Source organism: Neomonachus schauinslandi, chromosome 3, assembly GCF_002201575.2.
Source record: "Neomonachus schauinslandi chromosome 3, ASM220157v2, whole genome shotgun sequence".
Classification (NCBI taxonomy): Eukaryota; Metazoa; Chordata; class Mammalia; order Carnivora; family Phocidae; genus Neomonachus; species Neomonachus schauinslandi.
Window position 1 is genome coordinate 2,399,507 of NC_058405.1, and position 70,877 is coordinate 2,470,383.

Here is a 70,877-nt window from a genome sequence, read left to right on the forward strand (position 1 = left end):
AGCAAGGAGCCCAATGTGGGGCTCAATCCCAGGACCCTGAGATCATGACCTGAGCTGAAGGCAGACGCTTCACTGACTGCATCACCCAGGAGCCCCTTGGCAACAGTAGTTTTAATTTGACAACTTATTCCTGTTACCTCATCAGATGGTTAGGATTATGTTACTCTGTCAGAATTTCAGATCAGACAGAGGCCACCTCTGAAGGCAAAGGTCCTTTAATAAACTGGGAAGTGTTCCCTTGAGTTCTGTGAGCTGCTCTAGCAAATTAACCCAAGGAGGGGCTCGTGGGAGCCTCCAGTCTAGCGGGTCAGTCAGAAGCACAGGAGACAACAGGGCTGGTGCCTGGTGTCTGAAGGGGCCGTGGGGGCAGGCTTGTGGGACTGAGCCCCTAACCTGTGGGGTCTGGTCCCATCTGTGGGTAGACGGTTATCAGACTTGGGTTGATTTCTAGGACCCCAGCTGGTGTCGCAGAGAATTGCAGGGGAAACACCTCCACACATCTGGTGACCAAAAGTGTCAGAAGTAAAGTGTTCTCTGGACGCAAAGGAGATATACAGGGAAGAAACACAGTGGGGAAGAACTGGGGTTTTTTCTATGAAAAATCTGAGTTTTTCACTTTTTTCACAAGACACAAGTAAGATACAGGGCAACCGGTAAGATTCCAGAATCTTGATGCTCTTTATTTTTTTAAAGATTTTATTTATTTATTTGAGAGAGAGAATGAGCTAGAGAGAGAGCACGAGCAGGGGGAAGGGCAGAGGGAGAAGCAGACTCCCCGCTGAGAAGGGAGCCCCACACGGGGCTCGGTCCCAGGACCCCAAGATCATGATCTGAGCCAAAGGCAGACAGTTAACTGACTGAGCCACCCAGGCGCCCCTTAATGCTCTTTATAACTGAGATCCTTGGTCCATAGCAGGTCTCCTCTTTCTGAAGAGGGGCTACCAACTGATCTGTTTCAGCCTCCAGTCTGGTGTGGCTCAACAAATTTGTATCATAGGCTCAGTATGGGTGGGGCTCTGTCCTCCTGCGAGAGATACGGTGACAATGGAGAGTGAGAGACAAGGACAGAGATGGAGATATGGAGAGACAGACAGACAGAGAGAGACAGAGACAGAAGTAGAGGGAGGGAGAGAGAAAGGCACCGTCTAGTGCTTTATTCAAGAGAGCACCTGTTTGCAGAGCAAGCTCTCGGCCCTGCCTGGGGGCTCCCTTTCAGATCAGAGAGAGGCCACCTCTGAAGACAAAGGCCCACCTCCCCACCCGGAGCCACCAGAAGCATGTTTGGGGCACGTTTCTACTTGTCAAGAGGCCACATCAAGAGGATGTGAAGAGGCCACCTCAGGGCACACCTCTTCACAATCAAGGTTTTATGATTAAAAATGAGCAACATTTACTTGCCCGGCTTTTTGTTTCATTTAAGGGTGAGAGGAAACGAAAATGCTAGAAACCTGGGAACTCCTGGAGTAGACGGGAAGCTTTGGCTGTCATCGGGCGGAGGCTTTGGGAAGGAGAAGCATGTGGAGTAGAGCACATTCCTGGCAGTGCGGGCTGGGGGCCATGGGGGAGCCTCCACAGCCCAGCCGGGCCAGTGTCCTGGGGATGCCATAACCAAGCCCAGCAATTTCTGGGGAGCAATTTCCAAGGCACAGTGCAGCACCACCAACCATCCCAAGCGATTTGGGAAGCACATGAACACATGCTATTTTGTTGTGGATTTGTTTCAATGAGTAGTGGGAAAATGTAACTGGTACCATACACTCATTGATGTTTTCTTCATCAAGAGAACATGAATAAAGTTGGTAATTTTAAAAAGTAAACTTGGGTGCCTGGGTGGCTCAGATGGTTGGGTGTCTGCCTTCGGCTCAGGTCATGATCCCAGGGTCCTGGGATCGAGTCCCACATCGGGCTCCCTGCTCCTTGGGAGCCTGCTTCTCCCTCTGCCTCTCTCTCTCTCTCTCTCTCTCTCTCTCTGTCTGTCTCTCATGAATAAATAAATAAAATCTTTAAAAATAAAAAATAAAAAAAATAAAAAGTGAACTTATTTTAAGAAAACTGTTAATAGCACAGATCCTACGTGGATACAAAAATCCACATAGATGTGGTGAAAATCCACGTGGGGGTGGTATCTGAATGCCGTTAGTCTGGGAAGTTGTTTGGTATGGACTGAATGTCTGGGTCTCCCCAGAATTCATACCGATGTGATGCTCTCTGGAGGTGAGGCCTTTGGGAGGTGATCAGGGTTGGATGAGGTCATGGGGGTGGAGCCCCCATGATGTGATTAGTGACCCCAGGAGAAGAAACACCAGAGACGTGGCTCCCTCCGCACCAAGTGAGGACGTAGCAAGAAGATGCCACCTGTGAGCCAGGAACAGCCCCCCCCCCCACACACTCACACCCTGGAACCAACCTTGCTGGCTCCCTTATCTCAGACTTCCAGTCTCCAGAACTGCAAAAAATTCATTTTTGTTGTTTAAAGCCGCCAGTCTGTGGCACTGCGTTTCGGAGGCCGGGACAGACCAAGACACTGCTCTCGTGTCCAATTTTAAGTTGATTTGCCTTCTTAAAAGGTGGATCTGGCCACGTGGAGGAAGGGGGATGGTGGGGGGGGGCACAGGTGAGAGAACAGTCAGGCTACTGTCCTGCGTGTCGTCCAGGCTACGGGCCCCGTCGGAGTGGGCTGCCCACGCAGAGCCAGCTGCACGTGGGACGTGGCCTTCCTCAGAGCCCTCACCCCTCAGCTGGCACCACAGCAAAGCCCCTCACCAGTCCCACGCGGTTCCTCAGCAAGGCGCATAGCCCGGGTCCTACCTTCTCCACAACGCAGAGGACTAACCACTACGATCACGGCCAAGGGTCCTACCTTCTCCAATCTCATCTCCCGTGGCACAGCCTTGACGTGTCCTGTTCCAAGTGTGAAAACAGCCCTACTGATGTCTACGCAACGTGTGGGCACCTCTGTGCGTCTCTGACTGGGACATGCCTGCACCTGAGCCCTGCCCCATTTGAGCAATTCCTCGCACAATGCAATCCTCAACGCAGAGGGGTTTTGTTGTATTTAGTTTTGCTACATTGAGTTTTGAGTCTTCCTGCGTCCATGTATCTGAATCATATCTTCAAATACCAAAGTTTGCTTATGTTAAAGAAAAAGATTATTATTCAAAAACATTGTTCAGGGATGCCTGGGTGGCTCAGTAGGTTAAGTGTCTGCCTTTGGCTCAGGTCATGATCCCAGGGTTCTGGGATTGAGTCCCGGTATCAGGCTCCCTGCTCAGCGGGGAGCCTGCCTCTCCTTCTGCCTGCCACTCCCCCTGCTTGTGCACTCTCTCTCTCTCCCTCTCTCTCTGTCAAATAAATAAAATCTTTTTTTTTTAAGATTTTATTTATTTGAGAGAGAGAGAGAATGAGAGACAGAGAGCATGAGAGGGAGGAGGGTCAGAGGGAGAAGCAGACTCCCTGCCGAGCAGGGAGCCCGATGCGGGACTCGATCCCAGGACTCCAGGATCATGACCTGAGCCGAAGGCAGTCGCTTAACCAACTGAGCCACCCAGGCGCCCAAATAAATAAAATCTTTAAAAACAAGCAAACTGTTCAGTGAGACTTGTTAAAGCATAGTAAAGTGGACTATACTCAGGGACTGTGGCAGTGGGAGCAGGAACCCCAATTTTCCTTGTAGTAGGGAGAAAGATCGGACTCAGCTCTGAGTACGGCAGGGGCAACTTCTTTACCCTGGGTGGGCGACCAAGGGTGAAATGCTACCAGGACAAAACACCAGGGCCAGCGAACCAGCTAGTTCTGGCTAAACTGACCCAGCAGGATTCTTGCTGAAGGCAGGCAGGGGTGAGCTGACATCACCCGGGGAGCCTGGGGGGTGAGGAACTTGATCAGATATCAAAGATGATCAGGTATGGGGGATGGGAATTGTAGCTAAACCGAGTTAGCAGGAGTCTTGCTAAAATTGGACAATGCAGAGACAAACACCCAAGTCCAAAAGTCTAAGACTGGCTGAAATTCGGAGGAGCCTGAGTAGAGTTCAGTCAAGGAGAGAATGTTTTGTCACATATTTATGGTTGTTTTGTCAAATAAATTGAAGCACTTGAGTGATGAATCTAGTCCCCCCCGCCTTTTCCCCCAGAGCTTTTTAGAAACAAGAATCCCGAAGAAAATATATAACTGGTAATAATAATGAGTTGGGCAGAACTTGGGGCCAACCAACTAGAACACTGGCATTTGGAAGCCCTTATAATTCTCATATCCACAATTATCATGCAGGGACCCATCATCATATCTGTGTTGATCTATTTCAGCTCCTTAAATATATACACGGTCCCAGTAACTCTGAAAACCAGGAAGTCTATGGCATCTATGTATGGTGCCACTCTAACCTACTTTATTTTCCTAGGCCTTAAGGCTCTTAACGCAAAATAAATTCCAAGGGTAAAAAAATCTAACTGGTTTGGAAACTAGGTCTGGCTATTATTCTCAGCTCTGCCCCAGGCACCCGGTTTGTCCTTGTGCAAGTGCTCAGCTTCTCTGTGTCTCAGTTTTGTCAACCGCAGCGGGCACAGTGGAGTAGTCCCTCCCCCTCGATATTACAGATGACAAGGCATGTTCACGTCCTTTGCAAAATGGAAAAGGGTATTCCTCTTTCCTCTTCCTCTTTCCTAGAAAGGATGGAAGTCATTACCAGGGTATACACCTTACAGAGATAATTAGATTAAAATCAGCATGGTCTATGCAAAGAAAAATGGTTGACTTCTGGAGTGGACCAAGCTTGCCATGAGTTGACAGCATAGTTCCACCTTTCTGGTCCAAACAAAAAAGGTATTGCTTCAACTATTGAAATAGTCTTTCTTGCCTCATCTAATAGACTAGAAACCCCTTGAGAGAAGACTGAGTCTGTCTCGTTCACATTTCCCATGCATTAGTAATTGCTCCCTGAACCGAACTTGCTGCTTTTCCTCACTTCCTGTATCTGGAGCACCTCCCCAAGTGCAGCATTCACATGTCATCAACACGCTTGCTGTATGAATAGAGGACTGTGTTGTACATTTACACCATAAATTAATTTCCCTTCGTTAGGCATTAGGGGCTCAACTTCTTGTTTTATTAGCTAATGCTGCCAGCTGATATCTAATGCACCATTATTTTCCCAAACATCCGGTTCCCTACTTAAAGTTGAATTACTGGGATTCCGAATTCTGTGAAAGAAACAAGGAAAGCAATATATATATGGAAGAAGAATATATACAAATGAAACTATATGGTAAGAAAAGTACTGTAAGGAAATAACCCATAAACGTTGATAGTGGTTATTCCTCGATAGTAAATTATTGATTTTCACGTATTAGTCTTATCATTAGAAAATCTGTTAAGAAAACTATGATTCTCGGTCACTGACCGAGGATTTTCCAGTGTTTTGCTGGCTGCTCCTGCAGCTTGCCCGACAGGCGGGCGCCTCGTGAGGACGGAGCCCGGCGGGGACTCGGGCCTCGCCGGCAGTGTCCCCGCGGGCCGGTCGGGACACTGCGCGGCAGCGGTCCGGACGGGGCACGCGGCCGAGAGCCGGCCCGGGGCCCGCCTCTGCCGCTCCCGGCTCCCGGAATTCCCCGGGCTCCGGCCCGCCTCCTGCCCCGGGCCCCGCCTCCTGCTCCAAGCGTTCGTCGCATCCCCGCCCCGCAAGGCCCGGTCCCTGGCCCAGGCGCCGCCTCCCGCTCCAGGCGCCGGCCCCCAAGCCCCACCCAGCTAGGCCCCGCCTCTGGCACAAGCCCCGCCCCCTGCTCCCCGCCTCAGCGCCGGCTCCCCCCGGCCCAGACCCCGCCCCCCGCTCCCTGCCGGCCTCCTGCTCCAAGCGCCGGCCCCAACCAAGGCCCCGCCAGGCCCCGCCCCTCGGCGCCCCAGGCCCCGCCTCCAGCCCCCGGCGTCCGCGGGCGCCGGCCTCAGACCGGCCCGCGGCAGGCCCCGCCCCCGCCCCGCCCCCTGTGCGCGCTCTGCTCCGCTCCGCTCCGCAGCCGGCGGGACGAGGCGGCCACAGTCGCGCTCCTTTGTGCTCCGGCGGCGGCCTCTCGGGTCCTCACCGCGCGTCCTTTCGGTCGGCTAGCCCGAGCTCTCCGGTGACGGACCATGTCGACGGCAGGAGCGGGCGCAGGCGTGGAGGCGGGCTTCTCCAGCGAGGAGCTGCTGTCGCTCCGCTTCCCGCTGCACCGCGCCTGCCGCGACGGGGACCTGGCCGCGCTCTGCTCGCTGTTGCAGCAGACGCCGCGCGCCCACCTGGCCGCCGAGGACTCCTTCTACGGCTGGACGCCCGTGCACTGGGCCGCGCACTTCGGCAAGGTGGGCGCGGGCGCTTTAAGGCGCCATTTTCCGCGGCTCTCCCGTGGTGGCCCGGGGAGGGTGGGGGCTGAGGCGCGGGGGGCGCGGGGAGTGCCGGGAGCGCGGGGCGGAAGCGGGGTCGACGGCTCTGGCGCCCCGAGCGAGGGGTCCGGGGCGCATGTGCGGCGGTGCGGGCGGCCCGGGGCCCCGCGGCGGGCGCGGGGTGTGCCGGGAGCGCGGGGCGGAAGCGGGCCCCGCGGCGACGGCGCCGCGAGGGGCCGCGGGGCGCATGTGCGGCGGCGCAAGTTTCAAACGGCGGCGGCTTCGCGGGCGCGCCGCCCCTAGCGGAGGCAGTTGGCGCCTGCGGCGGGCTGGGCTCGCGGGGCGCAGGCGCTGCTGCTTGGGCGGCCGCGGGCCTGCGAGGCCGGGCGCTGAGGGCGGGGGAGCTGCGGGCGGGAGAGTGGCCTGGGCTCGCGGCCGCGGCGCGGTGACTTGCCCGCGGCCGGAGTCGGGGTCGCCCTCCTGTGCAGGCCGCGTCCCTTGTCCACCGCGTCTTAGGAGCACTGGACATCCGGGAAGGACAGGACGCCGCCGTCCATTTCCCAGGGATTCGGGAACGCGCTCCTCGTCTGTCTTAGAACGAGGTCCCCGCCGCGTTCCACAGCTGACACGGTGGCTCCTATTTGTGGACATTGAACAGTGCTCTCCCTGGGAGACCGTACGGCCGCGGCTGAGGAAAGAAGGGGTCTCGCAGAGCCGGGTGCCGTGTCTTTCCAGGCACAGGTTGCTCTCCTGCTGCCGCTGCGTTCAGCAGTCGGTGCTCTTGTGTGTCTCGGGAAGCGTGCACGCTCCAAACAGCCGGAGAGCCCCGTTCGTGCGGGTGGAGGCCGTGGCAGGGCGGTGGGACCGCGGGGCGGGGCTTAGAGACCCCAGCCACTGGAACGCGCTCTCCCGCCTCCGCTGGACCTCGCCCGAGGCGGTCGTGCCCTGAAGCTCTGCGTCCCTGTCCAGTGCGCCTGGCTCCGGGGTTTTTGTCCCTTAAATCGTGGGTAACTGAGAGCGCGGGTCCTCAGCATCTTCGGACCCCACGTGCTTTGGGGACAGACAGCCTCCTGCCAGGCAAGGACAGCTGTTTTTGAAAAGGCTTCCCTGTTGATCGATCCTCCGGTTGAGCATGACACAGTATTGTAGGACAGCCTGGTACATTCTGTCCGGCGCTTAGAACCTCGTTACAGTGTTCATTCAGGGTATTTACCAACCCAGGGGTGCCTCCAGCTCCCTCTCGGGATTAGAAGGAGCTGGGACAGGCTTTAACACGCTTACCACGGTACCTCTCAGGTTATGTATGTTTCACAAACAGTAAGAAGCAAAACCCCCCTGAATTCACTTTTTGGAAGTCTCTCCTGTGGAACATAAGTAGTAGGTCAACCTTGCGCACCAGATGTAACCAGAGGCTGTTCGTTCCTTCAGTGTTGGGGCGGAAATTAGGCCAGGAGTGGGGCTCCAAGATCTCCGTTCAACACCCCCCCCACCCCCCACCCCCACCCCCCTGGCCAGCAGCTCCCCTGTTTTTATCTGCATCTGAGCCTGCCCTGTGCTGGGGCCTGGGCAAGAGCCAAGTTGGCATTTAACACATAATGAACTATTCCCATCTTTCAGGCTGGTGTTCCGAGAAATGTGCCAACTCTGCACGTTACCTGACCTTTCATGAGGCTTATTTTTCCTTGAGAACTAAACATTATTTAAAATCTCTAGTTACACTTGGCTTTTACAAGCTGTCGTATGGAACCGTATCTCTCCCAGTTTCCTAAAGCAAACCCACAGGTAACAGATTTAAGTCCAGGGAGCTCTTGCTTGATCTTAGTAAGTAACAGCTTATGGCATACCCGCTGATTTTGATCCTTGTTTCTTTTTTTTTTTTTTTTTTGGACTTGAAACCTGTTGGCCTTATATCACTACCATTGGCACTTTCATTTTCTCCTAGTACGTTAATAACGGCGTTATGCAAAATTGCACCAAAGGTGTGTCTCTTTATCAGCTGTCACTCCCAGATTCTAGTTCCTGGAAGCCCGAGATCATGTTAAATCTGTGTGCTCCCAGCGTGAGAGTCCATCTCCCACAAATGTGGATCACAGTGACCTGTCCTTAGCAAGGAAAGGCTTAAATTGCTGACAGAGAGTAAGAGATGCGGGGTCACATCGGGGTGTGGCCGCCTGTTCTTCCTCTGAGCTCTGTCCTGTGGAAGAGGATCATTGGCACTTGGAGCTTCTCCACTAACTCTGCCCTGTGCCTCGATAGGGGAAATGGGCCGAGCAGGATCTGAGGACATGTGGGTGGAACAGTGTAAGTCGGCGGACAGCAGGCCTTGCGGGACAGCGCCTGGCTCGCGGTGGGCACATGTGGGGTATGTTGGAATGTGACGAGCCTCCTGCAGCCACAGGCTGGGATGATAATTGGTGCCCGGCTGTAAAGTGTGGTCTTGCCACATGCGTGGTCCTCTTTCAGCCCCCTGGGAGGCCAGAGCTTGGGTGTGCCCTAGGCCTTTTCCCCCCCGGGGGGGGGGGGGTTGGAGGGGCGTGCACAGTGTGAACACTCACTGCACATCGGGACTGGAGGCAGGCCTTGGCTGAGCTTTCCTCGAATGCGGCCTGTGTGAGGGTGCGCAGGGTGCCCTCGTGCAGAGCAGAAAACGCTCTATGAAGCGTTCACTGTGGCTGCACCTCCTTTCAACAACCAGTCACTGGCTTTGTTCTGTAGCATGGCGTGTGAAAGTGGCAAGACCCAGCTGCGATAGAAGTCTTTGAATATCGCAGTCTTTACTGATTTTGGCTTTTTCAGTTGTAGGAAAAACAGAATGTTTAAATTTGTGTGCCGTCGGTGTTTTTGACTTTCTACTCCTGTGTAACAGATTTTTTTTTAAAACCAGGATAAGGAAAAATACTCTCTTTAAGGGTTTTTTTTTTTTAAGATTTTATTTATTTATTTGACAGAGAGAGACAGCGAGAGAGGGAACACAAGCAGGGGGAGTGGGAGAGGGAGAAGCAGGCTTCCCGCGGAGCAGGGTGCCCGATGCGGGGCTGGATCCCAGGACCCTGGGATCATGACCTGAGCCGAAGGCAGACGCTTAACGACTGAGCCACCCAGGGCCCCTCTTTTTAAGCTTTTTTAAAATTTGTGTTGCGAAGGAATGACTTCTGTTGTTCCCTTAAACAGAAAAAAAGCTGGGCAACAAAAAATGCCACTTATCTACATCACAGAATTGAAATTGTTTGTGTAACATGTAAAAACATACGACACACATGTGTCATCCCCCTTCTGCTGTTTTCAAAGTTGGAGTGCCTCATCCAGTTGGTGAGAGCTGGAGCCACGCTGGACGTCTCCACTACGCGCTACGCACAGACCCCAGCCCACATCGCTGCTTTCGGGGGCCACCCCCAGTGCCTCATCTGGTTGATTCAAGCAGGAGCCAGCATTAACAAACCGGTAAGGGAGTGCCGATGATTAACTTGGTTTTTATTTTCTTTTTCCAGTTATAATTACATGGTGTTGAATTTTAAATGGGGGCCTTAATTAGAGTTTGATAGGTTAACCTCGGGGCTAATGGGGATTTACGTGTATGGAGTTATTTGTGGATAATAGGCCCTTCACGGAGCGGTGCGTTCTGTTTAGAGAGTGCTTTCACCTGTTACCTGACTTACCGGGATCCACGGCGATCCGAGGTGGCTTGCCCACGTCACAGCTGGTAACTGAAGGAGTCCGGCCTGGAGCCCAGGTTTCCCGGCTCCCCTGCCCACAGTGGCCTCGGCTTCCTTGCCGCACGAAGCGCTGAGACACACCCAAGCTAGCAGAAGGATGGCTGTGGCCTCGTCGGGGCCGTTGGGGCAGCTCTCCAGCACTAGCAGGCGGACCAGCGTGAGTTCGCGCCCTCTGACCGATCGCGGCTGAGGAGCCGGGGGTGGGGGGGGTGTGCAAGCGCGGGCAGTCGCGCCAGCTTCTGGGGTGTTTTCACGATTCCTTTCACTTCCTCGAAGAAAACCTCAGGGAGAGAGTTTCGCTTCCTGGGGACTCTTGTGTGGACACGTGTGTGGGTGTAGAGGACTCGGGATAGTCTGGCCAGAGGGGTCCCGGGGCGGAGACCCTGCCCTGAGGGTGGATTCGTCTAGGGGCTTGTGCCTGGGGCTCTGTAGGGATGCCTTTATGCCTTCTTTCCTCTTTTCCCTTTCTCCTGTTTTTATTTGCTTTTTCTGTTAAGAATCCTCAAGGGCGGGCGCCTGGGTGGCTCAGTTGGTTAAGCGACTGCCTTCGGCTCAGGTCATGATCCCGGAGTCCCGGGATCGAGTCCCACATCGGGCTCCCTGCTCAGCGGGGAGTCTGCTTCTCCCTCTAACCCTACCCCCTCTTGCGCTCTCTCTCTCACTCTCTCTCTCTCTCAAATAAATAAATAAAATCTTTAAAAAAAAAAAAAAAGAATCCTCAAGGGCCTACTATGTGCAAAACAGTTTTTATTTCCTCTCTGCTTTGCTGTCTTTCCCAAGATTCATCCCTTGCTGATAACCAGGCCCCTCCCTCACAGGTCACTCAGCTGGCCACCTACAAGGCAGGAAGCGAGGACAGGTGTTTGTGGCAGTGGTTTAGAACAGGGGTCAGGGGAGTGGCGGTGCGTGTCGCTTTGATCCGTGTGTTCAGGGGCCACGCAGCCCCCGCCATTACTGCACCAGGCCTGCCTGTCCCCACCTGCCCGTTCCTGGTGCTGCCTTCTCTCTGCCCCGTTGTCCTGGCAGAACACCCGGGACCCGGGGGTGCCACGCTCCACCTCCCCTGTGCCGCTCCCTGGCCTGGGGCAAGTCCTTGTGCTCAATGCCCTTGTTAATGAGATACGGATAATCCACGAATGGGAGTGATTAAGGACTAATATGGAACTTCGGTATAGATATTTTGTTCGTTTTCTTTTTTTTTTTTTTTTAAGATTTTATTTATTTATTTATTTGAGAGAGCGTACGAGCGGGGGTGGGGGGGAGCAGAGGGAGAAGCAGATTCCTCCCTGAGCCCCCCAGGTGCCCTTCTGGTGGTTTTCATTCAGTTCTCACGTAGCATCTGATTTACAGAGGTCGAAAGAGGTGGTCCCCCGCTGCCTTTCAGACCGTTTTAAGTCTAGAAGCTCTTTTCCACATACCGTTGGACAACAGCCCAGCCTCTGCCCTGGACCCGGGGCTGCTGGGCCCCCCTCGCAGTCCCCCAAGCCCTCTCGTGTCCGAGGCTGTCACCCGGCATCCCTGGGTCTCCTGGCATGGTTGCTGACAGGGTCTCGGCTGCCCCCTTGTGTGGGGAGTGGCGGCCGGCCTGCCGGGACAGGCACCCCCTGACCTCGGAGGGCACGGCAGCCCTTGTGTTAGTTCCCTGCCAGTGGACAGTTTCTCGTCCCCCACGTAAACTGTTAGAGAACCAGATCCAGGATTTCCGAAGCCCGTCTGTGTGCCTGCCGTTTTTCTGGACCTGCCGCGGCCTTCCTGCTCCTGCTCCAGTTTCCACCCACCTTCTAGTCTCGATTTTTTGGCATATTAATTCCTGTCATCAGTTCATTGTCCTCAAGTCTAACAGAGACTGTGTTTGCGGTCTACAGACCTGGCGTGAGGGGCCGTCTGGAGCTTGTTTACCCACAAGTCCGTCTCCAGGTGATTTATTCTCAGCCAGTCTGCGGCCACGACCCACGGGTGTCACGTTCTGCCTGGATTTACAAGTCATCTCTTTACTACCGGTCTAGAATTCTAGAATTTTGGTGACATTTGGTACCACCTCTAGTTTCTTGTAGCCAGATTAGAACTAGACTTTTCTGCATTTGCCATTCGTGGTGACTTGTCCATCTTCAGACTTGTGGCGCTGCTCCCACTTTCCCTTATTACTCAGTTTGCCCACAATAGTTCTGGAATCATACTACAAAATAGTTGATATTTTTGGAATGTGACTTGTCTGAGCTTGAGACGTGAGTAATTGAAACGGCTCCTCATCTTACATCTGGGCTGCGTGTTCTTCAGTGTTGGTTCTCCCCTCCGGCCCGAAGCTGTTCTCCTTGGAGGACGCACATAGGAGCTGGTTTTGCTTCCTCCTCTGTCCTCTGTTACTGTCCCATCATCTTCTTGAAGTGATAGAGCAGACTTTGACTATTTCTCCTTGTTCCAAAGATAGCTTTAGAAACCTTTGTTTTCTTGTGGGGGGGGGTGGTTGGGGGCGGCACCACCTCCCCTAAATCTCCACGCTATGCAAGTGTTACTCGTCCTGATTACATTCCTCCTGTCTCCCCCCTTCCCCCCCCCTTTTTTGGGAGGATGGGGGTAGGTTTTTGCTTTGTTAAGAATCTGAGGAGCGCATGGGTGGCTCAGTTGTTAGGCGTCTGCCTTCGGCTCAGGTCATGATCCTGGGGTCCTGGGATCGAGCCCCACGTGGGGCTCCCTGCTCAGCGGGGAGTCTGCTTCTCCGTCTGCTGCTCCCCGCTGCTCATGCTCTCTCTTTCACCCTCTCTCTAATAGATAAATAATCATTAAAAAATAAAAGAATCTGGGGCGCCTGGGTGGCTCAGTTGGTTAAGCGACTGCCTTCATCTCAGGTCATGATCCTGGAGTCCCGGGATCGGGTTCCACGTCGGGCTCCCAGCTCAGCAGGGAGTCTGCTTCTCCCTCTGACCCTCCCCCCTCTCATGTGCTCTCTCTCTCATTCTCTGTCTCTCTCAGATAGATAAATAAAATCTTAAAAAAAAACAGAATCTGAGTTCACTGGATGGCTCCCTGGGTGGCCACATGGAATTCTGTGTTGCTTTCTTCAGAAATGGGCTTATTCTGTGTAGAACTTTACATCACCTCTGAGCTCACTTTCAGTCAGTGGTCACACTTTTCTCTGCGCTCCACGCTGGAGTCTTTGAGGTTACGTGTTGCTGTAGAAGTAGCGAGCACTCTTCACTTGGGCCTACGCCCTGGGATCTGTCTGTGAGCTCAGGTGCGCGGGGGCAGGAGCTCGGCTGTGTCCCGGTTTATGAATGAACCGTCCTCGGGGTGCCGCGCACAGTGCGCTGCCACCCCTCCCTTTGTTACGGGGAGTGCTCTGCTGCCAGGCTCAGCTTTCAGGGACGGGGAGGCGCGATGACTCCGAACGGTGCTGCTGGGCCAGGCGGGAGGTCCTGCCTCGGGGTTTCAAACAGAAACGGCTTGCTCCTCTCGATTGCTGCATCTTTCTTTCCCTCTTATGAACCAGAGAGCCCGTGAATGGAAGCGTATTTCAGATTTTGTCCCATTCATAGTCTGCAAACTAATTCATCTTCTTCACTGTCCTTTCCCGCGTCGGCTCGCTTTCTCTGCCTTTTCCAGCATTATTCTGAAGTGTGAATCCCGCTCTGATGCAGCCTTTTCTCAGGGTCTGTGGGTGAAGCTGGCTGTGTGTGGCCCCGGGTCCTCTTCCTCATCATTCCTGGCCCTTTAACCTCTACCCTCCTTGTCTAAAGCGCACTCATAATTGAGATTCGAGGTGCAGGGGGGCACGGGTGATGTCTCAGCTCAGGCCCGCCCTGTGGCGGATGTGGGCACTCTTGGGTAGACCAGACGCTGGATGGTGTGTGCTGTACCTTGGCCTTGGTTCCTTTTTTCTTTTTAACCTGTTACAGGGTAATTGTTCTGGGTTTTATCTACAACGCATTTGTGCTGAGATCCAGCATAAAATGATTTCCCGACGTCCATGTGAAGTGTGTGTGCTGTCCCTGCTGGAGAGGCCCCACGACTCTTTGCTCTCGACCCAGGAATTCAGGAGAACATGCCCGTTCCATGGCCGACTTCTCTTTTCCCTCCCGCGTCTCTGGCCACAGTTGTGTGTGTTCTACATCAGCTCTGACTCGCTGTGTTGTTTGGTCTCCAGGACGAACGAGGTGCACGGTCTGTGTCCATTATGTTGCTTGGAAATGTGCGAGTCCTGTTGGATCTGATATGTCGTGTGCGCCTTCTGTTGTTTCAGGACTGTGAGGGCGAGACCCCCATTCACAAGGCGGCTCGCTCTGGGAGCCTGGACTGCGTCAGTGCCCTGGTGGCCAACGGGGCCCACATCGAGTAAGTGCCTTCGCTTATCCGTCCTGCCGACATGCAGTCAGGGCACCGTGCTGACAGGCAGCGTGTACTGAGAGCAAGCAGCAGTCCTCAGGTGGTGTCTCCGTGAGCGTAGCTCTGCTCGGTAGATCAGGTGGCGTTAGTGGGCAGGGCTCCGGTGGGGGTTGACGGCTAGCGGAGGGAGCCGCTGCAGGCTGTTGCCATGACGGCATGTGAGGGTGGACAGAGCCATGAGCTTGTTCCATTCGGAACCTGGCATTGTTGACTTGGCCACTAACTGGTTGTGTCACCGCGGGCAAGTCGTCATACTTACTTTGCCAGTGTTCATTTTGAAATGAGGCCTTGGATTGGATTAGAACATCTTTTCAGGCCTCCCTGGCCCCCAGATCCTGACAGACAGCTAGCTTTTCTAAGTGGTGATTTTCTCATCTTTTAGCAGATGCGAGAACATTATGTTTTAAAGCACATTCTGACTTTTAATGATTTATAATTTGTAAAATGGAACCATATACATTAAAGATTTAGACTCCCTCTGAGCTCTTGATATCGGTGACATTATTGTAATCTTGTTTTAGTCCAGTTTACATGAGCTAGTTTATTCGTGGTTTGATAGAACAGTATTAATATTTAAGTGTATTAATTTAAAGATGTGGTCTTATATGCAAAAGTCATTAGCTAGCCATGGCATTAAACATTTATTTTAGGTATTAAATTCATTTGTATTAACTTTCTCTGAAAGATTTATATTGTAAAAATTTTTCTCCTGCAGTTCACAGCATTAACAAAATGGATGCGGTTTTCACCCCTAAATGTTGAGTGTAAGCTATAGAGCTGTAATAACCAAAATAACTATAATGTTAGCTTTTTTGTTTTGAGTGTCTTGAATATTTCATAAAAATTAATTACAAACCACTTTGTTCTAATTGGAAATGTGAAAATCTAGACTTTGGGAGAAATAAACCCACAAAACTAACCTAGTTTAACCCTTTGGTTTCCACTTCATTGTTTTGACTCTGTGTTATAATAAATTTATTGAAAATAGATCCTGGATAGCAAAACCATATAGATTAATTACTGCAAGGCCTAATACCAGGGGCTGTCATTTGGCTCCTAGGATCTTAGCTTCTGTTTCATTTAAGTATTACGTCATTAAGATAAGTCATTAGTTTGGGCTTGGATCTTTTTCATAGAAATTTAGTACTGTAAATATGCCCTGTATTAACTATTACATTGCAGGGTACCTTGTGACTTCATATAGTTATCACTTCAGGTAATGTAAAAACAATGGATAATACGAATATATATTACATAATTTGAGATGATTCTCAATGGCTTGCTTCAAAGTGAAGTTATATGTGCATTTTTTTAGCTGTGTTTAGATTAAAAACTCAAATCTTTATTTTAATAACAGAAGCTTTGATTATGAAATACAGAGTCATATAAAATCAATGATTACATTGCTTGTCATTTATTGAAATAATAATTAGAAGTTGACCTTTTTAATGCCTTATTTTTCTAAACAATAGTCTAATTGACCCTGAACGTTTTATTACTAAGATGTTAGTTCTCTTCGTTTCAATGAATAGCTTAATCCTTTGAGCCAATAAATATTTATCTCTATATCCTTTTTTTAATAGGTGTCTTTCTAAAATGAGAATCTTTTGTTTACAATTCTGTCCTTGGTTACAGGACCCTCGAGTGTCTCTTTCCCACCAAGTGTGACTGAGCCTGGCCTCGAGTGCCAGTCTGTTTTTCCTTCTCAGTATAAGAGCCACTCCCTCGAGACCCTGCATTATGGTGATTTCCCTTGCCTGAACCTTGAGATGTTTTTTAGAAGAAGTATTTAGCCTGAGCCGACTAGCCTAAAGCGAGTCTTAAAATTCTAAGTCTTTGGCCTGGAGACGGAGCACAAAGAATCAATTGTATATGTGGTTATTTAGTTTTAACATCTGGAGAAATTGCCAGTTTTTCTGGGAAGCTGATTTGTAAATTGCTTTTTGATGTCTGTTCTGCACATTTTTATAGTTTAACACTTTTAGCCTACCAACAGATGATAGTTTGAGTCCCCCAAATTATGGTACTTAGATCTGTTTTACTTGTACTGCTCACATGGTAAAGAGTAGTCCTAGCAAATAAAATGCTTTTTTGTTCTGTTTTGTTTTTTTAAGAGGATCGAGGGGCACAGTATTAATTTACTTACCTAAAGTGATTTGTGTTTTTTCTAGTTCACAATGGGCCAGATTATTAATTCTTCATATTACATGCTATAATATGAACCTTTCCTTTTCCTGTGAAGAGATTGAAAGCTGTCTCGTATCAGTATTTTGTCACACTTGGTGGTGATTATTAATTTTGTTATTAATTCCTACTTTTTTTTTTTTTTTTATGTATCAGCTGCATAAAGTGGCCAAAATCTTAAGTTGCTGCTTTTTTGGTCACTGGGTAGATAATGATGAGGGCAAGCATACCCCGCGTCTGTGGCTAGAGTGGTTTGTTGTGTAACTCACTTGCCAATATAGGCCGCGTCTATACGATAACGCATGTCAGCCGCTGGGCACCGTGTGTAACATTTTCTAGCACCACACGTGAGTATGTTGATGGAGTTTTTTTTTTCCTTCTCTTATTTTACATCTTGAGTTTTGGTGCCAAGTTTTCTTTTTCTCGTGAGGTTTTGTTTCTGGCTTATATGATGGTCATTATCATTTGCCATTGTTTACATCCAAGAGTAAAAATACGTAGGATTAAGTGGTAATTCTGTGACCAGGTTCAATGTTTGCATACTTTAAATTTCCTGAACCTCTGCAGACTCTTCTCGTTCCCATTTTTCTCCAGCGCATCAGGTACGGACTTCTCAAAAGTGAGGTTGTCCCCGTCCTTCGTTTGCTTGTGGGACGGTTCCGTCTGTCATGCGGCCAGTACCGATTGCTGCCTGCTCTGAGGGGTTTGCATCGGAGGAGGGGCACAGACGAGCCTGCAAACTGCCGTTGCCTCTTTTTTCTTTTTGATGATCAAATAAGTAGCAATGTAAGCTGAAGTCTTCTGTGATTTTCGAGAAAGCAAGAAAACTTGCTGACTATCTACTGATAGTTAAGACCTTTTAACTACTGACACTGTAAACTGCAGATTTCAAGCCTTGGATTATCTTTACTTCCACTATTTGGGCACCAATTAATTTGGGTTACTTTGTTTTCTTGAGAGGTAAAGTGAACGTTTCCGTATCAACCAGATATTGAAATAGTCTTTTTTATGCCTCTGAGTAGAAATACAGGGACTCAGTGGGATTTAGAGCGAAACTACAGTTGCTGGGACTTCAGGCAGATTTGCTGGCCCATTTTGTGCCCTGCCACACGGGTGTTAGTGTTTAATGAGGTCGTGGCAGAGTCTCGTAGCTTCCAATAGGAGAGCATTTCTGTGGAAGCCACTGATTCCGTGGCACCCAGATCTTCAAATGGGCTGTGTATATTCCCACTGACCTATGCTGATCCCGGGAAGGACTTAACTGCAGTCATCAGATAACTGGAGAAGCATCAATAAGCCTTATGTAAGCAAGTTCAGTGACTCACTCTAAAAAAATCCTTATGCCTAATTTAGAAAACAGGCACAGTTGGCTATAGTCACAAAAGTCTAAAATGTGGTCTTAATAGACTTTGTTTTAATTTTGCAAAAGCATCCACACTACTGAACTTTGAGACATTCTTAATTGAAATTGAGTTGGTTTAGGTTGGTTCCTCATTGGTGGTTACATTTATGACCCAGCCTTGTGCGCTTACCCAGAGAGCCCTCTCTGGAAGCAGAATTCCCTTTAGGGCACCTACGTGCCACGAGGATATGTCATATTGCTGTTGGGAGTTTGTTCGCAGCTCCTGCCCGAGGCAAAATCTAGCCCACACTTACTCTGGTAACCATTCATTCATTCATGTTTGAAATTTCTGGTTTCTTTTCATTGTTTCACGTATTTGCCCCTAAGAATAAAAGTCTGTGAAATTTGTTAGAATTGTAACTCTGAATTAGTTTCTGATTTTGGACCCTCTGCGTTCCCACCTAGTTTCGCTGCCCGTACGTACCTCAGTGTCACTCCGGCACGCTTGTCCGATCTTGCTGGTGGCTGGCTCTTTTCCCGTTGTATGGGAGAGCTGCTGGCCTGGTGGACGAGATACTTCCCGACGTAGCACTGAAGCTCTTTCTGCCTGCCGACAGGAGCAGAGGTGGACAGCCAGCCCCCTAAAGCTGTGGACACACTTAGTTTAGAATTTTGATTAGTTTCATAACACCTTGAATAGCATAGACTTGGATAATTGTTTAATCACCGCTTTTCTAAATAGTACTTTCAAATAGCCAATGATTTCCAAATCCAAATATCTTTTTCCTCTGCTAAATTATATTGGGAGCACATGAAGCCTTTTATCAGCCTCTGAATGACACTCTTCTGTTTAACGTATGCAAACATGGTTGGGGTTCGGTTGCAATGTAAAACTACCCTCAGTGATGTTGACCTTGAAATGAAAACTTGGCACCAAATTTATTCAGGTAAATACTTGAAAAAATAGTTTCTTCCTCTTGTTATCTGAAGACTGTATTTAAGAAAGTCTTCATAATTTAAGAGTTTGGATACCAAAGGGTTAAAAATACACGTGTTTTTCTTTTACTGAAGAAATCTTAGATGTTTGCTAATGTTGTCTGTACAAATGGACATTTAGTGATGTTTTTTTTTAATCTTTTTTTTTTTTTAACGATTCCATGTATTTGCTTATTTCCATCTAGGAATAGTTACTAATGTATTTGAGATACAGCATACCAAATTTTAAAGTAACCAGAATCGTGAGTGAATGGTTTTTAGTCCATACTGTTAAACTTTTGTTGAAGTATTGACATATTTAAATTGGCTTCATGCTGAAAGTGGCTGCAGGAGGTTGGAAGGCAGCGTTGTGGAGCCGGCCCCCGGTCCAGGCGGTCACGTGACGGTGGCTCGCGCTCACTAACCGTGCCTCTGCGCCCATGTGTGTCTGTGTATTTTTAATGCAGATGTTGCCTGCGAATATGTGATCCCTTATTATTTCAGTGTCCTGTGTCATGAACCATTGCCCGTTTTAAATCACAGAGAAGATTCTGAATCTGTAAAACCTACACGTGTCAATGTCTTACAGCTACGTAATTCGAATTGACTTGATTTTTTCAAGTAATCCTAGAAAGGGGGAGCATTCCATATAGAAACCGCTGAGAACTGCCACAGGTGCCTCTCCGAACCTTACGGTTGTGGCATTGAATGCTCAGTATGGCTTCCTTTCTCCACACGAGGCATACTGTTGAGGTATTTGTTGCGGTGATTGGTTTTAATGCTAATCTAGGAATTCAGATATAGATTCTTTAGATTTGCATGCTTTGCTTACCCTAATTTATGATATCTACTTTTTATTTGTAACTAACAATAGTTAAGTTGAGATCAGAATTTTAACAGAAATATTATTTATATAAAAATTGTGGTTATCTTTTTATTGTCACATGGCATTAACAAAAAGAGAGCATCCTGAAGGAGATGTGACAACTCAGATGCTAAACATTATATTTCAGTGATTTCCTGATCCGTGGTTTTTCAAATTAAAGAAAAAACTGTTCCTACTAGAACGGCTTCTCGTCTATTCCAGGGGCGTGACACTGTAAGTGGAAATAGAGAACTAGCTGGCCACACAAGTGCTTTGGGGAGGGGTCCCTTGGTACAAGACACTTTAATATTCTGTCCGGAACTTCACTGCAGAAAACACAGTATCCCAGTGTTCACACATTAGCTTCAGTAAAGCTTAAAAAAATAACAGTTTCTTTGCTAGTCATTCAGCAGGAGAAATAATCCTGTGACGGTTAATCGCGATCTTCCGTTTTTCCATATTGCACTTTGGACAGCATCCTAGGCCCCCGAGACGACATGGGCGGCCTGCTCCGAGGTCCCTCTCACAGTCTCGGGGTCCCAGGCGCTAGAACCCGCAGGTGCCTCTGCTGGCGGCAGAGTAACCCCCCCCCCCCCAAACCTGTCCGGGCCGCTCTTTTTTTTTTTTTTAAGACAGTTGACTTTGAAAGTTCAACAAACGAGACCCAGTTTGAACACCAAGTTGATGGTTGTCTAATTTTTAAAATCTCTGCCCAGTTTCAAAGATTTTTCAGCTGGATATCAGAGCGGGTGAATGGAGAGCTTTTAGAAACGACCTCACAGCGCATCCACGAGGTTCTCGTCTTCCGAAATGGACAGAGGTGAATTTCACACATAGTCTGCGTTCACCCAGGTGCATCCCACTGAAGATGCTAAATTCAAGAGTATACATTTTTTTAAAAGATTTGGCTAAAAATAATGTGTATGCTGCCATTACTACCCCAGTTTTCGTGTAAAATACAGGTTTTGAGAGTATTTTTGAATAATTTCTTCTAGATGCTTTAGAACTTTCCCTTTGGACTAGTGTGTGTAGACTGCAGTTGAGACTGACATTTGTCCTAGCCCCGTACCTGAGCTCAGCGATGAGTGTGGTGCCACCACGCCCCGCACGCCCTAAGCGAGTGTCTGCGGACTGAAGGGTGAAGGCTCGGCTCTTTAAAAAGTACTGTGGCTCAGGCCATGAGATCGAGCTCCGAGCCCCACAAGGGCTCCACACTCGGCGGGGGCGGGGGGCGCACGTCTGCTTGGGATTCTGTCTCTCCTGCCCCTCCCCCTGCTCACACACACTCTCTGTCTTCCTCTCTCTAAAATAAATAAAGTAAAAAGTACTGTTCCAGACCCAGTGCGGCACAGGGATGGGGAGCCGTCCTGCCCCCTTCCAGTTCACAGTCACAGCACCTGACTGTCAGGAAGCTAAGGGAGGGGGAAAAAAAAAGCTAAGGGAGGGAGCTTAGCTTTAGTTTCTATTTCAACTTGGAACACAAAAGTTTAAAGATTTAATAAACTGATGGTGCATTTTCACCAGGATCACTGTTTCAGCTCTTACGACATCAAAATTGAAACATGCTCGAATGAGTCAGAAAAAGGATTGATTGAAAGACCTGAGCCTCTTTTGCTAAAGGTTCAGGTTTCAAGAACAATTCCATTTAATGACCCTTTATTCTAGTCCTTGACGTGGAAACCCAGGTGATTTTCAGCCTCTGTAGCACGTATGAAAGTCCCCTCTGCTTATTGACAGAGGGGACTCTGTGAAAGTGAAAAAGTGGTTTGAGGGATTTAGACTTGTAAAGGCCATTTTCACCTCCCTCGTTGTAAGCACATTGCCTGATTGTAGGACACCAGAACTTTTAACAGAAAACACCCAAGTGGAATAGGGATGACCATCTTGTTTCTTTCCACGTGCTCTTGGGGCTTGTAGTTTCCCCCTAGATATTTTTCTTGGTACTTAACATTCTGCAATTTAACCGACTTGGCAACTTTTTAAAAGTCATTTGTTTGAATTGAGTAGTACATAAAATTTCTGGAAAGACAGCTTTGAGGAACCCATGGACAGATAGTTTTACAAAACTAGAGGACTAGTTAGCAGTATCATCTGCTGGTTACATGTGACTCCGCAGATCTAGTCTGCTGCTGGTTTTTGTACGGCCCATAACCTAAGAATGATTTGTACGCTTTTAAATGGTTGAACAAAAATCAAAAGAAGAATGATTATTTTATGACAAGTTAAAATTACATGAAATTCTCATTTTAATGTCCATGAGTGAAATTTCACTAGAAGCTCACCATGCTGTATGGTTTACGTGTCGTCTGCGGCCGCTTTCAGGCCGAGAGGACGGACCTGAGTCGTGAGCGGGAGTGTGGCCTGGAGAGCCTGCAGTCCATAGCATCTAGGCCTCTGTAGAGAGAGCGCTGGCGCTGGGGTCAGTGCTCCCCAGCTGCCCTGTCCGTGCGCTCTGCAGCGGGGCAGCCAGCCACTTGGCCGTGTTTCGGTGTAAGCAGAGCAGAGTTAGGGAGTCGGATGTTTGTCAGGGTAGACGATGGAGGGGTGAAGGTACGTGAGTGGGGTTCCTGTTGGTGTGTGAGTGAATCAGGTATTCAGAGATCCTTTGGCTCGAGAGGAGTACAAACTGTATGTTGTGTACATTCAGTGCTTAGTGACAAGAGAAGGAATATACAGTTGACCCTTGAACAATGGGGGCCTGAACTGTGCATGTCCATTCATACGTGGGTTTTTGTTTTTTTTTTTATAAATACGTACATACTGTAAATGTATTTTCCTTATGATTTCCTTAATAACACTTTTTCCTTTGGCTTACTTTATGGTAAGAATACAGTATATAATACATATAACGTACAAAATACATGTTAATCAACTCTGTTATCGGTAAAGCTTCTTCAGGACAACAGTAGGCTCTCAGTGGTAAAGTTTTGGGGAGTCAGAAGTTACATGTGGGCTTACGACTGCACAAGGGTTGGTATCCCCAGCCCCTCCTTGTTCAAGGGTCTGCTCACGTTGAAATCTGTAGCTTACTGGGAGCAGAGAGAAGATAGCATGTGTCCCCATTTCTGATAATCCTGTAGGGACAGTGCCAAAATTATTAGCTCCCAATTAATTCTTCCACAGTCATCTTATGTCCCAGATTTTGCCCCGACATCTTCTAGAATGTTTTGATCTCCCTTTTGGATCCCTCTGACTTCTCGTCTTGCAAAGGTATGTGTGGAACCAGCATCCGTTCAGTCTGAGCTGTGACTGATCCTTCTTCCCTGTTTGGTCCACACGTGGGGAGCATGAGTTGGCCACAGTCCTTCTGTTTAGTTTTGAAGATAATACCTCATGAGGTGCGAGTGTTCGACTGCGTTGTTGTGGGGAGACCTTGCCTTCTGGTCTCAGGTCTCAGCACACACCCCCACTCAAGCGCTGGCCGTCTCCAGAATCTCCAGATGTCGGCCCCAGTTTGTTGCTTATTTTTCTCTAATGCTGTATTTCCTTGGGAAAACAGTAAACTTGCTATTCTACCCTAAGTCTAGTCTGATGTTCTGTTTCTGAATGGAAAGTGAAGGCACTGAGTATATTTCGGAAATTCTTCTCTTTCATGACTTGAGAATGTTGGCTGCTCCCTAAGCTTCTCTGTTCTCCTCAGTGAAGTTTATGATGGTGAATGCCATCTAAAAATGCGTGTGCTGTTCTTCATCATTCTCTGATCTAAAGAGTCCTCTTTACCGTCAGCTTAGTTCTGTGTTCTCTGATTTTGGAGAGCAGCTCCGTATTTCTGTATAGAAGTGATAATTTTATAAACTTTGCATATGCTAGGTCTTCATTTTTCCAAATTTTGAAGAATTAGATGTGTTTTTTTTTCATGTGGCTACCTATGACTCTGTTCACATTTTTTTTTAAGTTTTTTTTTAATTTATTTGACAGAGAGAGACATAGCAAGAGAGGGAACACAAGCAGGGAGAGTGGGAGAGGGAGAAGCAGGCTCCTGGCTGAGCAGGGAGCCCGACGCGGGGCTCGATCCCAGGACCCTGGGATCATGACCTGAGCTGAAGGCAGACGCCCAACGACTGAGCCACCCAGGCACCCCCTCTGTTCACATTCTTGATAGAGTAGACCTTTCTGGATGACGGCACTTGGGGCAGTCCCTGAAAATTAAAAAACCCACCCAGCTAAACACTTAGTTTACTGTTGTCGTATCAGTAGTAGATTTCAGAAACTAAGTATATGATCATTTTATGTACATGTAATTAAGGTAGTTCACGCTGCCCAAACGTTGGCGTTTCCTTTCCATTTAATTCATACCCAACTGTAGAAGAACACTCATCAGAATTCATAGCCATGAAATCGAAATGGCAGATTGAGTCCCCATTAGTTCTGCACACAACTGCCTTACATTCTTAAGAAACTTGTTGGTTTCTGGGATTCTCAAGTTTTGTCTGTTTTGTATCTGACCAAACTGAGTGTGGGCTTTCACCTTTCTTTGAAACATAGGATGCATTTCTTTATCTTAGGCTTTAAAGAGTGGAGACATGTTTAGCGATTGTCTAGAAATATACAGGTTTTTCATTTCTGAGGTTGGAGCTTTAGGAGTATGAGGGCTGGAAAGGCTTACTGTTCTCTTTACAGAGGAACCCCCGTCTGTCCCTGATGTTTCGTTGTTACTCTGAAGTGGATTTTTGCGTTAACATTAGCCCTGGAAGCAAGCATCACGCGTTCTGCGTTGGTTATTATTTGGTGGCGCTGCATGGCCAGTGGTCTCGCTCGGCAGAGCAGGCACGAGAGCCGGTCCCCGTCTGGTGCTCACGTTCTCAGTCATCAGCCTGTCTGTTTCACTGGTTTGCAGCTTGACTTCACGGGGCAGGATATTTTTCTTGTCTTTCAGGGGAACTTCAGGGAGTTGCTTTTGTTCCTTGAGTATTTATTATTTCCTAGTGGAGGTTTACAGGTGGTTCTTTCGTATCCGTGTGATTGAGATGGTTCACGTCACATTCTGCCGGTACCTCCTACTTAGTCTGTGTCTTGGCTGCTGTAGGCGACCCTGACCTTCATCTGTTGGCGTGGCCGGCCACGCGAGCTGCTGTGGTGTGGACTCTTAGGGTGATAGAACTCCCCCCGCCCCGGGGATGGGCTCCCAGGAAACCCCCATGCAGGTGCTCTCGAATGCAGTGTCCTACACTGCAGGCTTTCCTAAGCAGGCCAGAAAGCCCCGTCAAACACACACACAAACTTGGCTTCTCAGATCTCCCCCGACTGTAAGTTCCTCTGATGTCAGGACATCCTTCTAGACCTCCACTTACAGTGTCACGTGCTAGCATCAAATCTGGCTTGTCGGGGCGCTCTTTTGAGGAAGCCGATCGTTACAAATGCCATGGACAATTTCAGTACATGTTTGTTTGTTATGATTTTACTCAAGCTAAAGGAATGGATTATTACAATTATGCAGATAATATAGAATTCAGTTTCAGGTTAAGTCTGAAGTTAGCATAAATTTAGGTTCTTCAGACTGACGTAAAAAATGACTTTGAGAAGTTCAATAGGAAGATGCCTTTTTTAAATTTTAGTGTGTTGATTTTTAAATGCCTATCTCCCGAATCTTGCTTAGTAATCAGATGTGCGCAAGAACGAAGTTAGTTACGCAGCAGGACGAGAGCTCCCCCGTAAGGGAGACTCGCCGTACATCTGTATTCTCTTGCCGCCCCCTTGAGATAGTCAGTCAGGTCAGCAGGAGCAGAGAGCAGGTGAGCGCGCGGCGGGGTGTAATTCAGTGTTTTTGTGTCACACAGCCTGAGAAATGCCAGTGGCCTGACAGCAGCAGACATTGCTCAAACCCAGGGTTTCCAAGAGTGCACCCAGTTTCTCTTGAACCTGCAGAATTGTCACCTGAGCCGTTTCTATGATAACGGCCCAGTAAATGGGGGCCATCAGAGCCGATTCCTTAATCATACTAGCGCGGGAACCAGTCGCAAGAGATGCTTGGAAGATCCGGAGCCCTTTGGAGTAAAGAAGGCTAGAATCGAAGGTGAGACCCCTTGGTGGACGGGAGGGGGCAGACTCTCCTCTTTTCTGTAACGTGTGCTCTTTCTTATGGCTGGAAGCACCTTCGAGATGAGACCTTCGCTTGAGGGTCCTGTGCCCGGAGGAGCCTGGTGCGGTGGTGGTGGTGCTTTCCCCGTGTGGCCCCTTGGAAGATTGGCCCTTTAACAAAAGGGGAGCAGATAAGAGGGCGGTGTTGACAGCTCAGATGGAAACGTGTATATAACTTTCTGCACACCCAGGGTTTTCTGCCACGAATTAGAAAGATTTTTCTCGTTCCCTGTACCTGTTTGAAATATAACTATTAAAAAAACTCTGCCACCGTGCCTGATTTTTTTGTTTGTTTCCTGTGAATGTTCCTGAGCTTATGAATGACATTGCTGGTCTGGTAGCCAAACACAGTTTCCCATCTGGGCAGGGAAAGGTTTGCCTCGGCTGGTCTCCGCACCGGCAGTGTGGTGCTGTGTCACAGCGAGACCTGGGGTGTCAGGGCGACGTGAGGCTACGTCTGAAAGGTAAGTTAGTTATAAGTATTCTCCCACCGCTCTATCTTCAGACAACTTCGGAGTTCGCAAAGAAGCGGAGTCACCTAGTCACTGTCAGATGAAAACACCTCCCCTTCATCTAGGAAAAAAAACTATATGTATATTCTTGTCTATAAGATATCTTAAAGACAGATTGATAGCTGGGCAAGAGTATTTAACGAACTTAAACGGAGAGGGACACTTAGAGATGGCGGTGAAGAGTAATCACGTTGAAATTACGAACTCAGATGAGATAGCTGAGCATAAATACAAAGTTGTGCCCTTCGATTAAAAAAAAAAAGGCTATACAAGTAAAGTATGAGAAAAACCTGAGTGGCTGGAGGTTTTAGCTAACTACACTTCATGTGGGTCAACATTATCCTCTCTCCAATGCTGCACCTTTTCAGTTTAACTGGATGGCATCCAGATGAAAATGGGCTCTTTTTTTCACTAGGAAGTTGATAAAATTGTATTACCTACTTTTAAATACTTAGTGACTATAAAAACTTGTGACTTTTTGGGGGGAAATGAATGTACGAACTTAATGTAATGGTTTGCCAAACTCGTAACTTTTATAAATTACCTAATTCTCTGAAGGTGCTCTGAATGATCATAAGCACAAACAACATGAAGTTGTGTCTAAACCTCACAAGTGGTGTTTTTAATGGTGACGTATTGTTCAGTGTTGTCATTTATTTGTACCATGTTCCAGTATATTTTTTCTATTTTAAAAGCCCTTTAAGAGCATCCACTTTTTAAAAATAGTCTTTTTTGTCCGCTTAATGCCTGGTTTAGTATTTTGGAATGATGTGAGGTGTTAGCTTCATTATGCCCTCAGGCAAGAGTCCTGTATGTGTCCATGTCCGCGTGTATTGGTTTATAGCATAAATCTTAAATTCTATCTAGTAGGGTAAGAAGGATGTCACTGAACATTCTAACAAGACTCAGACATTTACCAAAGAGGTTTTCAAACCAGTCTCCTAAGGTGTTCAGGCCTGTTGGATCGGCCAGTATCTCATTGTTGAAGCATCCTGAAAAGACTTCCCGAGGATTCCTCAGACTTGAATTTAAGTTTCCTAAACCTTGTTACTACACAGACTGGGTTTGAAGAATCTTGCGGGTGGATAGATGTTGAGGGGATTTTATTTGCCTCCTCCAGACAAGGATTCACTTGGGTTGACCAGGGTGAGAGATGCACGTTTTGCCCACGAAACTCCCCAAGCAGCTTTCCCGAACTGCCCGTTCCCGCTGCTTAACCCCAGGCACCAGGTCAGAAGAAGATGCAGCTGGAGCCTGGTGTTTGAGTCGTGCAGCCCCAAGCCTGGGCTCTGCTCCACACACCTGCCCTGGTCCTGTTCTGTCACCACCAGGGGAGAAATCTGGCCTCGACACCGGATGCGCTGAGCCAGACCGTCCTCACTCCCATCCCCCAGGCAGTGCTGGTCCCGCATGTCACTGAGCGCGTGTGTGTGTCCGTGTGTGTCCGTGCGTGTCTGTGAGCACGGACAAGTGCCGTCATCCGTGCCGCTCTTCTCGGGGGGAAAGCAGAGGTGATCGCTTTCATTTTATCGTTACATGCTCGCTGTGAGTGGGGCTTGGGGCCTAAGTCTAATGATTTTTCCCCAGTTACCTGGGTTTTCTGAAGGAAGTTGTGTTTGCACAGTTACTGCCCCTCTAGGATGGGGTTCTAGTGTGCAATTCAGGATAGGTTGCTGTAGTTCGTTTTCACTTAATCTCTGGCATTTCGTTTTGATTTGCTATTTAAATGTGGGATCTTAAAGTTTTGCTCGTTCTGAATTATTCATTTTGTGGATAAGTTTTTGGTTCTCACACTAGAGTAAAAATAAGTATTTTTTTCCTTATGTAATATATGCATATAAAGTACTTTTGAATAACTTCACATGTAAACGTATTTAAAAGAGTTTAAAATTGTCTCCCTTCTTTCTTCCCCCAGTACAAGTTAGGCCTTTTTTTTTTTTAGGCGCCAGGAATGCTACCCGGGCTGATGAGTGCGTAGCATGGACCTTATTAACGAAACTCTGTCCAGTCTTTCTACAACTTAAGAATCACACACACTCGTATTTTTAGTGTGGAATTTATGTTCATAAAAGCAGTTATTTCAAAAAGTTTTCCTGGCTAAGCCAACTTTTTTAAAGTGTGCCTTGTGAAATTTTTTAACTTTTTTCCTTTTTTTTTTACTTTGGAATCCTGAGGCTGAAAATTCCCTACTCTTCTCCACAGAAAGTCGCCTCTGTCTCCACTCTCAATAAACTATTTTCAGGTATTTTAACTGGCGTGATTTTCCCTTGGAAACTCGGATGGAAAAGAACTTGAAGGATTAATAACACCTCATCCTTTCCCTACTGCTTGACCGTACGCTGTGCTTTGGATGTAGTCCTTCTCAAAACACCCTCGCCCCACCATTCACACCAGGATCCCATCTGCTCTGGTCAGAGCGCAGACATAGTCCATGGGGCCGTGAACTAGAGTGTTAAGTCCAAAGTCACTTCAGTGGTTGATTTTGATTAAAAGTATTTTGGCATAAAACAGGGTTTTTTCATTTGGGGTAGCACAAGGAAGCACCAGTATATAAGTGGGTTTTGAGGTGTTTTCCCCCAGTTTTTATCAACCATTGGCTCAAGGTGGATGACAGATGTCTTTCAGTAACAGCTGCTCTGTAACGGTTCTGTTCGTGTTCTGTTAACCCTCAGGAATAACAGTAGTTACCCGTGTGTGTGTGTGTGTGTGTGTGTGTGTGTTCCTTGGAAACCTGTCCAGGTTACCAGGGAGACTGGTTAGGAAAGAATGCCCGTCCCATCCGTGAGAGAGACTTTGCTCTTGTTTTAATCAATAATTGGGGTGCAGATCCCGAGTCTAGAGTGGGGAGAAGCAGTGTGAGTTACAGACTCAGCCAGTAGCCTAGGGTTTGGTAATTGCAAACAGTTGCCAAAGGAAGGAGGCTGTTGATACCAGATCTCTTGTTAAATCGACTTCGCGGTTTTGTTTTTAATTCAAATGGGTATATTATTGATCTGAGAATTTCATACATAACGTATAGGTATTTAATTCATAAAAACACCTTTTAGGAAAACTACGGCATTATGACTCCTTTTAAAATTAGCAGTGAGAAGTTTCTCAGCACGCTTTTCCCCTGGATGAACTTCACATTAAAGAATCTCCACTTTCTGGTCTTCCTTATTCGTCTTGACCACATGTGAAGACTGGGGGGAAGGGAGAGTGGATGTGATTTCCGTGAAGTGATACATCTGAGTAATTAGAGCCTGAGACTCAGGAAATCCCTTGCCTCCCCAGTTAAAATTGTAGTTCCTTTTAGTTTGATCCCATACGTTAGAGATGCAGTCAGTGATGGCTTGTTTTTAAATATTTGGCCAGAGCAAGAGAACACTGCGTTGGAGTAACAAATGATCATTTTGTCTTAATCCCTGAAGACTTGGCATCATGTAACCGTGATCTGAGTGAGTGACACTTGAGAGCCAAGCGCTCTCTGTGATTCGCACTGTTGCCTCGAGCCTCGTCTCCTCAGCCATCTAGTGGCTGTGGTGGGAGTCAGCCGTCCCGGGCACCTTCCCTTCCGCGTCCTTTTCACAAGGCCCAGGCCCTCCGTAGAGTTTCCAGAACTTGGTGCTGCCCTTGGGGCCGTGGCAGGAGCTAGAGTCTGAAAGGTCCCCTGTAAGTAGAACCGCCTTCATTCTGGCCCAGGTCCTTTGGCCGGTGGGGGGGGGGGGGGGGGGGGGGGGGGGGGGGCCTGGCTGGCTCAGTTGGAGCCTCTGACTCTTGATCTCAGGGTCATGAGTTCAAGCCCCACGTTGGGCAATAGAGTTCACTTTAAAAAAGTAAAAAATAACTTGTTTTTGTTCTGCTTGTGCACCTTCCCGGCCGTACCGAGCCAGCACAGAAATAAGCTTCCTGATAGCGCCCTCCTGTGATGTGTCAGATGCTCCCTGGCTTCCAAGAGCTGAGTAATGCCCTCCCCAGGTTTTCAAACTGCTTGGTCATAAAATAAATATGTAGCTTTAGAATCTTGCTAAGAACTGGTTTTAGGGATCTCCAGTGGAAGTACAAATGCAGATTTCTGTGTTTGGGTGGTGGTCAGTCACACTTGGTTGCAAAGTTGCCTCTGCAGGAAGGAAGCTGGGAGGGTTTATTTTGAGCCAGTCCTAGGCAGTTTTCTATCATAAATATTCAGCCTCTAACAAGTGCTAGAATCTTGTCTCCTCAACAAATGCCTACTTTGGCCAAGTAAAAGGTAAGGACATTTTTTTACAAAATGTTTAGTGATTGTTCCTTTTAACTATGGAAGTCATCAGGAAGATGGGAAAGGAAGGTCCTTCTCCAAAGTGTAAAATGAATCAGAATCGATAACTTGGAAAGAAGACCTTTCGTTTTCTGTCTATAAGACTGCCTTTCTCCAACGCAATGTGGAGTATTTCCAGTGCTTCCTTTGGCAAAGACGGATGGGTATGTGGGAGAAAGGAGTCAACTTGGATCCAATGTTCTTACAATTCTGAAAGGCCAATGTTAATCTCATGGTTCATAAAATACAGTTTTAAAAAGTAAATTGCACTTTTAATACCTCCATCTGGGTAATTAAGTGCTTCCTGTTTACAGGTGCTAGAATTACCCAAGGTTCTGGGACAGCTGGGTTATCGGCCGATGAGTTAAAGGTCCTTGCAGATATTTTATGGCAACAGTGCATTACAAAGACTGCCTATCTGTAGAGAAAGAAAATTCTGGGCTGACAGCTTTAGCTTATGCTCCCCACATTAAAGAGTTTCTTGACAACTAAAATAAGAGAGCCTTTGGTCTGTTTAATTTTCATCCTGTTCTGTAAATGAGGAACCGTCAGCATTAACAGTGCACCTGCGACTTGGAAAGGTTTCAGACTCAGTAGCCTCCTAGTGCGCTGCGTGGGTCTCGTTAAGGGAGACATTGATGCGGTGAAGTGGCCTTGTGCCCCGGCTCCTCCTCTTAGTGTGACCTGGGATGTCCCCAGACTCCTCTGCCTCCTGGTGGCAGGTCTGCCCGGTCCCACGGCACTTCGTAGCCAGCCTTCTCTGGAGGCCATGATCCCGATTTTACTACTGGTCGTTCCAGTTACTAATCGTCCCTGTTTGCTTTCTGTGTTTGTGCCTTTTCAGACTGGAGAGTGGGCTTCATTCACGGATACGGCCACTCTTCTGGGCCCTGGGCTTAGGGGATGAGAAGACACGTAGCTGTGCTCTCAGGAAGCACTTTTTGATCTGTCCTCTGTCAGGTTTTTTTTTATAACCTTTGCTTTTCAGAGATGTGAAATTGCACATTTAGCCTAGTTGTCACCTTCCCGAGGAACACTGGCCCCTGAATCCCGGAAAGCAGATCTTAGGAGTACAGACACCGAAAGTCGTGTCGTATCCCAGCGGAGTCCCCCTGTTCGCAGAGGCGTCTTGGCTTTGCCATGCTAGCGGGCGCCCGTCCCTGCCAACCACCTGATTCCCCGCCTGGCTTGCCGGGCACGGGAAGGAGCAGAACCTGACCCCACGCCGACTGCAGGCTCCTCATCTCCGAAATGACTGGCTGAGGTCTCCCCGAAGGTCCTGAGCACTTGCTCAGCGGGCACCTGGGTGCCCCACCCCCCACCCCCCCATTACGGCAGCCTGTTTGCCATGGACTTGCTGAAAGTACCTATTTCACGGGGAAGGTCGCACCTTGCCTGTCGCTGATGTGGGGCCTGTGGAGGAATAAGAAGAACCTCGAGTGGGAGAGACGGAAATCCATGGCTTAGTGCCTCTGTCTTGTTGAGTGCTTTTGGCCTCACAGCTGTGCAGACCAGCTACACAAATCACTGTTCTGTTTCTGTCTCTCCCACGTACTAGTCATTCAGAACTTTTGCCTCTCTGTCATGAAGACCATACATGATTATCTTTGGTCTCAACAGTGTGGGTTAGGCTTAGTGATGGTCTGGAACGGGTACGCTCGTTCCTTTTACACGTATCAAAAGTGATTCGTGCCTCCAAAATTAGAAGTAATTAAAGCTGCAGGGTTCACGTCTTTTTAAATGTTTATTGGAAAGATTTAGCACCGAAAGTTGTTGTTCATTGTATATATCCTTCGACCCAGAATTAATTCTCAGTGTTTATCTGAGTAAAGAACCAGAAATACAAAGGTGCGTTGATAAGGATGTTGATTGTGGTATTCGTGATAGGAAAGCCAGCCAGCCAGCCAACGGCGGGGAGTTGGGGCAGGGGGTGAGTTATAATGCAGCCCTGCAGCGGAGTATTATTTGACTTTAAAAAGGTTCTTTTGAACTTCGCTGATGAGCTGCATTCATGCCATGGTAAATGAAGAAAAGCAAGGCATAAAAGTGATTTGGGGGTCCGTTTCTGTAATAGCACATGCTTGCTGAGACTAGAAAGCCATGTGTTGAGTGAGTGGCTGCTGGGAGAAGGGGGGGTTCCCAGGGAAGGTGCACCGGAGGAGTGTTTCCATACGGTGAGCGTGATTCTTGCAGGAAACGTGATTAAATGTGCATGTTTGTTTTTCTCCAAGATCCAGAGAATGATCCTTTTTTGATATATAACTTCAGCTCCAGAGATCTTGGAACTAAGACTTTAATGTTTGTTTACAGTGTTATCATATCTTGGTGCACGGGCCTGTGCCCCCAGGACAGTATTGAATCTTGGCTTTTACCTTATTTTCTGCTTCTGAAATTAGTGATTTTTTTTTAAATTTGAGGATAGTTTTAATGATTTTTATGTTGCTCAAAAATTGTCTTCGTATTTCTTTATCAAAAACAACTGAAGGAACATTTGAGGGCATAATACAGAGTACACTGAACTTAACGTATTTAAAAACATCTCTGGGTTGTATAACTGCTTTATTTTGTCCACGTAACAGCCATAAAGGAGAATTTGTGCCATCGGGTACATATAGAGTAAGTGTCCGAAATCCTGTGACTTTTCATTGAAATGGCACACATCGGGAAGTATTTTTATACTGTGGAAAAGTAAGTTTCCCAGTAGTGTACTAGGCTCCTTGGTAATCTGTAGATCATTAAGTTGTTTTGACAGTTTTGGAGCCCTCAGTACTCTTGAGGAAAAAGGAGTGAGAGGTAGTTGTCTTAAAAGCTTGTGGATGCAGGGATCTGAAATTGCCTTTGTGTTCTGTGCAGCCCGGAGCTCGGGTCCCTGCAGGCCGCTGGGGAACGGCGACGCGGATGACGAAGCTGACACGATGCTGGTCGATAGAGAGCTTGCTGCTGTAACAGGTGGGAGTGGACAGTTCCCTGTTAGCTGCAGCGGCCCCCTGGTCGAAGACATCAAACAGCAGGAGGGTGGTTCTGTCGGACCAAAAGAAATAGAAATATACACTGTTTCAGCAATGCAGACCCCTTGTCGTTGCAAGAACCAGTATGCATATTATTTCTAACCTGAGTTTCTCTCCCGATGTTTGCACTTTGTTGTCCGGCGTTTTAAAGAATGTTACACTAGAGTTTGCGTATCTTGGGCAAGTTTGTAGATACAAGGATAAGTGTTTTGGGGGCATTCTATAGATACGAAAAGTTTAAGTGCAATCTTCTATTTTGGTTTCAAGCTTCCGCTTAACGTGCCTTGTTTAATTTCAACGAGGTTTCGCATGCTTGCTTTTCTGACATGTGACCTTTGGGTAACTACACCAAGCAAACATCTGTTGCTAGTAGTTTCGGCCTGGGGCACAGCGAGAAGGATGACTTGCTGTGGACACGGAGGACAGGTGGATGCCGTGCTTTTGACTTGTGACCGGTCTCACCAGCATGGAGCCCCCCGCTCGCCACTGCTGGTCGCTGTGGTTTCTGGGACATGGACTCCAAGTCTAGCCAAACCCTGAGCACCACGTCTTACATGTTAAAAGTGTTAATATCTTCAAACAGTTGATAGTCATTTTCAGTTTTTAAAAGTCAAAGTTTGTTCTTTCAGTGTTTAGAATCTCTGAAGACTTTTCCTTTGAGTTAACACTTTTTTCTGCCATTCTTTTCTTCAGGTGACCGTGAAAACATCTTAGCCATTTTCTTACTGTGTTAATATATGTAGGAAGAGATACTGGTTTTTTTAAGGTTTTATTATGTCTCTATGCTAAATTCTTCACTGGGGTAAGAGATTATGCGATATGCTTCCCAGACATACGTGAGAAAATCATTTCTATTTACTAAAGTGAAAGGCAAATGTGTACATCTTTCTAGAAGCTACAGGGTTGTTACAGGTGGAGTCGCCTTCTTGCCAAATAATTAAATGGGTTGATTTTCAAAGGAAAATTCTGATTGGATAATATACTTAAGGACCTTGGCTAAAGACAAATAACAAAACTCAAAGCTTTTCAAAACAAACGACATTGCTCCCTACTTTTAAAAAGGCAGAAGGAATCACTCTTTAATCTTCGAGCATTAATTCCCTGCATTCTCAGGCCAAATTTAATAGCGAGCTGGGGCGTTGCTTAATTTCGAGCTCAGCTCATCCTGTGTAACAGGTGCCATGCTTCCCGTCACTTCACGTACAACATACGTCCTCCCGCGTGCACAAAATGTGCTAAACTCCTGGGGTCCGTGCAGCAGGTGGGCAGGTGGTGGGTGGGAACGCGGGCCCTGAAGGGTGTGGGAGCAAGGAGTGAGGACAGTGTTGGAGGCGGCCAGGTAGGGTCACGAATTAGCCAGTCTCTAGGATACCTGCCGTTCTCATGCTCAGTTTTATTAGATTTTCCATAACGACATGAGGTTATCAACTAGCCTTGACTTTGAGATTGCATAACGGCACTCGTTGACACCCCCGGGCACTAAACCACGCACACAGGCGCGTGCACACAGAAAACGCGAAATGAAAACAGTGAGTCTAGGCAACGCTGGTTTCTGAGGTGGTGCTCCCAGACCTTTTCAGGTCCAGGCCTCTGGGAATGTCGTTTCCGTATCTGTTACTAGTACACAGTTATTCATCTTAATAACTGTCAAGGTCGCCATCATAGTCATGAATTTTACCACCCAGGAAACACTGTGTATACTTTACTTTTTTAAAAAATTGATAAGAGTGTTTCTCTGGGAATAGCTTATTTTATTTCTATTCTACTTCATGTTCAGTTCTTGAAATACTTGTTCTCTAGCCTTGAGTTTTAACTAAATAGAAGAGCTGTCCTTTAATTTGAAAAAAAATAATCCCTTATCCTCTGAAGAATTTATAGTAGTTATTAAACTATGATTATCACTTACATTGCCAGAAAAATGGATGATTAATGGCATGTGTAGAAGATGTTTTTGTTCATTGAACAAGCCGTGATTTTTTGTTGGCAGGAAGATTTGCGGGACACACAGAAACCTATGTCCAAGTGCAAATCAGAGGCACATAGATGGTGACGCGGAAAGTAAGCCCTTCCGGGGGAGGGCCACACTGTGTCAGGGTGACTGGGGGTCCGGAAACGTGTCCTCGTTCCAACGGTCGTGGGACTGCACCCTTGTGTATTTAATATCATACCTTGCTTTAACAGCGCAGAACATTGAGATAAAATTTCACATTACCAAGCAAGACATGATTTGCGATCATCCTTTGTACTGTTCTGTGAATTCCTGTGAACGTGAATGTTGAATCCCGAGTTTCCCCGTGGGCCCAAGCGTGTTGTGATTGACTCTTTCCCCCCCATAAGACATCCTCCTCTTGATGGATGTCTACATATGCAGATTAAGCAAGCAACATTTTTCCAACCTAAGTGATTTTTTAAAGTAGCCTAATTAGGTGAAGCCTCGGACATCGTAGTCACTTTACTGGTGAACTCGGAAGACCCTCCCAGAGCTCATGCTGTTGCGCTTAGTGCCCATTCTCCCGCCGGCCACTGCCGCAGGCCGAGTCGCGGAAGTGCCACGTGGATGCGAGTGTCGCTAAGGTTTGAACTCCTGTGTCCCTACGCCTGGCCCGAGGGCAGGCCGCCGCCCCCCCCCCCCCCCCCCCGGAGCTCTCCTGGGGCTGTCTCGCCTGGTCCCAGGAGTCTCCCCAGGCCCCTGCTTCGGCGGCCACCTTTCTTTCTCCCTTTTCTTAAGAGCTGGAGAGGTGTGGGGTTTTACTTTAACTCTGTGGAAAACCTCACGCTTTGTTCTGCTGGACTTTTTCATGGGTGATTTTTGAAACTTCTTCCTGAAAGTAGTCTTAAAAGGAGAGCAGTTTTTTGATTTTGGGGTTTTTTTGACAGCTTTTCGGGACTGTTGGTATTTTTCATGCCGCGTGTTTGTGAGCTTAGGTGTTTACGCTCAGCCACTCGGTGCTGCTGAAAGTCATAGATGTTTCCTGTCTTACCAGGCAAATGCTGCTGTGGGTTCTATTTTTAAATCTGCCTATGCACAGTTTTTTACTTCCAGAAAAGGAACTGGTTTGTTTAAAAGGAAAAAAAAAAAAGCAGCTAAATAAATCCTTTAAAATTGTAGCAGCAATGAAACATTTTTAGTTTCTCCTCCCCCTGTGGTTCTGAATTTTGGTGACAGGTGTATTTCTTAATGCAGATATGAAAAACAGTAGCCCCGTGTTGGATACACTGACAAATGGATGTGTCATCAATGGACATTTGGACTTCCCCTCCACGACACAGCTCAATGGGATGGAGAGCAGGAATGACCAGTGCTTATCAGGATCTAATGGAATTAGCAATGGATTAGTTCGAGGACGGCCTTTTCCAAGTAGCCAGGGCTCTGTTTGTGTTAATGGGACTGAGGACCCAGAAAAGACGATGAGCGTTAATGCGGAGATGTGCGGCTCTCTGCACCTGAATGGGAGTCCGAGTAGCTGCGTAGCTAATAGACCTTCCTGGGTGGAGGACATTGAGGAGAATCTGCACTATGGGCATTACCATGGGTTTGGGGACACCGCTGAAAGCATCCCTGAGCTTAATAGCACGGCGGAGCACCCCAACTCCGCGAAGGGGGGAGAGAGACACGGTGGGGCTGCCCTGGGGGCCATGCACCTCTACCATGGCTCGTAGAGACCAGCGGCCTGACGGTATCTGGATACACCCATCCCTCCTGGTAGCCAGCTCACAATACTCACGTAGCAGCCATTGGAGGGAGTGCCACGGCTTGTGCTATTTTTTTATACTTCAGCTTTCTGAAAAAGTAAGCTTTTATTTGAAAAGTTCCTCGTGAGTCCTACTGTATGCACGAGTAGGACTGATTGAGCGCCCAGGTGTTTCTTCTGTGGGGTGGCAAGCCTCTTTCAGAATTTAATTTTTCTGCTGCCAGCCTCGATGTTTTCCTTTAAACACCGTCACCACAAAATGCCATCTTTCCTCTTGTCAAGTGAAATTACATCAGATCAGGATAAATGAGAGGCAGTAGATGAGGTGCCTGGTGACTCAACTCCTTGCACATAGTCATTTTGAAAAGCTTGCTTTTCCTCTTTCCTTTAGAATTTATGACCGAAGACCGCTCTTTCCCTATGCAAAGTACAGCCTTACAAAGATTTCTTGAAGAAAAGAACATTTGTCTTTTTCAAAGTCTTTTCATTGAAACTTTGCAACTTGCCATGTGGTGGGTCTCGCTTACAGGCACACATGGTGATTTGGGGATGGAAGTGGCCCCTTCAACGATGTAGCTCCCTGCCCCGGGTTTCACTGAAAACACCTGCAGCCTGGGACTGACTTCTGACCCATTGTGATTTTATTCCACATTTCTTGCTTTGTCTCTACAGTTTTTACCACAGATAACGGTTTCCTTTATATGTAGTGGAAATTACTATTTGTAGGAACTGTCAGGTCAGAATATTTAACTGACTATTTTGACTTATATTTTCTTTTTTCCTTGTTTTCGTTTTTGGGGGTTTTCTGCTTTAAAATATATACCACTATGTATATCCAGTCCACTGAGAGAATTTTGGATCTCTCTTAATAAAACTGCACTAAGTTTATGGTTTTATAGAAATTAGCTTTTGTTTAAGCAGCTAGTGGTCACACTGTGCAAATATTATAATGAATTTTTACTTTTCTGATTTTTGTAATAAAAATTGGTGAAGACAGAGAAAATGTCAAATGAACAAGCCAATGTTCTAAGAGTGTTACTAACATCTTGTTTTTAAACTGTACTTTACAAATTGAATAAAAAACTCTCACACTCGATCCGTGCCTGGGGTGTGCTTTCTTTCCAGGGTGTGAGGAGTGGGGGATGTCCACACAGGGGACAAGAAGGGAGGGACAAGTGGAGTATTGCCTTTTATTTTGCTTGTAAGATTTTTCTTTGCTCCTCTGATCCTGCCCATGTAATTTCTGGCCACTTTTGTTAGTATATATACTCTAGTCTTATGGATGCTTCGTCTCCCTGGAGCTCTCTTGGGGGTTATCAGTTGCTCTCAGCTGATAGTATTGTCCCTGCATGCTTATTTTCATAAAAGACAATGACCATAATTTACTAAACGTTGGGCCAGCAGACATTTATGAATGTAAGCCTTTTAAAACTATAAATTATTGTTAGTAAATGCCAACAAAATAATCTTTCTGGCATGCCTATATATGTTATTTAAAACACTGGTTTCTTTACACACAATATTGTAAAACTTAGCAGACCAAAGTGAAGGGGCGTTAGGCTTTGGAAGTGTCACAGAAATTACTGGAGGCTGAGAGCAGAAGCACTGCTACCTAATCCCATGCCCACAACAGGCATCAGTAATCGGGCTCTGAGCCCAGATGGCCCCGGCCACCCTTTTGAACAGCTGCTCTGAGAAGCCGCCCAAGTTGCTCTGAGTCTGCGGGAGAGGTGAAACCATGCCATCCCCTGCTTGGACTAGCATTTCAGAGACTGCATAGTGAGTTAATATTTGCTGGAAAACATTAAGTGAATCTCTTAAGATGAACTAAGGATCGACCATTCGTTTAGTCTTGGGAATTGTTGGACAGACTATGACTGCTTCTCAGGGTAAACCTACCATATAGAATCTAGAGGAGGGCAACAGTCCCACACTATGGTGATGGATGCGGTTTGCTTGTCTTGTTCAAAGGCATTGACGTGAGCACATGAAGTTCCCGTTTGGAGATTGTAAGGAAATTGTTACAGAGTTCTATCATGCCTGGAATTTGCTTCAAAATGACACAGGAGTGGTAGAGTGGACAGAACAAAGCTCACACAAGATTGAGTGTGAGTTGATGTTGACACTGGGTACGTGAAGGTTCATTGTTCTACTTTGTATATATTTGGGGAAGTTTTTTGTACTTAGGGCTTGAAAAAGAAAAAGTTCTAGTACTTTAAAAACATGTGGACATCATTTTAACACTGACCCAAGAATAAGCTGAAATTTTGCTCTGCGTATCTCACCAAAATTACGTGCATCCTAAACTATTATAATAGTTCACTGGTTCTTAACTTTTTTGGCCTGAAGACCCTTTTAGGTGCTTGTATACTTAAATAGTAATGGCAAACAATTGGAAAATTAAACTTTAAAAAGTCTATTGACAGTAACACCAAAACCATAAAATACCTAGGAGTATACCTTTTTTTTTTTTTTTAGGATTTTATTTATTTATTTATTTGACAGAGACACAGCGAGAGCAGGAACACAAGTAGGGGGAGTGGGAAAGGGAGAAGCAGGCTTCCCGCTGCGCAGGGAGCCCGATGCGGGGCTCGATCCCAGGACCCCAGGATCATGACCTGAGCCGAAGGCAGAAGCTTAACCGACTGAGCCACCCAGGCACCCCCCTAGGAGTATACCTTAAAAGATGTTCAAAACCTCTACACTGAAAACTATAACATTTCAGAGAGAAAGAAGGTTTAAACATTTTGATTGAGAAAATCTATTTGCAGATGACATGATACTACATAGAGAAAACCCTAAAGACTCCACCAGAAACTATTAGAAGTGATGAATGAATTCGGTAAAGTTGCAGGATACAAAATTAATGCGCAGAAATCTGTTGCATTTCTTTTACACTATTGAAGTAGCAAAAAGAGAAATTATGAAAATAATCCCATTTATAGTTACACCAAAAATAATAAAGTACCAAGGAATAAACTTAATCAAGGAGAGGAAAGCTCTTTACTCTGAAAACTATCAAACAGTGATGAAAGAAATTGAAGAGGACACAAGCAAATGGAAACATATCCCATGCATGTGGATCAGAACAACATATACTGTTAAAATGTCTATACTACCCAAAACAACCTATAGATTTAATGCAGACCCTATCAAAATACTAACAGCATTTTTCACAGAACTATAACAAATAATACTAAAATTTGTATGGAACCAGAAAAGACTTCAAGTCGCCAAAGCAATCTTGAAAAAAAAGAACAAAGCTGAAAGTATCACAATCCCAAATTTCAAGGTATACTACAAAGCTGTAGTCATCAAAACAATATGGTACTGGCACAAAAATAGACACAAATCAATGGGCCAGTACAGAGAACCCACAAGTGGAGCCCATGCTTATGTTATCTACAACAGAGGAGGCAAGAATATACAATGGGGAAAAGTCTCTTCAAACAACGGTGTTGGGGGGAGGGGACACCTGGATGGTGCAGTTGGTTAAAAGTCTGCCTTAACCAGGGGATCGAGCCCCGCATCGAGCTCTGTGCTCAGTGGGGAGTCTGCTTCTCCCTCTGTCCCTCCCCCTGCTCATGCTCTCTCTCAAATAAATAAAATCTTTTTTTAAAAATGGTGTTGGGAAAACTGGACCACTTTCTTAGAGCATACACAAAAATAAACTCAAAATGGATTAAAGACCTAAATGTGAGACCTGAAAACATAAAACTCACAGAAGAAAACAAAGGCAGTAATTTCTTTGACAATGGCCATAGAAACGTTTTTCTCGGTATGTCTCCTCAAGCAAGGGAAACAAAAGCAAAATTAAATGATTAGGACTACACCAAAATAAAAAGCTTTAGCACAGTGAAGGAAGCTACCACAAAACAAAAAGGCGGCCTGCTGAATGGGAGAAGATATTTGCAACTGATAACGGATTAGTATCCAAAATATATAAAGAACTTATATAACTCAACACCCAAAACAAAACAAAACAAAAATAATCCAAAAATGGCAGAGGACCTGAATAACATTTTTCAAAGAAAACATAACAGCTGGGCAACTGGCCAACAGACACATGAAAAGATCATCATCACTCAAGGAAATGCAAATCAAAACCACAATGAGGTATCACCTCACACCTGTCAGAATAGCTAAAATAAAAAAACACAAGAAACAACAGGTGTTGGTGAGGATGTGGAGAGAGGGGAACCCTCTTACATGTTGGTACGAATGCAAATTGGTGCAGCCACTATGAAATATTACGGAGGTTCCTCAATTAAAAAAAGAACTACCATATGATCTAGTAATTACCCAAAGAGAATGAAAATACTAATTCAAAAGGATACATGCACCGCTATGTTTATTGCAGCATTATTTACAATAGCCAAACTATGGAAGCAACCCACGTGTCCATTGACTGATGAATGGATAAAGAAGAGGTGATGTATATACGATGAAATATAACTCAGCCATAAAATATGAAATCTTGCCACTTGCAACAACATGGATGGAAGACTGTTAGAAACAGTATTTAACAGACTGTTAAATACAGAGAAAAAACTGGTGGTCGCCAGAGGAGAGATGAGTGGTGGACCGGTGAGGTAGATGAAGGAGATTAAGAGCACACTTATCATGATGAGCACTGAGAAATGTATAGAACTGTTGATCACTGTATTGTACACCCAAAACTAACATAATACTGTAGGTTAACTATATTCGAATTGAAAAAGTAAAATTGAAAAAGACCTCTACACTGAAAACTATAAAACATTTCAAAGAGAAAGAAGGTTTAAATAAATGTTTTGGTTGAAGTATGTAAAGAAAATCTGGTCTCATACAGATAAGTAATTGAGAAAGGGGTGGATATTTTAATAGCCTTTGCAGTTAATTGTGGGCATTTGATACAACACCAAAACTACATTGGTAGTCTCTTCTCAGTTAGTTGCAGTGTTGAATCAGGCTATATCGATGGAGTTCTTATACCCAGTTATTAAATCTGTTTGTCTTGCCCACCAAATGGGCCTCTAATCCATGCATGATTGTGTAACATCCTGCATTAACTATTTGGAAAATATTGTTTAACTGAGCTCTGCACATCTTCCAAGTGTTGAAACATTATAAAAAAAATCACCTTAATGTCATTAACAATCTCATAAAAGTTCAGAGCTGGAAACTGTCAAGTGCATGGTGGTGGATACAAGTTTGGAAATTATAATTTTTGCTTGAAAGTTCACATGCTGGGCGCCTGGGTGGCTCAGTTGGTTAAGCGACTGCCTTCGGCTCAGGTCATGATCCTGGAGTCCCTGGATCGAGTCCCGCATCGGGCTCCCTGCTCGGCAGGGAGTCTGCTTCTCCCTCTGACCCTCCCCTCTCTCATGTGCTCTCTCTCATTCTCTCTCTCTCAAATAAATAAATAAAATCTTTAAAAAAAAAAAGAAAGTTCACATGCTTTGGTGCCTGGGTGACTCAGTCAGTTAAGCATCTGCCTTCGGCTCAGGTCATGATCTCAGGGTCCTGGAATCGAGTCCCGCATCGGGCTCCCTGCCCCTGCTTGTGCTCTCTCCCTCTCTGACCAATAAATAAAATAAAATCTTAAAAAAATTCAAATGTTATCATTAGACACAAATACTGTCCGTTGTTCCCCTTGAAGCAACAGGCTGGCTACTCGGTGAAATTCTACAAAATCGTATCTGCCAAACACACAGGTCTTAGTAACTAGTCATGCTTTCAAGTAAAAACAGTGTTTCCAGAAAAAAAAAACAGCTAGTTACATTGTAACAACCAGACAAGGCTTTTCCTGGAGACAACCTGTGTACGTGGGTATGCAGCCAGAAATCCTTCATGCATACTTTGTGTCATCACACAATATGCACTCGGTGGTTGAGACTTAATAAAATTATTTTTACTGCATCAGGGACATTCTTAGGCAGAATTGGCTTTTTAAAACCTGCAGCGCTGAAACATACAATAGTAACCAGGAAAATTGTTGCTGAGACTTTCACCATTGCATCAGTGTGCTTGTCAACACAGGAAGGAGTCTGATCTCCTAGCTTATATGGCTGTGACCTTTTGGGTCCCTGAAATGGTCCCAGCATCCCCAAGGGCTTGCAGATCACAATTTAAGAACTGCTGGAATAGGGGCCCCTGGCAGGCTCAGTCGGAGGAACATCCGACTCAGTATTGGGGTTGTGAGTTCAAGCCCCACATTGGGTGGAGAGATTACTTTGAAAAAACCTGCTGGAATAATGATGCCTGTAGTGTTTGGGGCACTGAGATCTCAGTGACTAAATGGTAAACTTGGGGAGTCTAGAAGGGTGTACCTTGCTTTCCTCTTTAGCTTTTCTGTAGATTGAAATTTGTTTTAATGAGGAAACAGAGAACGGAAGTAGACTACTTGGAGACAGAAAGTAGAAACTTTTTGAAGAATTTTCCTGAAAGGGGGAGCCAAGGAATAGGCAATAGGGAGAAGGGCCCTGTCTTCTAGAGAGAGTCTGAGGATGGCAGATAGGCAGGGGGGCACCCTGCCAACGTGGGGGACAGTGGGCCTCTGTGAGGACGTGAGGCGGGTGCGGTCCCTCCCGCACCGGGGGCGAGTGCTGGGGGGCTGGAAGCCACAAGGTGGTGTTGGAGGAGCGGAAGGTGAGGGAGCCACTGGCCACATGATCCAGGAGGAGGGCCTGGCGTCCCGACCTCGGTAATCGCAAGTCCAAGTGATACTGGGCGGGGGGTGGAAAGGTTGATCTGCATCGTGGCCCCGTGAAGTAGGGCCCGCGGAGCAAAGATGGTTGCTGGGATGACTGGGCTGGCGCACCGCCAAGGAGAGGAGCGAGGGGCCCTGAAGACGGCAGCTTAATGGAGGTGACAGAGCAGCTGTGGAGGTGATGGCGGGGTGACGGTGGAGTGACGGACGTGACGGTGGGGGTGATGGTGGGGGTGACAGAGAGGGTGATGGTGGAGCACTGGTGCAGCAGGCAGGAGAGCAGCACGGCAGTGGGCGCGCCGTGGAAGGCCGAGGGGAGGACAAGGCAGTAGAGGGAAGAGGCCCGAGGACCTGAGCTCTCTGAACAGGGACGCGGCCGGAGCTACGGCCCGAGTCTCGAGGCGCCAGAGTGAGGCAGGCGCCGAACCCCCCAGGCCGGGGCTCGGTGGGGGGGGGGCGGGAGGCTGGCAGCCTCGCTGGTGTGGAGGCCGGGGGCCGCTGCCTCCTGCAGGCCCAGGGCGGCCAGGGCAGCTGTGCTGCGTGGTGGAGGCAGCCTGTGGGAGGGAAGGCGGTGGCAACGGGACGACGGCCCGTGTGCGTGGGGCACGTGGCCGAGGGATCCCTGGGGTCCAGAGGCGGTGAGGGCAAAAGGGACGTGCAGACGGCGGTGGAACCGAAGCCGGGTGGGAGGGGAAGGGGGTCATCGGGAGACTGCGGGGAAATGTTAAGGGCTGAAGATGTGCGATTACCAGACCACCTCGTCACGATGCCCTGAGATCCCCCACTGGCGAGAAAGAACTCGAACAAATGGATTCAGGTCGGTGGGATGGTTATGGCGCCCTGTTGTTCTCGGGTCCAGATGATGCAGGAACGCGCACTTCTGTGCAAGCCTCTCAGGCTCCTTCAGAGGTTTTGTAGGGAACTAAGATGGGAGAAGTTCTTAGAAACCAGCCTGAAACAGATGGTGAATAACCTCTTTGTTGGATAATTCTGAAGTTAGGGACTCGAGATTTGGGGGGTGGTTTCACAGGTGAGCATGAGATTAGAAACGGACAAGCTGCCAAGGCTGAAGGGGTAAAGAGGCCGCGCGGGTGATTGCGAGGAACACAGCATCCGTGGGGTGCCCGCGGCCCTCTGGGGCTCGTCAGAGGCAGAAGCCACAGAAACTTAGAGGGACGCTTGCTCTAAAAACCCCTAAACTGGGTTAGGAGGGTAATGACAGAGGTGCGAGGGGGATTCTGACGGGCTCCAGGGCTGAGGGGGACCTTTGCAGTTCGGGCCTCACATGGGAGCAGTGGTCATAACCCCTCCATGAAGAAGCGCCCGGGGGCCTGGACCCGGTGAGCAGGGACACGTCCCTGTGATGAAGGCAGGCCAAGGCTGGCGGGGCCCCCAGGGGGTCACAGACCCCAGGAGGGTCACAGCGAGGTGGTCACCAGGTTACCCCCGAGGCTTAGCTGCTGGCCGTGTTTGCGACACAAGACGGTGTCGGGCAGTTTCCTGACAGTGACCTGGAGGCCGTGTGCACACCCAGACGCAGGAGCGGGACCGGCCGTGCTCTGGGGAGCTCCCACGTTTCCACTGTGACGTCCCAGTAGTTACCTGCACTGTGTGACACGGGACCCCCAGGCTCAGAGCTTCCACAACCGACACCAGGGCCCTGCGGCCCGCGGGGTGCCCTCAGCCCCCGCGCCTCCAGGCCTGCTCACGGGGGGAGGGGAGGCTGTGTGTTTGTTTGGGGGTAGATCTGAAACAAACACATTTAAGTAAAAACATCGTTAAGGACAAGCTAAGGAAGATGGGGTGGGAACTGTGCTCAGTGAGGCCCGCCGGCTTTGTCCAGCTCCGCTCCCCTGCGGCCCCCTGAACCTCGCGCCCCGACAACCACAATGCTCTCACCGGTGCATTTCATTAACATGTTTTTAGAAACAGCCACAAAAATTGCAGGCTCAGACGCATCCCTGAGTCAGTCCCATTCCCTTTCGACTAAAAGATACGTTTTCATGACCGTCATTTGCTGCCACGGCTTTTCCTTTAGTTCATACAATTCAAGATAATCTAAGCCAATTTTGTGAGCTAAACAACGTGGACCGCTGCATTACATAGCACGGGACGTTTCCATACAGAACGGAGACACCTGCTTTCTTTGAGTAGTTTTGAAGTTCTCTCCAGGAGAGGAGGAAGGAAGTGGGAACAGCATCCCACAGAAGGAGACCGCTCCGGCCCCAGGCAGCCCGGGGCCTCTGCCGGGAGGCGGGCAGCGCCAGGCAGACGACGGTGTTTGACGTGCTCCCGAGGGTCGGGTATGGGCTGCCGGCCATGCCCACGGCCTTCTCTACCTCCCGCGGGCAGCCAGGGAAGGAATGATGGCAAGATCCTCTAGCCCAGGGGACTGAGGTAGCTCCCGCGTGGGGCGGGAAGACAGGCCGAGGGTCGGGCTAGCAGAGTGGACGTCGCTCGGCCGCGCTGCCGTGAGGCTCGGCAGGAACATGGAGCAAGGCACGCCAGGTTGGTGCCTGCCAGAGGGAGACCCGGCCGGAGCCTCCACCACGGGCGCTGCCTGCTCACTGAGACAGCTCCCACTTGCAGAGCGTTCTTTCCAGTAATTTCTTCCGCTAAGGTCACAGGTGCCGTCTCTGCCTCCTGGCGGGCCCTGCCTGATGAAGCGGGCCACGTCGCTCTCCCCGGCGCTGGAGGCCGGCCTTCCAGAAACGGCCCCCAAGCCTCCCCGCCTGTCAGGCTATGACAAGCCGCGTTCAGTTCCGCATGGGATGGAGCTTGGAACCGAGACACAGATCTGCTGAGCTGACACTTGCCGAGCACCGTCCCCGCAGTGAGGGCCCAGAGGCCTCCGTGACTGCAGTCAGGGGCCCTCACACCGAAGTCGTGGCTGCTGCTTGGGCCCTTCCCTGGGGACAGGGAGGTCATGGCGTCACACCGAAGCCGCAGACGAGGCACAGCCCCAGGAAGAGGAAGGAGACAGAACCGTGTGAGCCGCCACGGACGATGGTCTGACAGTGGGAGGGCCCAGCACTGGCTGCCGCCGGCCGGCCAGGGCTCAGCGCGACAGAGAGGAACATGTGTGTGGTAGGGACCGACAGGCACGGGGGAGTTTTATTTTGTCCTGATCCAGAGAAAGCAGTTTTACCTAAATTTGCCCGGGTGAGTCATGCTCGCTAAGAGACTTAAGTTTTGTGGTTTGGGTGACACAAAAGCGTCGTGACCTCACTGGGCTAACAGGAGGGCATCCCAGCAGGTGCATCAGTGGACACAGGTTGTCAACGTGGGCAAAACAAAGTCTGAGAAACTCCCAGCCGGAAGCATAAGGAGACATGAGTAACGTAACATGGGACCCTGGAACAGAAAAAGGACATTTGCTAAAAATTAAGGAAATCTGAATAAAGTATGGACCTTCATTATACTATGTATCAGTATTGGTTGCTTAATTATAACAGACATACCACACTAATGAGAGATGTTAATAATAGAAGTGTTATATCGAGGGGCACCTGGGTGGCTCAGTCATTAAGCGTCTGCCTTCGGCTCAGGTCATGATCCCAGGGTCCTGGGATCGAGCCCTGCGTCGGGCTCCCTGCTCCACGGGGAACCTGCTTCTCCCTCTGCCTCTCCCTCTGCTGTTCCCCCTACTTATGTGCACACCCTCTCTCTCTCTCTCTGTCAAATAATAAATAAAATCTTTAAAAAAAAGAAGTGTTATATGGGAATTCTGTACTATTGTTGTAAGTTTCCTGTAAATGCAAAACTGCTCTAAAAAAGTAAGTGGGTTCTGTAAAAATTGCCAACATTTGCAGGATGTGGCCCAGGTGGGCATGGAACTGACCCTCAGGTTGAGGAGAGTGAGGTGTAGGAATCCACCCTGTTGATCTTGTTACGTGGAGGGCAGCCAGGAACACCTACCAGGAGGGTAGTGGACACTTCCACTAATGAATTATTCCAAAGGTTTGAAAGGGAAGTCATGTTTCACCTAGAATCCTGTTACCGACCAAGCTAACAAGACTTTTAATGCTGAAACAAGAGAATTCCAGTCAAATTGGGGTGAATTGGTTACTCTCATTTCAGCCAGACACCTTACCCTCCAAAAAAATCCATAATAGCAGCAGTATGAGTGAAGAAACAAGGAATGTTTAATGTGGTCCATATAATTGTTGTTTGTATAAGGATGGTATATTGGTCTGTGGCTGTGTACAGTCCAAAATCTCCGATTATCTTATAACAAGTGTTGGGTGTGGGGTGCAGGGAGAAGGAACACTTTCTTACCTGGCGGGGGGTGGGGGCGCTGGATGCTAGCTCTCCAGACATTGCTAGAAAAAGGAAGTTCGTAGTGATGTGTGTGGTGTTCCTATGTTTTTGGATTCAGCTTGTGGACAGAGCATAGACGACTGAGCTGTGGTTGACAGAGAATGGCCCGTTGGCAAGATGCGGAGAGGCTGTGGGTGCTTGACAGGAAGCAGAGGGACGGTGTCCTCTTGGGAAGGAGGGATGGAGCGCAGAACAGTAGAAACCTAAATCTCCTGCTTAAAGTGACAATGGCAGCATGTCAGGTAGGACTCGATTTGGTGTATATAATAAAACTCACCAAATCAGAGCGATTTAAAAATACATGTCTGGGAGCACCTGGGTGGTGCTGTTGATTAAGTGTCCGACTCTTGGTTTCGGCTCAGGTCGTGATCTCAAGGTCATGAGGTTGAGCCCCGTGTCGGGCTCTGCACTCTGCACTCAGCGCTCAGCAGGGAGTCTGCTTGAGATTCTCTCCCTCTGTCCCTCCCCCCTCAAATAAATAAGTAAATCTTAAAATAGATGTTTGTTTCTCTCTCCTGTAAAACAAGTCTAAGAGAAGGTGGCCCGAGGGGGCACGGTTGCTCCTTGGGGTCATGGGGTCCAGGACCCCAGTCACCTCACGTCCTGCGCACGTGCCTGCCGTCCTCCCGGCGGGTGGTGTCCAGAGTCCCTCCGCTGAGCAGGGTGGGAGGTGGGAGGGTTGTTGAGAAAGCACTAGCCGGCTCCGCCACAGTGACTTCCAGAAGGGGAGGACCCACAGAGTGGTTGGAATGGGGGAAATCCTCATCTTCGTCACTGAGCATCAAGAGATGATGTCTGACATTGACAAATCAAGAAATAGAGATAAAGACCATGAAAGACCAAAAGAAGCTATTTTTTTTATGGAAGTAAGAAGCAGGAATGATGATAAGATGTCTGGAAAGTAGGAGTAAGGGTGGAGGGTTCTGTGCTCTTCACCTGGTCACCAGTCACACGTGTGAATTTGTTAAATGTTAATTGTTAGATCCATGTTTAGACATTGGGCAGCGTGGCACTCACAGGTGTGGGAAACGGACGCTCCGGTGGGGGAGGGGCTGCCAAGTTTATTGCTTTGACAACAGAGTGTCGTCTGTTACCAACTATAACGTTCAGAACCTTGAACCACAGCCCCTGTCCAGGAGGAAGTTTCCATGGAAATATTCACTAGTGCATACACGATATACAAATGATAGTGGTCGTGACAGTACTTTTTGTTGTTACAAAACATTGGACGTAACCCCATCATCAGCCAAGGAAGATCTGTGGGTAAAATGGGCTCTTCCGAAGAGAGAAAAGCGACAGGCTCACGAGCACAGCAATACAGGGAGATGATTTAAAGGTCTGTGGACATCACAGCCTGATGGGGAAAATCGGAAAGTCACAAATGCATTTCACACACGTAACCGGCCCCACGCCGTGAGTGCTCAGAACGCCATCAGCCGGCAGTTGGGCACAGCATCCCGCACAAGGCCTATTTGACAAGTGTGGGACATCTCGTGCGGCACACTGAATTCTGTGCTGGAAATGGTCGTATGGGGACAGAAGAGCTGTTGGTCCTTGTGACCGCGTGGCTGCCTGGGAGCACGGCCGCTGCCCAGCATCCCCAGAGAGGATTGAACCACAGCCCTCCAGCCCAGGACAAGAGCCACATTCAGACCCAGACAGCCTCTCGTGGACATGGATCGCTCTCGCACCATCTCACAGTAGAACTGTTGTGAGTCGGGGACCGTCTGACTCTCTTGCCGTGTGACCCGGATCCCTAGAAGGGCGGGCGTGTGGGCTGTGGCAGACGGAGAAGGAGGGTGGATGATCCCATCTTGCTGCATAAGTAATGAAGCATTTATATCTTGGACTGTGTGGCTTCTTCCAGATTTAGTATCGCCTCCTTAAGATAGAATCCCGGAAGTATAGTAATTGGATCATAGTTTCTGAATATCTGCAGGGCTCTTGATGCACACGACCAGCTTCATTCCAGAAGGGAGACAGCATGTACGTTCTGGCACGCTCATTAGCTTACGGGTTTGTGCGAGGAAGGGACTGGGGAAAGAGGTGTCGGGAGGTAACTTTAGTGGAAACTGCAGAAGATGGTTTTAAGCAAAGGCAGTTTTTCGCTTGCAGATTCTCTACGAGAGTGGTAACTGATTCTTCCTTTCTCAGATACCAGCAGCACACAAAGCATCCCACTACACGCCTGCATGGCATCTGTCATTGACATTAGGTGACATGGGTAATGGGCATATCACAAATGTTTAAGGTTTAAAAAGAGGCTGAGAGTTTCTCATTCCTCCCAAACACGATAGGCTCATCTGTCATAGAATTATTGCATCTCTGTATTAATTTTAAAAAGAACTGGCATTTTCATGTTACTGTCTTCCCTTTTGTTTGGGTCTTTGGTAATGCTGTTTTTTATATACACCACATAGATGTGTGCTATACTTATTCTTGGATATTTCTCCATCTTTGCTACCATTATGAATGTGATTTTTCCCTCCATTTCATTTTCCAACAATGTCAATATAAAAGCATTTTTTATTGTGTAAAGTTGTCTCATCTCCTGTCATCTTGCTGAATTCTCACAACACTTTTTTGGTTAGGCTTTTGAATTTTGTACTCATACCGTATCTCACAGCAGGCACAATATTTACACTCAGAATGGATTAGACTTAAATGTAGGATTCAAAGCTGTAAAACTCCTAGAAGAAAACAAAGAGGAAGATCTACTTGACGTGCATCTCTGCGATGATTTCTTAGATCTGACGCCAAAAACAAGAATGGACAAGTGGAAGAGCATCTAACCAAAAAGCTCACAACAGTGCAAACGCCAAGTGCGAAGGCAACATCCAGATTGGGAGAGAAATGCTTGCAAACCATGTATCTGAGGAGAGGATAGTTGCCACAATATGTAAGGAACTCCCACAACTCAATAACAAAAAAACAAACAACCCCATTTAAAAATGGGCAAAAGACCTGAATGGACATTTCTCCAAAGAAGACATACAGACGGCAAATAGGTACACGAAAAGATGCTCAACATTTGTCACTAATCATCAGGAAATGCAAATCAAAACCCCAGTGAGATATCACCTCACACCTTTAGGATGACTATTATTTGAAAAGAAAGGGGGGACGGCACCTGGGTGGCGCAGTCAGTTAAGCATCCGACTTTTGATTTCAGCTCAGGTCGTGAACTTAGGGTTGGGAGATCGAGTCCTGTATCGGGCTCTGTGGTCGGTGGGGAGTCTGCTTGAGATTCTCTCTCTCCCTCTTCCTCCGCACCTCCCCCTGCTTGCAGGCACACACTCTCTCTCTCTTAAAAAAAAAAATTAATTTTTAAAAAAGTGTTGGCAAGGTGTGGAGAGATTGGAACACTTGTACACTGTTGACAGGACTATAATGGTACAGACGCTGTAGAAAGATTCCTCAAAAAATTAAAAGTAGAGCTACCTTATCCAGCAATCCTACTTCCGTGCATGTATCCAAGGGAAATGAAATCAGGATCTCAAAGACATATCTGCACTCCCATGTTCATTTCAGTGTTAGTCACAATAGCCAGGATATGGAAAGAGCCCAAATGTCCATCGACAAACGAATGGATCAAGAAAATGTGGTAGAGGGGCGCCTGGGTGGCTCAGCCATTTAGCATCTGCCTTTAGGGGCGCCTGGGTGGCTCAGTTGTTAAGCGTCTGCCTTTGGCTCAGGTCATGGTCCCAGGGTCCTGGGATCGAGCCCTGCATCGGGCTCCCTGCTCCGCGGGAAGCCTGCTTCTCCCTCTCCCACTCCCCCTGCTTGTGTTCCCTCTCTCGCTCTGTCTCTCTCTGTCAAATAAATAAATGGAATCTAAAAAAAGAAAAAGAAAAGAAAATGTGGTATACACATACGATGGAATATTATTCAGCCTGGCAAAAGAAGGATCTCCTCCCATTGGCAACCATATGAATGGACCTGGAGGATGTTAAGCTGAGTAAAATAAGCCAGACACAGAAACAGATACCCGTAGCTGGTCAGCAGGGGGCAGGGGAGGGGCGAGGCGGGGAGTAGTGGTTTCAGGGGAACAGAGTTAGCTACTCAAGACAAGCAAGCCCCAGAGACCTGCAGTTTAACGTGCCCATAGCTAACAATAAGGGACTGTGCGCTGAAAAATCTGTTACAAAAGTAGCTTTCATGTTTCTTATTATTACCAAAACAAAAAAAGATACACAAGGAAACTTTTTAAGAAGGTGGATATATTTGTTACCTTGATTGTGGTGATGGTAACACAGCTGTATGCCTATGTCCAAGTCACCAAATTGTATACCTTAATTATGTGCATTTTTATATACCAGTTACACCTCAATAAACCTGGAAAAAATCATGTTAAATTTTAGCCACTTAAAAAATTAAAACTAGGGCGCCTGGGTGGCTCAGATGGTTAAGCGTCTGCCTTCGGCTCAGGTCATGATCTCAGGGTCCTGGGATCGAGTCCCGCATCGGGTTCCCTGCTCAGTGCAGAGCCTGCTTCTCCCTCTCCCTCTGCCACTCCCTCTGCTTGTGCTCTTCTGTCTATCTCTCTGTCAAATAAATAAATAAAATCTTTTTTAAAAAAATTAAAACTAATGCTAGTTTGGCTTTTCTTTGGCAATACTTACATACTCTGTTTTCTGGCTTTCTTGCTTTGATTGAAATGTCTGAGGCAATATTACAGAACGGGCATTTCTAAGTTGTTTCTGCCCTCGATGTCTTCAGTGTTTGATCACGTAAGATCATATCCGTCGTTGGGTTCTGGAAAACAGCCTTCATTTTATTCTTTACAGTTCTTTTTCTGTTTACATGGAGCCTGTGCTGGATTTTATCCAGTGCATTCTGGTCACGGCGTGGTAAGATCCGTGCTGCCGGCTGAAATGAATTGTGTGTATGCATCTCTCCCTGACGCAGCCTCTCCATGTTCTCGGGGTAAACCCAGCTTGACCACCGCTTGTGTTTCTGTTGTGCTGTGGGGTTGTCTTTTCCCTGGAGTCCTCGCCTCTGCACTCACCCAGAAGGAATGTCAGTAACCGGCCGCACGTGGGGAGGCGTCTTGATGAGGGTTTTTGTGAAGGTTTTATGAGATGATGGGGAGTTTGTCTCTATTTTTCTCTGTTGCAGGGTGGTTTGTGTAAATAGGGATTACGTGTTCCCTGGTTATTTGGTAAAACCACTTGAAAAGCTGTCTGTCTTTGGCAGCTTTGCCTCTCTCTCGTAGGGGTGAGAATTGCCGTCCTTGTTGCAAGTCTCCGTGGCTGTCGGGCTCTTCAGGCCACTCTCACCTGTGGGTGGATTTTTCTACAAAGTCATGAATTTCATCCGTACTTTGACATCGATAGACAAAAGTTGTGCAGATGGTTTTTACGATTACTCCCGTGTGTCTCCTGCTGAAATCTGGGTGTCTCTGTCCCCTCTCACTTTTCCTCAAAGGCTTGCCAAGAGCCTGGATTTCCTCGATGTATTTTTTAAATAACCAGCGTTTGGCATTATTTTTTGGTTCCATTTTTTTTTTGTATTCTACTTTATTAATTTCAATTTTATCATTCTTAATTTTATCCCTTCTTATTCTCTTTCGTGTATTCTTCTGGTTTCTTGTATTGAATTCTTACCTTGTTCATTTCAAACTTTCTTGCTTAGATAAAAATAATTACGGATAAAACTATAAATTTTCGCCTGGCTGTGACGTTAACTCCATCTTAAAGGTTTTAAGATGAAGTGTGCTTATTTTATTGACTTCTACGTCACTAGTCACTTACAAGTTACATGTCTTTTTGATCTGAGAATCATTTTTCAAAGTGTTTTTCAAATTTCCAAGTGGATAAATGTTTTTGGCTTCTTACTATTAATTTCCAGATCAGGTAGCATGATCTGTAAGAACTTTACTTTTTACAATTTATGAAAAACTCCTAGCACCCAGGAGTATCAAGAACATGAAGAAATTTCTGTTGTCATAAAAGAAGAATGTATAATGCACACACGTATGCACACACTTAATTCTTATTTGAATCCTGAATGTCTGTTTATTCATTTCCTTCCTGACTGGTCAGATTCTGAGAGAGAGAGATTAAAGTTTCCCCCTGGGACTGGGATTCTAACAAACTCTCCTTGTATTTTTGATGTATTTGCCTTGTTTGTGGTTTGGTACCTTGACTATGTTTTTAAGTGGACTGTTCTTTTTCATTTTGCAACACGTCCCTTTGCACAGCCGTTGCCAGGATCGCTACCTCGGTCCCTCCAGGCCCCCTGCCCCTGCCGGCTCTCTGGAAGGCAGACCCACCAGGGCCGGCCCAGGTCAGTCCCAGCCAGTGGAGGGCCAAGCAGATTGGCGGGCAGAAGCCCCACTTTATTCCTTTCTGGGGCCTTGCCTCTCATGGCTGACTCTCTCCCTCTGGGTCCAGGAACCACTCCTTCCTGACACTTACAAATCTTGGAGGAAGCGAGCCCTGTGGTCGCCAGCCCCCGAGTATCATGCCTGGGAGCCGGGACCCCGCCCAGCTTGTGAACAGTCCTGCCACTGCATCTCCCCGCCAAACTACCTGGATTGAGGGTGCTTTCTGCTTCCTGTTAACTCGCCTCGAGGCCTCAGGTTCCACGTGCCCGCTTTTCTGTTGTTTGGCATCCGTCCGTTCTTTTATTTCTTTCATATATTTTTTGCTGCCTCATAAAAATAATCTTGTTTTGTGGTGTTTTGTTCGATCTAAGCTGAGTGATTGTGGGGGGCGGGGAAGACAGGGATGCTTCTGGGGCATTGCTCTATTTCCTGACCGGGACGGTGGTTTTGCAGGTGCTCACTCCGTGATCGTTCCTCAGGCCACGCGGGATTGGCTCGTGCATGTTGCCATGAACGTGTTACAACTCGATGGAAACGTATAAAGCCAGAACAAAGCTGGCGCAGGGTTCCTTGACGGACGTGCCACTTCCCCGAGCGGAGCAGCGAAAAGCCGGATCCTTCTCGGAGCTGCCAGAGGGTCCCCTTGTTTTCTTTGCATGAGGACAGGGTGCAGAAGGCCCTGCAAGGACTGTTCTTTCTTCAATGAAGGTTCAAATCGTGTTTGAGAAGTACATGGGCTTAGTCCCTCCGTGGAGGAGCCACCGGGCCCTCGCGGTTCACTGGCATGGAGAGCAGAGCAGGATAGGGATGCTGTGTTCTCTGGGCTCCCGGGCCGGCCCAGCCTCGCCCCCGCCCCTACCGTGCCTGGGACTGCGGGGAAGCCTTACTGGACCGCAGGCTCTGTCCACTGGAAGCCTGAGGCTCCCAGAAACGGCACGTGGCAGGGAGGGTTCAAGGAAGGAGCCAGTGTCTCCGCGGACCTTCCCAGGAGGGAGGGATGGAGTTGCTGAGGGACCGGTGGGGCCCCCGTGGAGCGGGGCATGAACCCAAGGGCAGGGAGCCATCTTGGGTGGAGGGAGCCTCCCTGGTTCTGAATCCTGGGGTGGATCACCCTGCACACAGGGGAAATGTTCTCCCTTCCTAAGCAGCTGTCTGTCCACCGCCTGACCAGAGATGCCTCGCACTCGCCTCCCCGCCTGCCCCCAGACGGGGAAGTGGGCCACCCCAGAGCCCCGGATGCTGGTGGGATCCTCTCCAAGCTGAGGCAGCAGTCCAGCCTCTCCCTTCTCTAGGGGGGCTCCAGGGGTTAGGGCAGCAGCATCTTTTGGGGGGACACAATTCAATCCATACAAATACATCCACATGAAGATGTCTGGTTGACAACTGAATACGTGAGCATTTTATTTTATTTTTTTAAGATTTTATTTATTTATTTGACAGAGAGAGAGATAGCACAAGTAGGCAGAGTGGCAGGCAGATGGAGAGGGAGAAACAGGCTCTCCGCTGAGCAGGGACCCAGATGCGGGGCTCGATCCCAAGACCCCAGGATCACGACCTGAGCCGAAGGCAGCCGCTTAACGGACTGAGCCACCCAGGCGCCCCACGTGACCATTTTAGTCTGGGACTCAAGATGGTCTAAGAAGGCATATAGATTTAGGTGTTGTGAGTTCTGGATGGTGATGGGCATGGGCATGTTCACCCAGGGAGGTGGTGTGGGGAGAAAGGAGGAGAGGACTGTCACTTGAGGGACGGCCAGAGGAAGGGGAGCAGGCAGGGGGTCTGGGGGAAAGACGTGAGCAGACGTGTCGGGGGAAACCAGGAGTGGGAGCAGGTGGGACACCGCGAGGAAAGGGGCTTCGGGAAGGAGGGCGTGCTCACCAGAGCCCAGACTGCGGAGAGATGGAGGAGGGTAAGAACTGGAAAAGTGTCCACCCAACCTGGGAGCGAAGGGGGCGTCGCGACAGTGGGTTAGCGGTGCGAGGGGACCCACGCCAGAGGGTACGGCTGACGAGCAGGCGGAAGGTGGGGGTGTGTGAGTTTAGGCTGCTGTCATCACTGCCACCTCCCCGTAGCTGGGTGGGACGGTGGCCAGAACGCTGGCATAGCGTGTGTGTGTGCACCTGTATGACCACGTGTCCCCGGGGGGTTCGGGATGCGGGCACGCCGGCATCTCGAGGGGGAGATGTTGGTAGGGGGAAGTACTCCAAGCCACAGGAGACAGAAGGGTCACCCCACACATCAAAGGTCTTAAAAACTAGGAAATCAGGGACGCCTGGCTGGCTCAGTCAGGGGAGCGTGCGACTCAACATCAAGGTTGTGAGTTCAAGCCCCATGTGGGGTGTAGAGATGACCTAAACATAGGATCTTGAAACAAGACAAAATTGGGGAAATCAGACATACATCTAAGTGCAGTACCTACTGTTGTCAGGGAGGGAGCTCTGTTTGGTGTAAAGGAAGAGAAGAACCAAGAGGGATTTGGGGCCCGTGCAGCTGGGGAGACGCTCATGGGCCGCGGCCCCTCGGGCATCCCATGGTCAGACTGCAGGCCAGCTTACCTCTTCTTTCACTCTGCTCGTGACCAGTTCAAGGCAGGTCCCCAGAGTAGCCAGAGGCCTGGTGTTGGGGCTTGCGGGCGGAGAACAGAGCCTCAGCCCTGGGGCCCGGGGCCCGGGAACAAAGACGGGCTCCCGGCTGGTCCTTCGGAAGCACCTGCCTCTGTACCGAGCAGCAGGCCCGCAGTTACAGACGGGACCCCGAGTGGAACTTGCTGTATACTTCACAACCCAAATCCCGTCGGGCTCCGGAGGTCCCGCTCTGCCATGAAGCACAAGGATGGACGGACAGGTGGGTAGGAAATTGGGTGGATGGAAATACAAGGGGCTAACGTAGAGCCTGTTACCGTGTGTGGAAACCAGACGTAATTTAAAGATGAGTCGTGGGACTCCAAATCTGTCTTTGCAACTGTTTATCACATGTGACGGGAAATAGGCGTCCACAGTCTCTGCTCGGCCTCCTTGTCCCCCAGACTCCGCCACCCGGAAGAGGCCGCGGCGGGGGGCCGGGGACCGTGGGTGTCGGCTGCCGTGTGGCCGTGTTTGGGCTCGCGTGGGCGCCACTGCTGTCGGGTCCACGACTGGCCCTGCTCTTACGATGATAAAAACCCCAAGCTTCTGCCCCGTCTACCCAGGCAGCCTTTGTGCCTGTAGCCCAGCTGGATTGAGATGCGTGTGCGCACGTGTGCACATACACACAACACGTAAGACACACGAACACACAGCAAAGAAGCGGTGTTTCCCGGCTGGCACACACCACCTCTCCCCTGGCCTGGAGGCTTGATTAGTTGAAGCCGCTGCCCCACTATCTTGAATTACCTTGTCTTTAAAAGAAAATGTTTAATAAGCTTTTGATCCACCATGGAGGATCTGTAATTTGGGACAGTTTCTCCAAGTCATTATTTCTAGTCTTCACTGTGAGGCTAATAACATGATTGAGCTGTCATCGTTCGATCTTGGGTGATAGATGTTTCTGGCAGAGAATCTGCTCGTGGAACAGTCACTGTGTGGGGCTTGGCCCTGAAACATGATGTCGCCAGAGCTATTTATTTGCACTTGGACCTGAGATGAAAATTCCTCTTTAAATACTTGTTCTTGCCTTTTCCCCATCATGTCGGTTCTTGGATCCTTTATCAAACAACTCAAGAACCTTGTGTAGGTGTAGACAGTGTGGCTTGATAAATAGCAGTCTCTTTGTATCTGTTACAGCTCAGTGTAGCCAAATGACCCGCCTTGTGCTAGACGGCTTCCAGACACCACGTGGGATTATTTGGTGAGTAACACTTCCATGCAAAATATTATTGAACGCTTTTGAGATCAGAGCTACTGAAATGTCCTCCGGTGGGACCCGCGGGGGGCTCCTGGGTCTGCGCGCCTCCCCGGGGCCCTGGTGCCATCCTGGGGGCTGACGACCATGTGAGGGAACGTAGCCAGGTCCCGCTGTCGGCCTGCCCTCCAGCGCGGGCCCACTGCTATGACAGCCGCACCCCCGTGAGGGACCGGCCGAGGCGGCCATGCCTGTGCCCGGTGTTCTGGTGGACGCTCCGCAGGACAGGCACTCAGGGCTGCGCGGCGAGCGGGTGGTGCCTGGCGAGCAGGACTTGGCAGCATCTCCAAGAGCAGGCACAGCAGTCCTGCGGAAGGTGCGGGAGCGTGGCTGGGGCTTCGGGGCCCCCCAGGGCCCCCCCACCAGCTGCACCTGCAGGTGCTGAGTCCTGTGGGGGCGGGGGATCAGGCTTCGATTTGTGCAGGTCCCCGCTCGACCCACCTTTAAGCAGCAAGGACGGGGGCCCCGCGCCTGGGCATTCGTCACACCTAAACCGGAGAAACCAGGGGCAAAATCTGGTGTTTGAGCGTCGTACCCAACCAAACACCTGCTGCAGGCAACGGATGGGAGTAACTGGAAGAATCCTGGGGGCAGAGCTTCCTCCCAGGGTCCCGGCCCGGCCCCGGCCCCCAGCGGCCCGGAGCCACACTGGAAACACAGCGGGGAAGCAGGTGCTCACGGTTCGGCCGGCCGCGTTGGTGCCAGAGAGGAACTGTGCGCGCCGGCTCAGGGCTTCAGGGCCTGGCAGGGGCCCCGCACACCGGCCCCCACCCACCGGCTCGGGGGCTGCAACAGAGGTGCGAAACCAAGGTGTCGCAGGGCCGTGCGCCCTCTGGGACTCGGTAGAGTCCTTCCTCACCTCCTCTGGCTTCTGAGGGTCACCAGCGCTCTTGGGGTTCCTTGACCTGTAGATGCATCACCCTGACGTCTTCCTCCGTCTTTCCAGGATGTTCTCCCTGTGGCCCTGTCTTCACGCGGCCTTTCCCTCTTCCAAGGATGAGTCACGTTGCATTAGGGCCCATCCTGCTGATCCCAGCCTTACTGGTCACATCTGCAAAGACCCCATCTCCAAATAAGGTCATGCCCACAGGTTCCAGGGTTAGGACTTCAACATATCCATTCAGGGACACAATTTGCCCATAACAAGTACCAACTCTGGGCCTTTGCGGGTTGCAAGTGGGAGCCCCCCAAACCCAGCTGCCACATGCCGCGGTCCCAGCGGGGGTCTGGTGCCTCTCAGCGACAGCGCTCCCGAGAGCACCAGAGGGGAGCTCTTTCTCCATCACAGCAGAAGCTCCCTGCCTTCAGACCCTCACTCGGACAGAAACCTCTCTTCTCTCCCCCAAACCCAGCATCTTTGCCAGTCTGCCCCATCCTTCCTCCCCCAGAAGCCGCTCCGCATTCTTGTCTCAGGGCTGTTGGGCCTGCTCTGCTCCTCCAGCCTGGCCCTCTGTCGCCCCCTTGCACCTGGGGCCCTGGGACGGCAGAGGGCCAGGCTGGAGGAGGCCCAGGATGACACCAGGGCCCCGGGGAGGCGCGCAGACCCAGGAGCCCCCCGCGGGTCCCACCGGAGGACATTTCAGTAGCTCCGATCTCAAAAGCGTTCAATAAGAGATTTTCCTTGTGGTCAGGGGACTACTCAAGCCCCAGAGCCCAATTCCAGCTGGGTTACTACAGAGAATGAAGACATGCTCGGTGGGGGACAGCCCCTCGGGGAGGCCAGCCCTCACTGCCACCCTGGATGACGCCCTCTCTTCCCTAACTGTGTCCCCAGTGGCTCAGCCCTGACACCTCCCCGCCTGCGGCCCATCTGGGGCTCCAGGTGCCAGGGAGGCTGGAGCTCAGGCGGTCCTGCTGTGCAGGGCCAGGACACCAGGCTCTCCTCCATGTCCGTGAGCCCAAGAGAGGCTGGCTGTGCACAGCGGCCGTGGCTGCAGACCAGGAGGATGGGGTCAAGGGGGGCGCCTCTGGTAGCAGCTGAGGTCATGGGAGAGGGGGCAGTGCGAACACCTGCTGCCCAGGTGGAGGGGACGCAGAGCCTCCCATGGCCGCGGGGAGGGGGGTGGCACGGCTGGGTGCCAGAGAGGCTGCATGCCAGGCTGGGCTGGGCTGCGCAGTGAGGAAGACCCGGAAAGGGGCTGTGGCGGGGGTGTGAGGGGGGAGGTGCACCAGGGCCCCACCGGAAGTGAGGGAAGCGGGACACTCCCCATGTGTGTGCGGGGGGCAGTTCAGGACCGGCCTAGAGCTTTCTGTATCCGGCTCAGCAGGTAGATAGTTAGCTGGTGCTTCATTCGGTTTGAGATGCGGGGCTGGGTGGTGGAGAGAGGAGTGCCCACCAGGAGGACGAGCAAGGCTCTGTCCTGGGGAAGCTCCCCTCCTGCAGCAGGCCCGGGATGGCGGGGAGCCTGGCGGGGCTCTGAGCGACCTGGGTCCTTGTGACCCCCCCCACCCCCGCTCCCTCCCTCCCAGCAGGAGACGCGGAGTGAGCGTCCAGGATGGGCTGGTTTGCCAACAATGAGACAAATCCCCCTGGGCAATGTGCACCTGCCAGGAGGTTGGCTGTGGGCCTCAAACACTTGATCCGGCATGTCAGGGTTTGACAAACGGCGGAGCTGCCGAGGCGGCTGCTACATGGTCCCAGCAGAGAGACACTTAGAAGCCAGTGGCCTCCATCCTGTCTAACCAGGGCCCGTGGCGGCCCGAGGAGGCGACTCAGGGCAGGAGAGCCCGCAGCAGGTGCCTCGGGTCCTTCACAACCCCCTGACAGGTGCTCATGGGCGTCCCAGTGCCCTGGGCACGTAGCCAGCGCCGCCCAGCGGGCGGCTCAGACAACCGGGATTTACGCGCTCAGGGCCTGTGGCCAGAAGTCCGAGACCGCGATGTTGCAGGTCCGAGCTCCATCTGAGGGCTCCGGGGGCTCCTTCCTGCCTCTCCAGCTCCTGGCGGCCCTGGCGCTGCTTGGTGCCCTGGGCTTGGAGACCCCTCACCCTGTCTGTGCCTCCACTGCCCCGTGGCCGTCTCCCCCTGCGTCCTCTCCGCTTTGTACAGGGACGGCACTCACTGGATCTAGGGCCCATCCTGTGCAGCGTGACCTCATCTTAGCGAATTATACCTGCAAAAACCCTATTTCCAAATAAAGTCACATCCTGAGATTCTGGGTAGACGTGACCTTGAGGGGAACACTATCCAGCCCGCTATGGTGGGTGATGTCATAAAGCTTGGGAGACAGAAAAATAGAAGTATAAAGAAAAAACCCTCTCTCTGTCTTGTGTCTCTGTGACCTTTATGAAGACATTCCAGAATAATGCACTCATCTGAAAACAACCTAATTTTGGGTCGAGGCAATCCAGCCAATTCCTGGCCTAAATACTGTTAAGATTCCAGCTGGCCCCGTTGCCTCGTGTGTTCCAGGCTCGGGGCTTCTCAGCCGCCGGCCCTGCCGTAGCCCTGGCAGGGCTCGCAACAGCGGGAGATGCTTGGGGCGGCGGCGGCGGGGTGTTTCCTGGGCAGGGGCTGGGGGCGTCCGTGTGGGCTGACTGGTCTCAGAGCTCGATCCAACTCCTTGGGGCTGCTTCCTAGCACACAGCTGTCGCCGCGGGTGAACCTCTGACCCTGTCAGAGTCCAAGCTCGCTCACCTGCGGGACGGACACATCGGTGGCCTCTATTTATCGTGCGGTTGTGTGCACGCTGTGTTCTCTGGCGTGACCGTACGAACTCACTCCATCCTTCCAGCGGCTACAAGCAGTGACCTCAGAGATCAGGAACACAGAGAAGAGGAGCTTGCCCAGCTTCACCCCATTTTAAGTGTGGCATGGGTTTGAACCCCGCGGCCTGGGGTCCTGACCCTGGATGACTCCCACTGGGGGACTTCAGGCACGGTCCTCAGATGGGACACTGACACGTCACGGCACCCACCGGCCGGCATGAGGCTCTCCGTCATCCGGCCGTGCTGGTGCTCGCGACACAGCTGCTGAGTCCATCCCAGGTGTGCTCGCGAGGGTGGAGGTCCCAGCTCAGGGCTCTGGGGTGCGAGCTTGCCCGACCCCTTCTTTCAGCTCTGTCCTCCTTTCCGAGGCGGGGCTCTGATTCCAGAAGACCCTTCAGTCTGAGGGGTAAGCAGTCTGGATTTGGGGGGTCAGGAGATAATCCTCCCTCTAACTCGTGATAAATACATGAAGAAAAGTTGGATCCTTCATTCATCCTTGCAACCGGTCATCCATTCTCACTGCTGAGGGCCCACCGTGTATAAGGCCCAGTGCAGGAGGCCCGGGAGATTCAGAATCTAGAGAATGTAATGGGCCCAGCACCTAAGCAGCCTACCATTTGCCAGAAGGACAGACACCCCTGGTCACAGGAGCAGTGTGGTGGGAAGGAGTCCCCTCCGAGGGGAGGGTTGGGTCCGTGGAAGGAATGTGAGGATCGGTGGCATGGTGGAACTCCGCCCAACCCACCCGGTGTTCCGCAGCTCGTCACGGACCCGGGGACAGATGCTGCACTGTCACTGGGAGCAGTGCCCGTCCCTCCTCACTGGACACGGAGGAAGGCAGGAGAACAGGTTCCTCTGCGTCATCTCAGCAGCAGACCAGCCTCTGGACTCAGGAAGTGAAGGGCAGATGACCGGCCAGACAGAAATCTTGCTGGGGTAACTTGTGCCCAACAGCGATGGCTTAGTGGGCATGACGGCAGGAAGAGAAGGCAACTCAGTGAGCTGCCCCTGTCTAAACCTTTCATCCTCACACAGAGTGCGTTTTCTACTAGTGTTAGTTTTAATGAGGTGTTGAGTGACTCCTATTTGATCAGTGAATCGGCTTGAAGCATAAATGTATTTATGGGATTAGTCATAAGCGATCAAACTTGACCCTTCTCTCTCTCAACCTAAGAAATTCCCTTCAGGAAATTGCCAGAAGAAAATCCAAAGGTCTGGGCCCTGAAGTGCTCTGGGGCATCCCCCTGGGGAGCCCTCATCATGCTGACCAGAGGGTGAACTTTGCAGGAGCCTTGGAAGCTGTGGTAGAAAAAGGGAAGCACGTGCAGACCCTGTCTTTCCCCAACTTGGTGCAGACCCTCAGATATTCATCCAGCGCCTACTGTGTGTCCGCACTGTCCCCACGTGTGTGGCAGCAGGCTGCCTGTGCCCGGGGAGCCTACAGTCTCGAAAAATGCCCCTCAGCATTCAGGCAGCACCTTCTGACTTCAAGCCCTTGAGTGAAGGGGCTGCTGTGTCGTCCCGGAGGCTGGGGATGTTGCGGAGTGGGGAGAGGGGTCCGTGCCGTCCACCAGCCGAGGCGGAATGATGAGTGGAGGGTGTCCAGCAGGAGGGGGGACTGTGGGCTGACGGCCCTCCCGAGGCCTCCCGGAGGCAGGGCCACGGAGGACGAGACTTGCCTTGGTCCTCCCACTGACCGGGTCCCACACAGGGAGAGGACCGCGCTGGACCCATGTGTCTCCGCAGGGGAGGGACCTCCGCCCTCAGGCCCCTCAGTCTGGGGGAGCAGAGCTGGGGAGGCCACGCTTGAGGCTTCAGGAACTCGCTGGGGACCCTGGGGGGTGGGCACCACCTGCTCAGCCCAATGCACCTGCAGACCGTCGGGGAGGAGCTCGCGGAACCCTCGCCTTGCTTTGGGCAACTCTATCCCTGGAGCTGGCCTGTTCCCGCTGACGCCCTGCGTGGGGAAGTGGGAGCCAGGGAAATGTGTTCCGGAATGGCGGCCGCCCTCGCCCCAGCCTCACCCCCAGCCCATCAGGCCTGTAAACTGTTTCCCCAGGTGTGCATTTGCTCATTTAGATTTGGCCCCAGTGATTTACGTAGTACGGTTTAAATAAAAGAAAGAGGAAGGAAAATAGGGTTCGTGTAAATGAAATTTAATTTGGGGGGGCACATTCATAAATGTTATGCCCTTTACCTGGCCCTCCCTTGGAAGAGCGTAAGGTGTGCGTGAGGAAAGACCCAGCAGCCTGGCCCCTCCACGCGCCCAGCTAGCCTTGGGGGTGGGAGTCACCCCTTCTGAATGGATTAATCACTAAACCCCACATAGTCAAATTCACCAACAGCCTTGGGACCCCCACTTCCCCCTGGGGACACAGTAGAGGCAGTCCGTCGATGTGCGTCGCTCGCTGATGGCTCAGCGAGTAGCCAGCTGCAGAAGCCGTTATCCCCTGTCTGGGTGCTAAGCCTGCCGGCAGGCCTCTCCCCAACTGCACTGTCACCGTCACAGGGATGAGACACTGGAGGCACTTCCCAGCTGGCTCGAAAACTTGTTGAGGGAACCCAACCACTTGGAAAGCAGATCTCCTTCCGAGTGTGACTGACCTCAGCCTGGGCACACCGGAGGGGTGCCCCGTGGCCCGACAGGAGCTCCCTCTGGGGGCTGAGATTTGAGAAGCCTGGACGCCCTCTTGTGTCACGAGCCCTTGCAAGAGTGTGCATGGCTCGGGTGCTGGACCGGCTGCTAGTCTGAGCGCCGTCCCTCACCACGGTGACCATGGGTTAGGGTCTTGGCACCGGGGCTCAGCTTCCCCATCTTGACGTGGAGGAAATAATGCTCACCGACCACGACTGTTGGTGGATTCAATTATTCAACAAATGCTAGTCTCGACCCCCATTAATCATAATCTGTTGTAGGAGATTGTCCTAAACTAGCCTCAGGATTTGGGCATCATCTTGCTTTAAACAGATTGATCAATAAACATGCCCTAGGGGCAGCTGGGTGGCTCAGTCGTTAAGCGTCTGCCTTCGGCTCGGGTCATGATCCCAGGGTCCTAGGATCGAAACCCGCATCAGGCTCCCTGCTCAGTGGGAAGCCTGCTTCTCCCTCTCCCTCTGCCCCTCTCCCCTACTTGTACTCTCTCTCTCTCAAATAGATAAACAAAATCTTTTTTTAAAAAAATAAACATACTCTAATAAAAGTGAATCACAGTATAGAACAAAATAATACATTTGAAATAACTACAGTGTCAGGTATCCAGAAAAAGCAGATTTTTCACCCGATACCTGGTATGCGGTAGGGAAAAAGTAAAACCTGCTTGAAACCAGCCTGAATCTAACAGCAATGCCACCATTGCTTTGGAGGCGTGTATCCGGGAAGTATCCACTTCAAATATCAGGCGTTACAGAAACATCCCAGCTTCTGCATCTGAGTAGCTGCGCGGTCCGTGGGGAGAGGTGCGCATGCGAAACCAGCCGTCTGTGCGCCAGCGTTACAGTGCGCACCCCCACCAGTAGGGGGCAGCAGTACTGCCCGTACCCCCTCCCGGCCACCTGCGGACCCCCGCCGAGCTCAGACCCACGGGAGGGAACTGGAGGCAAAGTGCGTCTAGGGTATAATACGTATGGTACTTAAAACAATATAAATCCTCAATTAATCTGGGCGCACTAATTAGGGGACGTCACTGGCAACTCCAGGCGAGAATTCGAACCAAACCACAGCCAATTCCCAATTACCTGCCCGGAGCCAGGAGATCCAGCGGAAGGGACCACCTCCCCCTGCGTGCCCCCCGCAGGAGCCGGCCCTGGCGCGGGTCAGCGCTACCCTGTGTTCAAGAACGGAACCGACCCATCCACACGCATCTCTGTGGCACTCCAGAGAATCAGGGACATGTCTCTATTCTAGATCCAGCGAAGAAAAGCAAACCTGTTTACAATTAAATGGGAAAAAACCCCACATTGTTCTCTTAACGTTTAGCATTCTTATTTTATACTTACCAAACAGCTATTTTGACTTATTCAGGCATAGTTTTTTTGTTTTGTTGTAATCAAGTATCACTTCTCTGGATACATAAATAGGGAAACAAGGCACAATTAATTAAGGTTTCTTGGGGAGGTGGGTGGGCCCTGCGCAAAGCTTTGCCACTCAGGGAGTGAGCCTGTCACACGTCTTCGGTGTAGCTTGACTATGGAAATGTTCCTGCGCAGATCGATTTTCTTGTTTTTGTATCATTCTCTCCCCTGCCTTGAGAATCTCATTTCAAGTGCAAGCTCAAACGGATTGAAAAATGTGGCTTGGAATGTGATTTTGTCATTTCCTAGAGCAATACTCTCCCTTAGGTAAATCAGAACGGATACATTCACCCTCTTGTGGCCAAGGGGAAAGGACACGTGACACTCAGCAATAAAGCTCTCCCCTCGCTTTTGACCAACAAGGGCACGAAGGTCTCCCAGGCAATGCATCTACCAGTCCTTCTGTCCTTAGACTTTTCCAAAAGGCCACTTAACTGTAATGCACCCCAAAGACTTCCCAACAAGAACCGATTGAAAGTCCCCTGCAGGAAGTGGGGTACCGAATAATGTTGTACAAATACGTGTGTGTGTAACCGTGCCCCCGTGACCGCGAGCCTTCCTCCGACACTCACCAAGGCTGCCCCTGCACCAGAGCCCAGCATGTGGTCCGTGGGACTGGAGAACACAAGACTTCTGATGGCAAGAGGTCAGAGGCTGGAAAAAGGAGAGAGAAACTAAGAAAACATAGTGGCCAGGGTGGTCAGCACCCCACAAAGCCGGGCCCGGGCTCCCGACCCGCAGGAACTGGGGGGGGGGGTACGCAGTTTCAAGCTGTGTCAGCTGTGGGGCTTTGCCCCCCGGGGAAAAAAACGGGGCCCCCCCCCCCCCCGGAAGGCGTTCCTCCCTGCAGGGCAGGCGACAGCTGGGCATCGGGACTGAGCCCCCGGTCTCAGGAGCCGGGGGACCCGCCGTCAAGTCCCAGAGGTGCCAAGCTGCGTGACCCTGGGCAATCACTTGATGTCTCTGAGCCTCAGTTTCCACACCCGTAGACAGTTGATCCCTAAGGTGCTTTCAGCGTCTGGGAATATTTCATTCCAGAGGCAAGAACGTTTATGATTAAAGGAAAGCAACAGCCGAGAAGAAATACCACATCGGGGAGTAGCAGGGTCATCCTGCCCCGAGGGGCTCGTTGTGAGGTGAGCGTCTCTCTCCCTCGGGGCTCCCTGTGTCTCAGCCCCCCTCTGAGCCGCTGCTCCCCGGCTGCCCGCCTCGGCCTCCCCAGCTTGACGGACCCCCACCTCGGCCCCAGGCTGCCTCCCTCCGATGCCCCACCTGGGCCTGCACCCTCTTTGGCCCTGGCCCCATTTTGTTTCAGATTCTGGAGATTGCCCTTGGCCGGCTCCCTCCGTCTGCCCTTCACCTGCAGGACAGGCAGGCCGCAAACGTGCGCGGCCGGGAGAGCACCGTCGCAGGGAGTCCAGCCTTCAGTGGGAGAACAGCCGGCTCCAGGAGTGAGCTGAGGGTGAAGGACACAGTGAGACTCCCCGCGCCTCAGGTGTGTCGGGTCAGATGGGAGCGCCACTGCTTCCTGGCCGTGAGGCCCCAGACAAAGGCCCGACCTTCCCCGTGAACATTGCTTTCCTCTGCGACGGGGCGGAGACTACAACACCCACCTCGAGGGATTGGGACTGTGGGGGGTTAAGAGAAGGGTTTTGCAAAGCCCTAAGAAAACAACACACCTGCCTTTCCTGCGGGGAGCCAGCACCCGGCCCAGTGGGGAGAAAGGCCCCAGGCTGCGTCCTGTGTTTGTTACCCTCGGGCTCAGAGCACCTCCTCAACCCTTGCTTCACTTCATTAATTCCTGTGAGGCCAGTGTGACAAATAAAATTGCGCACCGCAGATGGATAAAGAGAGGGGAACGTCGAGCTTCTTGGGGAGCAGGCCGTCCAGCGCCCCCGTCGCCAGGGGCAGAGCCGGGACGGAGAGCAGGTTTGGAAACCACGGCCCAGCCACGCACGTCCAGGTCAGGGACCCACGAGGCCGTGCTTTCAGATGCCGGCCCGCCGTGGGCAGCGTTGGTCACTTCAGCAGTGCCCGCTTCGAGCCGAGGAAGCCCGCCCCTCGTCGGTGTGAGCCGAGAGAGGCCCCGGGCAAGGGGCCACCCCCCGAGGTGTGTGCGGAGGAGGCTGAGGAGGAGACACCATCTCATGGCAAATGTTTTGTTACTCAATCTCTTGACTACCCGTAAAACCCTACGCGTTTCTAATGATGACCCCGAGGCGCCTTCTGAATCATCAGAGCAAGATGAAATTCTATGTAGCTAAGGTGCTTTGTTACATTCTTTGCAAATTGGCAATTGACACATGCAATGAAAGCCTTTCTCTTAACTAGAATATTCCATTAGCATGACCACTGCCCCCAGTCATCCTGCATTTGTACCAGACAAACCAGTGACACATTGAGCCTTCTGTCTTTCCCAGCCTGTGAAAAACAGCTTCTCTTCACTGGATGCCAGAGCCCAAGCCCCCTGAAGGCAGAGATGTGGCGACAGAACGTCCCTGGGCGCCTGGCCCGTGGACAGCAGTGTGGACCATCCGAGGTGGGACTCCATGCACGTAGAGGCCCCCAGCCCGCCCCCGTGCCCCCCAGCAGTCTGCCACACATCAGAGACAGCTTCCCAACACGCGACAGAGACCTGCATGGTGCCTGGGTTCTTGGGGGGTCACCCGTTTCCCCGCTCCAGAACCTCATCCCAAAGCCAGAGGCTGGGCTACTTTGTAGCCTGGAAAATTCCTCCACGCGGGGAAAAATTGTGTTTGCTTCAAACCTGGTGTGTCTTGCTCTCTATTTGATCACTTAACACAAGATAAGCGATGGGAATGCTGGGTAAACATTGTTGCAAGAATAAATGAAAATTTGAGAAGTCTTTTGTTTTGCTCTTCTATATTTGTGTCATTTGTTTGTTTAAAGATTTTATTTATTTATCTGAGAGAGTAGCAGAGGGAGAGGGAGAAGCAGACTCCCCACTGAGCGGGGAGCCCGATGTGGGACTCGATCCCAGGACCCTGGGATCATGACGTGAGCCGAAGGCAGACGCTTAACGACTGAGCCACCCAGGCGCCCCCATTCTTTGAATATGTAACATGTGCCCTGACATCCCCTCCGTCCCTTGGGCTCTTACTTTTTCTTTCCGGAGACAAGCACAGTTTCCTGATAACGCAAGGATTTATGTGATGCATGATCCATGGAAAATACACTCACATAGCTATCCAATGTATGTATCGACATTTACAGTAGGTTTTCTGCAAATGATGGCGCACTAAACACCTCCTCGTATCGTTTGGTTTTTTTTACTTTATATATTGGAGACTGCTTCACTTCAGTACATGTAGAGCATCCTCAGTCTTTGAAACGGTTTCGTATATCTCATTGTACGGTTGTGCCAACATTTATGTAACCAGCCCCCTGACAGACATGAAATTATTTCCATGATTTCGCTTTTACAAACAATGCTGTGCCGAATATGCTCGGGCAGGAGTGTTTCGCGCAGGAGTGTTTGCTGTGGGATGAGAGCTTCGTGCATTTTAAATCTCGCTGGATACCGTCAAACAGTTCTTCCCAGAGGTTCTACCAATTTACACTCCCTGCGGCAGCGTACAAACTGCCTGTCTCCTCCTCACCTTTACAAATACAATGTGAACGCAAAACCTTATTCATAATAATCCTTGCCAAACTGATAAAGAACTTACAGCTCAGCGTTGTTTCAATTTGCATCTTCTTGCAGTGAGTCTGAGCACCAAGTAACCAGCTATGTTTTTTCCTATAACCTCTTCATGTACTTTTCCCACCTTCATATTAAATGCCTGGCCTTTTAAAATATTGATTTTTAGGAATTCATGTGACTAAACATATTAGCCATTTTCCTGTTATTTGAGCTACAAACATTTTTCCTCATTTATTGTTTATCTTTTAATTTTGTTTGTGATGGTGTTTGCCAACTAATACCTTGGTCAGTTGGGGAGCAGGGTTGGTCAAATATGTCCACCTTTCCTTCTCTGGCTTCCAGATTTTTTTTTTTAAGATTTTATTTATTTATTTGACACAGAGAGAGAGACAGCGAGAGAGGGAACACAAGTAGGGAGAGTGGGAGAGGGAGAAGCAGGCTTCTGCGGAGCAGGGAGCCCGACGCAGGGCTCGATCCCAGGACCCTGGGATCATGACCTGAGCCGAAGGCAGACGCTTAACGACTGAGCCACCCAGGCGCCCCCTGGCTTCCAGATTTTTTGTCAGAGTTAAAAGGTCTCTCCGAATCAGAGATGATTTGATGATCCTCCCATTTTCCTTCTATTACTTTTAAGGTTCCATTATTCATGTTCAAATTTTCCACCCATATGGTATTTACTTTGGTAAATATGGGTGAGTAGCTGGAACTTTGTTTTTCAGGTGATTACACACTTTCCCACTGATTTGAAATGCCACTTAATTCTGTAATGAGATTGTATTCATTTTCTGGACTTTAAAGACGGTTCCATCAATCTATTCATGAACTAACACCCCATTATAGT

General features: G+C 49.5%; 1 protein-coding gene across 2 annotated transcripts; it reads left to right on the top strand.

Annotated features, from left to right (window-relative positions):
* The first annotated feature begins 6,001 nt into the window (after window positions 1-6,001).
* On the top strand, window positions 6,002-38,472 carry ANKRD10 (ankyrin repeat domain 10). 2 transcript variants are annotated; one of them, XM_044913507.1, is made up of 6 exons: window positions 6,002-6,330; window positions 9,640-9,792; window positions 14,302-14,393; window positions 25,588-25,823; window positions 33,530-33,625; window positions 36,869-38,472. In XM_044913507.1, the coding sequence occupies exons 1-6, from the start codon at window positions 6,121-6,123 to the stop codon at window positions 37,342-37,344; spliced, it is 1,263 nt and encodes a 420-aa protein (XP_044769442.1). In that variant the 5' UTR covers window positions 6,002-6,120; the 3' UTR covers window positions 37,345-38,472. The 2 variants fall into 2 exon arrangements, with proteins under 2 accessions (XP_044769442.1, XP_044769444.1); XM_044913509.1 differs by lacking the exons at window positions 33,530-33,625; window positions 36,869-38,472 and having other exon boundaries at window positions 25,467-25,771.
* Window positions 38,473-70,877: the final 32,405 nt, after the last annotated feature.

What these genes read in the sequence shown, in the direction of transcription:
- ANKRD10 (XM_044913507.1), top strand. Translation starts at nt 6,121, where the DNA reads ATGTCGACGGCAGGAGCGGGCGCAGGCGTGGAGGCGGGCTTCTCCAGC. An exon ending in GAGCCAGCATTAACAAACCG is followed by an intron (nt 9,793 to 14,301) that starts GTAAGGGAGTGC and finishes CTGTTGTTTCAG; the next exon opens with GACTGTGAGGGCGAGACCCC. An exon ending in AGAGCTTGCTGCTGTAACAG is followed by an intron (nt 33,626 to 36,868) that starts GTGGGAGTGGAC and finishes TTCTTAATGCAG; the next exon opens with ATATGAAAAACAGTAGCCCC.